The sequence below is a fragment of the Bubalus kerabau genome, chromosome 6, assembly GCF_029407905.1.
Source record: "Bubalus kerabau isolate K-KA32 ecotype Philippines breed swamp buffalo chromosome 6, PCC_UOA_SB_1v2, whole genome shotgun sequence".
Lineage (NCBI taxonomy): Eukaryota > Metazoa > Chordata > Mammalia > Artiodactyla > Bovidae > Bubalus > Bubalus kerabau.
Window position 1 is genome coordinate 100,198,648 of NC_073629.1, and position 58,318 is coordinate 100,256,965.

Here is a 58,318-nt window from a genome sequence, read left to right on the forward strand (position 1 = left end):
CAGGCCTCCCTGTCCATCACCAACTCCCGGAGTTCACTCAGACTCATGTCCATCAAGTCAGTGATGCCATCCAGCCATCTAATCCTCTGTCGTCCCCTTCTCCTCTTGCCCCCAATCCCTCCCAGCATCAGAGTCTTTTCCAATGAGTCAACTCTTCTCATGAGGTAGCCAAAGTACTGGAGTTTCAGCTTTAGCATCATTCCTTCCAAAGAAATCCCAGGGCTGATCTCCTTTAGAATGGATTGGTTGGATCTCCTTGCAGTCCAAGGGACTGTCAAGAGTCTTCTCCAACACCACAGTTCAAAAGCATCAATTCTTCGGCGCTCAGCCTTCTTCACAGTCCAACTCTCACATCCATACATGACCACAGGAAAAACCATAGCCTTGACTAGACGAACTTTTGTTGGTAAAGTAATGTCTCTGCTTTTGAATATGCTATCTAGGTTGGTCATAACTTTCCTTCCGAGCATGCAGAAGCGCTCGGTAAATATAATTATACCTGCTCCTTGCCCGGCCTCCTGCTTCCAGGCGCTTCCCAGGACTCCTGACCTCCAGTCCGAAAAGGTAGCGTCCGAAAACGCCAAGCCCCGCCCCCTACCCCAGCAATCGCCCCGCCCCTCTTCCAGCACGCCTGCGCAGTTTACTTAGTACGTCCCCACCCTTTCCAGCGCGTAGCCAACAGGGCGCAGGCGCAGCTCCGCCCCTCACGCCTGTCTTGGGTCGGGCCCGCCCCTCGGGGCTAGTACTGCCGCTTCCGCGTTCTCGGGGGAGCGTTTTGTATGTGGAGTGCGAGTGACCTATTCCGCCAAGAGTCAGCTGAGGTAAAGCCCAGACAGCGAGATATCTCTGCGAGTAAAATGGGGTGCCCACGGGGGAGGGAGGGGCGGCCCGTGAATGAGTCCTGTTCCTGGGAAGGAGCTGTCAAGGCTTTCGGAACGGCCCGAGGTCACGACCAGATTCTCTTCTGTTGCCGGCCGGCTGGGCAGGCGGGGGCGGACAGCTGAAGGAGCAGCTTCATTAAGACTCTCCTTGAGGCTCCGTCCGGAACGAGCTCTGGGCGCATCGTGTGTCTCCAATCCAGGCTCAGCCGGCGCCTGGGTTCGGGGCTTGGCTTGTGACAGGTGTCCGACGTCGGAGTTTAGCCAGGGGCGGGTTTGAGACTCGGTACGTATCAGGCTGTATGGCTGGGCCCGAGGCTCAGGCAGTCCAAAGTCATGAATAGTTTTTCATGTGAGGAATGTTTCATTATCTGTGTACTCCATTATTTTAAAGTGAACTGTTTTCACTTAAAAGTTCCTGACGTGTGTGGGTCGCTGTCCTGTGAGGAGAGAGAATAGTGTGAGATACAATGTCTCCTTAGGGAGTTTCCAGGCTACCTTGTCAGATGGTCAGTGGCAGATCAGAGGCCAGCGTGGGTGACAGGATTGAAATGTTGGAAATGCTCGAGTTTGGGTCAGGCAGTCCTGGGTTCAGATCTCACCTCTGCCACCTAACTAGCTGTGTGCCTTCACCACGCTGGCCTTTGATCTGCCATTGACCATCTGACAGGTAGCCTGGAAACTAACTCCCTAAGGAGACAGACTGTATCTGCCACTTGGTAGCTGTGCAAGTTGTTTTCCCACCCAGAGCTTTAGCTTCTCTTCTATTAAAAAGGAACAGGAGGGTCATTGTGAAGGCGAGTTGCAGTCCCCTAATGTGGCACCTGTCATGAATTGGGTGCTGAATATTTGGTACGTGAAATGAGTGTGGTTTCTAGGAATTAGGTCGTTTTGGACGTTAGAAAGGCCTTGGGGGAAGAGTTAAGGTGACCTAGGTTTTGAAGCCTCAGTGGGGTTTACAGGTGGAGCCGACTTTACAGGTTGGGTCAGTGCTTTTTGACCAGTCCTCATATGCCCAGCACTGTGCTGGACAATTCATGTCTGTTATTTCACTGGATCTTCAGCCATTGACCCAAGTGCTTTCAGCCTCACTATCCTTAGCTTCAGCCCCTGTAAAGAAGGCTTGGCTGGAAGTAATGTAAAGAGGGTTGGTGTTTCGTTTTGTTTTTTAATGTGGAGCTGGGGCAGCTGGAGACTTTGGTGATCTCTCCCCAACTTCTCCCACATCGGCTCTTCCTTTTCTGTGATCCATAGTGCTACTTGAGTTCTTGACTTTGGGAGGCCTATTATGCTAGCAGATTTTGATGGTTATAGGGCTTAGCAAGGGAGCACCTCTTAAACTTGGATTGCATGAAGCTGAACCTGAGAAGTAAGTTCTGTGAACAGGAGCTGTTGGGTTCTGGCACAAACTTACGAAGATCCCATAGTAATTTAGTAACTTGGTTCCTTTTTCCTTTTCATGGGTGCCCATGTGATCTTCCTGAGAAATGTTCTCAACATATCTCTGCTCAGAAACCTTGGTTGGCATTGTTGCCTGCCTTATGGAGTTTGGACTCCTTGGCCTCATGGAAAAGCCCCTCCATAATCTGTTCCCAAATCACTCTCCTGCCCTGTTTCTCTTTGTTCTCTCAAACCTGCACCCTATGGCCCAGGCAAAATAAACTTTTTTCTTTTAAATTTCCCTCAAGTACTCCTTTGCATGTTCCTTTATTCACTCTTCCTAGAGTCCCCACCTTCATCTTTCAAGGCCTGTGTCTCCTGTAACCTGTCATTGAAGCTTCTCTGATTCCCACTACTGGATTAGTTGCCCCCTTCCCATCTTCTGTAGCAGAAACTACACCTTGAATATAGCTCTGATTACAGTATACCTTGGGATAAGTCCCCCAGGATGTGCTCTGAGTACATTGGTGGAAAGGGACCATGTCTGTTTCATCCCTCCTCTGCCTGGCACATAGTAGGCCTCTGCAGTGTGTGCAGTCAGATGACTCAGTGACATTTTTATATATTCGCTTTGGTCTTTGTTTTATGAGCTTTCAGGTTCAGAGTGGGCCTTTGTGTTCTTCCTTCTTTTTGTGCCTAAGGAGAGTCCTAGTTTAGATTGATGGTGCCCTAATTATAGGCATCAAAGGTAAGAAAGTGCAGGAATCCTGCACAAGGCAGAATCCGTCATTGCTACTGTTGTTTTCAGCCTCTTGCCTTGCCTTTGCTGTGAATTCTGTTGGCAAGGAGGTGATGTTCTGTTCAGGAACCTGCACTGAATGTGTTATAGTTCACACAGGGGAAGGTGCACAGGTGGTTTAACAATCAATTGTTCTGACCTTGCCATGGCCCCTCTCCTCTGGGAACCAGCAGCTACCATTTTTCCTTGCCAGCAGCTTCACCATCTGTAACAGGAAGGCTCTTTGGTGATTGTAGAGAAATATACCTCATTGAAGGTATAGGGAGCTTGGGCAACATCTGGTTCTTCTTCGATTTTACAGATGGGAAGAGGCCCAGACAGGGGAAGGGACAAGACTGGACAAGACATGAGTCAGTGGTAGAGATAATATGAAAAGTGAAAGATTCTGACTCTGTTTTCTTCCAGTCTGCTACTTTATAAGAAAATATTGAACATTTATTGAGTACTTATTATGTGGCATATACTGTTTTAAGTGCTTTACATGTGACATGTCAAAACTATGTATTCTATAGACTTGGAAACAGAGGCAGCTAGAAATCATCCAGATCTACTTTTGGGTTCTACATGTTTGCTTTATGGGCTTCCCTGATAGCTCAATTGGTAAAGAATCTGCCTACAATGGAGGAGACCCTGGTTCGATTCCTGGAGCAGGAAGATCCGCTGGAGAAGGCATAGGCTACCCACTCCAGTATTCTTGGGCTTCCCTTGTGGCTCAGCTGGTAAAGAATCTGCCCACAATGTGGGAGACCTGGGTTCAATCCCTGGGTTGAGAAGATCCCCTGGAGAAGGGAAAGGCTACCCACTCCAGTATTCTGGCCTGGAATACTGTTTGCTTTTTAATATGGTTTCAGTGGCTGTCGTTCTAACCGGTGGGGTAGAACAGTTCTTCAGGGTCACCTACCTCCATGAGGGAGTGATGTCCTCCCAGCCATGTCTTCCTATATCCTGAAGAAATGTCTTTAGACAAGTCCAGAGTGTGTTGAAAGAGTGGGTGATAGAATGAAGCAAACTGCATGAGTTTTGGTGGCTCTTAGTTTAGGAATATCACTATACTTTAAAAATTGTGTGTTAAACAAGTCAGGCAGTGAAAGCAGAATTTTAGAAATTCAGTCCAGGAGCTTTCTGTAGAGTTTCTCAGTCAGTGATTCAGTTCAGTTCAGTCGCTCAGTCATGTCCGACTCTTTGCAACCCCATGGACTGCAGCATGCCAGGCCTCCCTGTCCCATCACCGACTCCCGGAGTTTACTCAAACTCATGTCCATTGAGTCGGTGATGTCATCCAACCATCTCATCCTCTGTTGTCCCCTTCTCTTTCTGCCTTCAGTTTTTCCCAGCATCAGGGTCTTCTCAAACGAGTCAATTCTTCGCATTAGATGACCAAAGTATTAGAGTTCAGCTTCAGCATCAGTCCTTCCAATGAACACCCAGGACTGATCTCCTTTAGGATGGACTGGTTGGATCTCCTTGCAGTCCAAGGGACTCTCAAGAGTCTTCTCCAATACCACAGTTCAAAAGCATCAATTCTTCGGCGCTCAGCTTTCTCTGTAGTCCAGCTCTTACATCCATACATGACTACTGGAAAAACCATGGTGGCAAGATTCAATTTAAAAACATTTTGATATTTGGCAAAACTAATACAATTATGTAAAATTTTAACATAAAATAAAATTAAAAAAAAAAAAAAAAAAACACATATTGAGCTCTTTCTACATACAGGACCCTGGTATTGAGAAATATACACAGAAGAGAGCAACACATTTCCTGCTCTCCTATAAGTAATTGTCTTTTCAGAGCCTTCTCCCTCCAGTGTAGTTGGCAAGACTGATAAGTACATAAATAACTGAAATCAGGTTGACTCTAGTAAATCTAATAAAGAATGTAAACAAAGTAGGAGAAATCAATCCCAACATGACCAAAGGGGGTTCAGCAAGGATTCCTGAAGGTTGGAAAATTTATGCTAGGCCTTGAAGGAAGTTCATTCCAGTGAGAAGGAACAGCCCGGGCAGTGGTCTAGAGGTGGGGGTGAGGTAGAGGGAGAGGAATGGATTTGGTGAGAAAGGGAAATAAACTGAAATGATGAATTGTGGCCATAATGTATAGAGGTGTGAAGAGAAGAACACTGACGTTTATCTAGTCTCTACTCTGCTTTGTGGCTGAGTATATTAGATGTATTACACACAATAATTTATTTAATCCTCAGAATCCTATATAACATGGGGATATTTAACCCCAATTTAAAGATGAAGAAACTGGACCTCAGAAAGATTAGAGTGATTTGCCCAAAGTCAGGTAGCTCATAAGTGACAGAGCTTGGTTCAAACCTGTTAGTGTTGGATTCAGAGACCTGTGTTCTTTTCACTATACTGCAAGACTTCAAATGCCGAGACTGGGGCTCTTTATTCTGTCTTCAGAAAGGAGGTAAAGAAAGTTGGAGAATGGGAACATTTTGTTTTAGCACACGAGCTCTTTAGTTGTGGCATGCAGGATCTACTTCCCTGACCAGGAATGGAACCAGGACCCCGTGCATTGGGAGCATGGAGTCTTAGCCATTGGACCACCAGGAAAGTCCCAATAGTAATACTATTGATAATTATTATTGATATCCAATTAGGTATTGGTTTTATAGAAGGTATATTTTTATGACCATTTCCCTACTGTCTTACTCTGATATCATTGCCTTCTCTTTCTTTCCATTGTCCCATCAAGAAAATTTGAAACATAGTCATACCTCATTTTATTGCACTTTGAAAATATTGTATTTCTTACATATTAAAGGTTTGTGGCAACTATGTATTGTCAGATGATGGTTAACATTTTTTAGCAATAAGTGTATTTTATTATTTTTAATTAATTTTAATATTAAATTGATTTAATGTAATGATTAATTTTAATTAAGGTATGTACATTGTTTTTTTTAAGACATAATGCTATTGCATACTAAATAGACTACCATATAGTATAGATATAACTTTTTCATGCACCAAAAAGCCAAAGAATTTATGTGATTTGATTTATTGTAGTGATCTGGAACCAAACATGCAATATCTCTGAGGTATGCCTGTACTAGATTGTTCCATCACAGGACTGCAAAGGATGATAGGACAAAAAGTGCCAGTAGGAAAAGGGTCAATTAAAAGTCAGTGGCTAAAAAAAAAGAGTCAGTGACTCATTAGAAAAGTCTTACCTAACTTTTGTTTCACCCACCTGGTCTCCACAGCAAATAGGAACAGAGCTGCATGTTTATTTCCTTTTGCACAGCCTTTAACAAAAGTGCCTACCAGGAATTCCCTGGCAGTCCAGAAGACTCTGTGTTCTCACTGCTGAGGACCAGGGTTCAATCCCTGGTCAGATTACTAAAATCCCACAAATTGCGTAGCATAGCCCAGAAAAACAGTACTCAGCCAAACCCCTTCAATTCACTTGCCAAAAAGTACAGTAACAGTGTCTTTTGAAAAGTGCTGCCTGATTTGGTTCTTCTTTCTCTCCAATTTAAGCCCCTCTAGCCTGAACTTAAGCTGTTTTTTTCTTTTTCCACTTTCCATGAATATGGAAAAGTTCCCTTTGATTATAAGGGAGGATGAGATCAAGATTTTCTCATGAGAACCTTTTGTAGACTTAAAACCAGAATCAAATTGGGCCTCATCTTCTCTTCTGGAGGCTAAACAGCCATGTTTTCTTTTAGTTCAGTATTAAAACATATTTTCTGTTGCTTGGATCACATTGGTCATGCTTTTCTTTCTCTTAGGTCTTTCTCCTTCTCAACAATAACCCAGACTGTGCTTAGTCTGCTAATAGGAGTCCAACTAAAGCAGTTTAAGGGCAGAATAACTTCAGATGTTTTCATTCATTCATTAACATTTATTGAATGTTTGCCCCATGTCAGGCACTGTGCTAGGGGTAGGGGACCCAGAGGTGAATCAGACAGTCTGCCCTGCAGCTAGCTCACAGTCTAGGGGGAGATGTGCAATAAAATGCTACAGGTACTGTGACTGAGTTATGCACAAGTGTGGGAAGTTGGAAACTGTTCAGTGAAGTTAGGTAGAAACTATCCATTTTGCCTGGGCTATAGGTGAGGACTTCTGTAGATGAGTGGTAAGATATAATGCCGGAGGGGTGGGCTAGGGCAAGATTGTGGAGGCCCTGAGTGACAGCATGGGAGCTTGGTCATTCCAGAGGCAGTAGATACCCATTAGAAGTGTCGGAACAGGAAAGTGCCAGGCTGAAATCTGGCTTTTCGGATCAAGGACAAAGATACTGCAAGCTGTATCTGTCTTATCTGCACCCCGACTGATGTTTTATGGGGGGAAATGTCTTATTTGTGTACTTGGTTTTTTTTCTCTAAAGCTTCTATAGAGTTTTTGAACTCTGAAAAAAATTCATTCCCTGTACAGCAGAAAATTCGTGAATAATTGAGAGAGACTTGGGTGCTTGACCTGTGTAAGATCCGGTGGCAGACCAGTCTGTGAGATTTGGCCCGGTCACATTTCACCCTTTCCCACCCTTCCCACCAGGAAGAGGTGTGGGAATGAGGAGAGGGTTCCAGGGCTCTTCTGGATATTTCATATGGAATGCTAGGAAGATTCAGGTAGTGTGAGAGTCAGAAGTTATTTCTGAGGAGGAAAAGAGGCCCACTGGAATTTGGAATGGTGTCAGGAGGAATCGGGGCCAACCAGGCACTCAGAATCCTGGGTCACGTGTCTGAAAACCTCCAAATTCTGTCTCTGCCTTTGTACTCTGCTCTCAGTTTGTTCTCTCTGCTGCCCAGTTGTGGTTTACAAAGTGGCTGGATTGCTTTCCAGAGTCACAGCTGATTTGAGGAAGCTATATCCCAAGCTAGAATAACAATTACTATTTATTGAGTGCATACTATAAGCCAGGCATTGTGCCATGAACTTGATACAGATTAGCTCATTCTCACAAAATCCCTGTCACGTAGATGTTATTGCTCCCTTTTGATAGATGATGACAGTGAAACACAAGAGAGGTTAAATATTATGTCCAGGGTTACCTCATTATTACACGATAAGGCTAGATTCTGAATCTAAGCCTTAATGACTCAAAAGCCCACTCACTTTCTCTCTCCCCAGCCCTGGAGTGGCTCCAAACAGAGTAACATGAAAGTCCATAAAGGAATTGTGAAGACTGTTTTTACTTAGTTCTACTAGAGGTGGAAATGAACAGAAATGTGTGTGTGTGTGTGTGTGTGTGTAGAAGGATGGAGTTGGTGAGGAAAGGAAACCTGGATTGGCAAACTATGGCCTACAGTCCATATCTGGCTCACCACTTGTTTTTGTCTGGACTGCAAGCCATTTACATTTTTAAATGGCTGGGGGAAAGTTCAAGAGAAAATTAAGATTTTGTGACACAAAAATCATATAAAATTAAAACTTCAGCATCCATAAATAAAGTCTTACTGAAATATAGCCGCACTCACTCATTTTCATATCATCTCTGGCTGCTTTTGCTCTGCAAAGGCAAAATTGAGTAGTTGTTGTGACAAAGGCCATGTGACACACAAAGTATAAAATACTGACTCTGGCCCTTTACAGAGAACAATTGCCAACCCCTACTATAGGCAACAAGAAGGGGCCAAGAGATTCAAACCTATGGCAAGACTGAAAGCAAAGGGTTAAAAGTCAAGGGTGTTCACGGTTGTCCCTGGAAGCATTGTGGCCACAGGGAGAGGGAACATAACCTGAGCTTTCGTGGACCTTGGAAATAGTTTCCTTGGGCCACAGAGATTTGTTTGGGAATAAAATGCACAATAGGAAGGATTATTCTGTGTGTTAATGTTCTCTTCTGAACAATAAAGAAATATTTTATGGATGAAATAATTCATTCAGATATTAACTGGAGCCCCTTTTTGTGCCAGATACTACATTAGATGCTGGAAATACAAAGATGAAAAAGATACGTCCTTGCCTTTGAGGAGCTTACAGCCTCATGGGAGAGCCACGTGTGCATTAGGGGAGCCAACTCTAAGTATTACAATAGTAGATGTGCTTTCAATTCAATGTTGGATGAAGTAGAAAAAAAGTCAGGGACTATTCCTGTAATTTGTGGGACTGCTCTCAGTAATTTATAATGGGCCTGGAAGGATGAATGGGTGTTATTTTTCAAGGAACTACATACCAGGCTGAAGGAGAGCCTGACCGTAGTAATAGTTGGAGCTTATGAGGCTGGAAGAGAAAGCAACATTAGAAATGATTTAAAGGTTCTGTGGCTGAGTGACTGGCAGGGTGATAATGTGATAGAGAAAAAGGGAAAGGAGGAAGGAGGTGGTAGCTGGGGGTTAGGGACAAGTCCAGTTTGGGACATGTGATTTGAGGTAATGATGAAACACATCCGGCTTCCAGTTAGGAAAACACTTTAGAAATGTTAGCACGAGGGCCTAGAATTTGGATTTAAACTACATTTTCAGAGCTTTTCTGTTGGGAAAAGGGGAAGTACATACTCATTGCATAGAGAAATTGACAAATCAACCTTGGCAGCTGATAAGTGGAACCATGAGATTAAAAATAGCAGTGGACATTTGGAAAATGAAGTCATCAGATGGAAAATCAGCAATAGTTAGGCAATTGGCAGAAAACCTTGTTCCTGTTCGTGCCACCTGCTGTTCTCAGCATCTACTTTTCCTTTCTGACTCTTGCCTTCCCACTGTGAGTCTTAGACCTGACCACTGGGAGATGGACCCAGAGTTCATTCATCTCTAAATAAGTGGACAACAGAGCAGTGACAGCCTTTACCTTCTGCGCGAGGCTCTTCAGGGAACAGACGTGTCCATATCTGTTATCTGGGTCCAATTACTTCTTTCTGGGTCTGGAATGCCACAGTGGAAGCATAATTTGAAAACTTAAACCAGACATTTGTTAAGTCAAAGCTTTGTGTCAGCATTTTAAATGCTCCAATGCCTGATTTTAAAGACTGGGGAAATCTGATTGCCTTGTGATTACCTACTTACTGGTATAACACAGATTTAGGGAATACAGGTTGATCTTTATCTTCTCTGGTCATTAAGTCAGTATTTTTACATCCTTTCCGTTTCTGCTTTCTGAAGATTTTCATGCCAGATGTGATGAAGCAGAGGCTGATGGAGAACTGAATAATGTCTGCTGTGCACAGAGGCCATTGAAACCTTTCCTGTAGCTGGAAAACAGCAGCCCCTGACAGAAGCATTATTGCATTTGAAGTTTCAAGTTTACAGAGGATTCGCTTCACAGAGTTGGGCTGACCTATAGGTAAGATTGGATGCCCATTTTACATAACTTTAGAAAAAAGTTTGTTACCTTTTGGCCACACCAGATGGTTCATTGGATCTTAGTTCCCCAACCAATGATTGAACCTGTATCCCTTGCATTGGAAACTCAGTCTTAACCACTGGGCCTCCAGGGAAGTCCCTACTTAACGCTTTAGATTGCGTCAGGTTGAAATTACAGATTTCCCGTCTATCTGAAAGTAGAACCTTCTGGTGAAACCTTTCTTAAGCCGAAATGGTGTAAAGCAATTATGTTAGGCCACATCTTCCTAATGGATGCACAAAATAAATGGAGATCAAGCAAAGATGCTCACAGAGAGAGTTCCAAGCTCCATCAGCTAGATGCTGAGTGTCGTTCCTAGGGAAGGAATTCAGTGGTGCCACTCTCACTGCTCACGGTGCATGCTGCCACTATAACATTCAAGATGTGCTGAACTCCATTTTCACTTTTCATCCTTTCTCATAAAAAGGAAAACCCTCTTAGTATTTCTTGAAAATGTATACATACTAACAAAGGTCTTTCATAAAAGCAAAGTGGCATAAAGCGAACTTTTCCATAAGCAGTGTAGATCTGTATCTGATATTGCCAGAGGAAGCAGTAAGTCAGAGACTTCAGTGTTCGGTTGGGCAACTGGGATTAGCTGGGCTCCTTGGCACGCCTAAGACAGTTACTAAGCAGGGAGAAGCACAAGAAGAAAATGGCAGAGAGGGTCATAAGGAAAACCATGCAGTAAATAAAACATTTATTCCCTAAAGGTAAAACCACTGTATCATAACAAAACGAAATCAAATACGACAGAACTATAAAAAATAAAATTCTGAACCCACTTAATTTCATTCTCCCCAAGTAACTGCTGTTAATAATGTCTTGAAATGTATCTTTTCAGGTTTTTAAAATAACCCTATTTTAAAATATCTGAGGACTTTTTTTAACGTATCTGAGGACTTTTTGAAGGCTTCTGTATGACATGCTGACCTGAGGTCTCATTATGCCTCACAGTTATAACAGTGCCTCATTTGCTGATTGGTTTAGCTGTGGGCTAGGTGAGACTGGCTTTAGCCTGACCTGTGAGTTTTCCTACTTTGCTGCTATGTCACCCTCCTTTGGCTGAAGCTTGCCAGGGACACAGACTTCCCTTGCTTCCCATCCCCAACGAGCTGCCCTTGGTGGATTCTCCCCTTCTTTGATGGTACTGCTGTTCTTACATTACCTGACTTTGATTAGGTTACATATATTGAGGTAACCCTCTGTGCCTGATTCCATACAAGGCAGTGGGGACGGAGAGAAATTAGGCCCCATGCCTTCCTTTGAGGAGGGTAGTGGTCTTTGACTCCTCCTCCATCTCCAGTCACTGGGCAGGATCAGGACCAGCTTTGCCTCTGTGGCTTCATTCCCTCTCCCCATAACACCCCTCACCTCTTTTTCTTCCTTTCTGTACCCACCTCAGCTACACTCCTTCCCTGCTTTCCTCTGGGTTGCCACAGCCGCACTCTGCCCTCCAGTCCCCCTCCAGCCTACAGTTTGTTCTGCCATCACAGCCAGTTTGATGGCCCTAAAGCAGTGGTCCCCAACCTTTTGGGCACCAGGGACTGATTTCTTGGGAGACAGTTTTTCCGTGGACGGGGGGTTGGGGGTGGTTTAGCGATGATTCAGGTGCATTACACATCTGCTGTGCACTTCATTTCTAATCTAATGCTGCCACTGACCTAACAGAAGGCCTGGAGCCTGGGGACCCCTGCCCTAAAGCACAGCTCCAGGGGTGGCCAATCCCTCCCCATTGCCTAGAACAGTGGTTCACAAATGTGCTCTGCAGACCCTGGGGAGCCTTGGAAACCTTTGAGGGTATCTACAAGGTCAAAGCTGTTTTCATAATAGTGCCAAGATGCTGTTTGTTGTTGCAGAGCAACAACAGGCAAACTGCTGGTGCCTTAGCACAAACCCTGGCAGTGGCACTGAACTGTACTCGCAGTCATTGTATTCTTTACCACTACACACTTAGAGTTGTTTTTTTTTTAATACCATGTTCACTTAAATCTGTCCTTGATGAGGCAATAGAAATCATTAATTGTACTGAATCTCCTTGAGTACACAACTTTTTAATATTCCATGTGACACAGTGAAAATGTTCAAAGCACTCCTGCTCTATATCAAAGCACAGCACTTGTATTGAGGAAAAGCACTTGTGAGATTGTTTGTGAATTGCAAGCTGAACTAGCCATTCTTCATTTTTCCTTGAAAGAATAAATGACTAAAGGTTGGTGAGGCTGGAAAGTAGATGGGCACCAGATGTTGAAGGGCCTTGTGGGCTGTATTAATAAGTTTGGGTGAGCTGACTTCGGCTCTTTATACTGTCCTGCTCACACAAATCCAGTCCTTTACTGCTGCTTGCTATTTTTTTTTAAACTGAGGCATAATCAACATACAACATTTTATTAGTTTCAGATGTACAACATAATGATTTGATATTTGTGAAACAACCGCCACAGTAAGTCTCATTAACATCTATCACTGTACACAGTTACAGAATGTTTATGTGTGATGAGAATTTTAAATGCCTACTCTTAGCAACTTTCAAATAGACCATACAGTATTATTAAGTGTAGTTGTCCTGTGTTAGACGTCTGTTAGTCGCTCAGTCATGTCTGACTCTTTGTGACCCCATGTACTGTAGCCTGCCAGGCTCCTCTGTCCATGGAATTCTCCAGGCAAGAATACTGGAATGGGTTGCCATTTCCTTCTCCAGGGGATCTTCCCAACCCAGGGATCGAACTTGGCTCTTCAGCATTGCAGGCAGACTCTTTACCGACTGAACCACCAGGGAAGCCCTTATAATTGCCATGCTGCACATTCTATCTCATGACTTATATATTTTACAACTAGAATTTTGTACCTTTTGACTCCTTGTACCCCCAATGTCACCCACCCTTTACTTGCCACCTCTAGCAATGAGCAATCTGTTCTCTTTTTTAAGATTTCACATATAAGTTACATTCACTGATCACATAGTATTTGTCTTTCTCTGTCTGACTTATTTCACTTAGCCTAATACCCACAAGGACCATCTGTATCATTGCAGATTGAAAGATGTCATTTTTTGTGGCTTAATACTGTTCCATTGTGTGTATATATTTATGTGTGTGTGTATCTCACACTCTTTTATCTGCCTATCCATCAGTGGATACTTAGATTGTTTCCATATCTTGGCTATTGTCAATAATGCTGCTGTGGGCATGAGGGAGCAGGTATCTTTTCAGGTTAATGTTCTCATTTTCTTCAGAAAAATACCCAGGTATGGTCATATGGTAGTTCTGTTTTCCTGTTTACCATCTCTTAAGTACATATTCCCTTTACCCCCTCCACCTTTCCTGTTCTCATTCATTTTACCAGATGATGCAGTGACAGCTCCGAAGGCTACACATGAGCCCAGAGTCAGAACAGAGGAAGAACATGGCCCTGAAACTAGACCTTTTGCCCCTGGGAATCTTATCATCCCCACCCTGTTGAGGCCTGTTGTGAATCATCACCCCACTGGCGCCTTAGTGGGCCTCACTGTAGTTGAGTGGTAGGCTGCAGTCTGCATAATGCTGCCCAGCCTCGCTGCACCCTGGACTCTGGGGCAAACCTGTGAAATACTGTAGACCCTTGGAATCACATTCACAGGCTGTCCTTTGATCAGGACAAGCTGATTTCACAAGGTGCTCCTTTCATCCATCATGTGTTAAATTTGACTTCCATTTGAGTGTGCCCTTTCCTTGATCTTGTCCCCTACATAGTAATGATACCACCAGAAACCAAATCAAGCAACTAATCAGTCAGAAGAATACAGTAGCCTTGTCCTGATATCAGAACTGCCATGGAATAATGTAGTTGGACTGGCTGGTAACTCATCCTGTAACAGGCCAAAACACAAAATACAAAACTGCCTCAGTGAGAGCAAGGGAGAGGAAACTTCTGGGGTAATTGGATTTTAGATTAATAGTGATAATGTGGTAAGTCATGACCTTGTTTTATGTAAGCTAGAGCCGCCCAATGTTTCTGACATCATAGTACAAGAAAAAGTGATGTTGTTCAGCTGGTGAGAGGATCAGTAGCTCACAGCACATCGGAGGGGAGGCTCCATGCTAAGGTTTCTAGATAAAAGCATTCTTGTCTGGCACCTGGCTAACTCTGGCTGCCTGTCCCCTTCTGCCTTTCAGCATTCATGTTTAAATATACTGTAATAGTTAAAAGCTTGAATTCTGAGCCAGACTCTCTAGATTTAAATCCCAGCTCTGCCACTTACTAGCAGTATAATTGTGGCAGATTACTTAATCTGTTTGTACCCAGTTTTTCATCTGTAAAATGTGTATAATAATTATACTTACCTCATAGGGTTCTAACGATTGAGTAAGTCAGTTTATGTAAACTGTGGTATTTGTGAAATGCTCAGAACTTTGCCTGGCGTGTGGTAAGCGTCAAGCCAGCGTGGTGTGTGTGCTGCTACTGCTGCTGTTACTACTACTTCAGAGAAGTGAATGTTCCAGGCCAGGCTCCCCAGTTCCTCCTCCCTGCCTCATCCTCTGCCCACATTCCTTAGTCTCAGCCTCTTCCTTAGGAGTGTCCATCGCCCTTCCTTTCATTTCCTCAGTTTCCTTTCATTTTCTTAGTTCTCCATTTGTTTGGGGGCCCTTAGCCAGCTGATGACTGGGAAGACAGCTGAATGAATAATTATCCTCAGCAGCTTACTGTCACCACTGTTCATTCTCTAGAAAGCTCCAGTGACTAAGGGAACTACTCTCACAGGTTGGAAAGTGAATTAATTATAGACCTTAACAAGAATTCTAGGGTAGATGGGAGAGGAGCATGAACTAAGTTTGCCAAGCCGACTTAGCTAGCAAAGTCTTGTTCTTGGAGAAGAATGATCATCTTTGGTGTCACATACCAGACGTTTGTGCTGGTTAGTTCTCTCTAAGCTGTACCGAAAGGTGGAGAACAGATCTGGTGCCTTTGGGGGCAGTGTGGCTCCTAAGACTTCGTGGAGAAATGACATAGTTCTGTCAGAAGCTGGGCCTCAAGGTCAGCTTGTGGGCTGAACAGTGGATGGGTACTTGGATGTCAGGAGTATCTGTGGCTCTTGTAGTCCTACGGGATAAGCCCCCTCAACCGCATTTGCGCTCTGTGAGTTCTCTGAGCCCTCTCCACATGCAGGAACTAGGTTGGTGGTTGGATCATATCTTTAACACGTACTACACTTCCACTTGATAATGTGTTTTACAAAGAAAGGAGACTATGCATCCCTCCTCTTATTTTAATGGAGAAAGCAAGATAAACTTAAGCTGAGGCATAGAAACACATAAACTGGTGATGGTGATGATACTATGATGGTGAGACTGCATATGATCTGCATCTGTTCACCCCTTCAACTAACTTATCACCACTTCCCCACGTCCTCTGCACTCCAGCCAGCCTGAATGACTTGCTGTGGCACTAGCTGGCCACACGGCCTCTTCTGCAGGCTGTGTACCTCCTCTCTCTCTCTCCCTAGCCCCCACCTGGCTGCTTCCTTCAGCATCATCCTTCAGGTGTCAGCTTAGCTGTCCCTTCCTCTAGTGACCAAACTGAGTTAAATGCCTGTCTTTTGCTCCACAGCACCTGGTGCTCCCCTGTCATAGTACTTATCCCACTGAATTGAAATGGTTTTAAATTCCAGTGGATTTAAATTCCATCAGGGTGGAAACTGTGTCTTCTCTTGTGTTCTCAGTGTCTAGCACTGGACAGGCAGTAGATGCCCAATAAATATAGTGTTTGTTGAATGAGTAAGTCAGCAGTGCTTTCACTTCTCGTTTTTCATTTGATCCTCACAAAATTCTTGTTGATGTAGAGAGCCGGGGGCCTTACTCTGACCTTGTTTTGTATATGAAGAAACTGATCCTCAGAGAAGCTAAGCAATTTACCAAAGCTCACACAGTGTGAAGAGCCAGGACTTAAAAGGGTGTATCTCAGACACAAGTTTTCAATGCATTATTTTAGAGGTTTTTTTTTTTTTTTTTTTTCCACAAAGTTCTTCCTTTTAAAAAATAGTATTTATAAAAATAAAAATTAAAATGGTATTTGTTGTTTTTCCTAATTATAAAAATTATATATTCAAGGCACCAGAATTCATGAAATGTTTTTTTCTCCACCTAATGTTGAATTTTGATAGAAAGAAATCTATGTATAATTTGTAAAGCTGTACAGACTAAATTCAAATGTACGTTAGAGACTATTATTGTATATTTTGTTGAAAAATAAAAACTTGACTGAAACAGTAATAGCACTAAATAAAATAATAAACATCATTGGTACCATTTGGAGAATACTGAAAAATATAAAGAAAATAAAAATCACCCCATCACACAGAGAAAACTGCTATAGACCAGACATAACCTGGACTTGAAAAGGCAGCATTGAGTTTGAATTCCAGTTAAACAACTAACTAGATGTTTGGCATTCAGTAGATAATTTAGCTTCCCTCAATGACTCAGATGGTAAAGAATCTGCCCACAATGCAGGAGAGCTGGGTTCAAACCCTAGGTTGAGAAGATCTCCTGGAGAAGAGAATGGCAACCCACTCCAGTATTCTTGTCTGGAGAATCCCATGGGCAGAGGAGCCTGGCAGGCTCATGAAGTCGCAGAGAATCGGACACAACCGAGCAACTAACACGCACAGATAATTTAACCTCTGAGCCTCAGTTTCCTCACTTGAAATATGGTGAAGTACTTACCTTTGGCGATTATTGTGAGAGTTAGAGGTAATGCATGTAAAATACCTGTGCTTGGTGCATAATCAACACTCTTTCTGATTGTAATGGTTTAATATTTTTATGTACTTCTGTCTAGTCTTTCTCCTCTGTATATGTGCATACAGACTTATGCATACACATGTTTTTTGAAACACTTTTATATTATGCAAAACACTGGGTCTTCACAGCTTGCTGGAAAGGGCAGGTATTATTTTTAAACCTAATCTGTAGATGAGGAAACTGGTACTTTGAAGAGGCAAAGTAACTTGGTCTTGGTGCTACATCTGGTAATATCTGAACTGAACTGTCATTAGGTCTCCCAACGCCAAGCCCACACGCGTTTCCTGTCAGCAGTGTGCTTCCTCTCGAGCTTCACCTCCACTGGTACACGAGCAGTGGGACCCCTAAGCCTTGCGCAAGAGGAAAGCAAGGGCTGGAGGCAGTGAAGTGCTAGCTGAGGTCTGTCTTCAGACGTGAAGGAAGTGCTCACTCCCTCTGAAATAGCAGACACATCAGCTGATCCTATAGCAGAGACAGGCTTCTTGCTAGAAAGTTAAGGACCTTTCAGTCAGGGGGCTTTGTTGAGAGGGAATGTTTCAGGGAATTCAGTGAATGAATTCTCTGTGCTGCCTACAGGGCAAAGGTGTCCCTGTATTTCTTTCAGTGTGTGCACTTGGTACTTAGAGGGCCTGGTGACAGGCCTGCACCTAAGCCCAAGGATGTGTGTCCTCTCGTATCATTTTTATTTCAGTGCACATTTTCTGATGCCTGGTATGCATCTGACACTGCACCATGATTTACTTAGAAGACACAGGGGGTGAGCAGGTGAAGACAGCCCTGGCCTTTAGGACGTTGGAGAGAGCTTAAGGCCAAATAGAACCAGTGCTCTAGTATTAGCTGCTAGCAGGGTATTTGGAAGCAGTGGATGGAGGACCCTATTTGAGTTCTGTACAGTAACACAGTACAGTACAGTAATCTATTTGCATAGATTTCCAAAGTATTTGTGAAAACCTTAACTTATTATAAGAGAGGGGAGACTTTTGAGCTGGGCTTTGATGGCTGAGAGGAGTTCTTAGGCCAAGGAAAGGAGGTGAGCCAAGGACCAGTTTGATCGTGGAGCCTCGCACCCTGAGGAAGCCTTTATCAAATGATTACACACATAATAAACTAAGGTCCCAAGAGAGTGTATGGACAGGCTCCAGGTAAAGAGCTTTCAGCCCTTTGGTCAGATGATGACCCGTCTCCATCCCACTTCCTGCCCCACCCACCCCCCACTGTAAACAGGGAAGTTAAATATGTTTTTTCACTGCACTGCCTTCCTACATTTTTTTTCTTCCTAGTTTCAAAAACAACTCTCCTTCAACAAGTTCTGTTTCCAAGGAAAGTCTTAACCATCTGTCCCTTCTGGCATACCCTCTTCCATTGGATTCCATGCAGAATAGACCAGGTACTCTATCTTTTTGTGTGCGAAGCCATAAAATCTTATATCGCATGTGTGGCAGTGCTCAGAGGTATGCTGCTTCCACGAGCGGCTCCCTCAGCCCTGCTGTGGTGAAAACCAAGTATAAATTGCGACTAACGGGGTTTTCTAGCTAGAGTCATAAGTATGTCTGAGCGTCCCCCGTGAACTATAACGCCACCAGCTCTCCTGCTGCGCCTCTCCATTGCTGCCTTTGGGCTGTTTTGCTTGTCCTTCAGCCCTCCTTCAGAGCGTGGACAGGGGAAGCAAAGAGAGAAGTGAATCCGAGATCTGTCCACTCTGCACTTGGCTCGCAGTGCTAGTGAGAAAATAGATGTGGGGTGGGGTGGGAGGGGGCTTGCCACTGGACTGCACACAAGGGCAGGGCAAGAGGGACAGTGGTCCCTCCTCAGCCTGCTGTCCCATTGGCCAGCGCCCCCTTCCTGGGGTCCTGAAGATAAGTGACCCTGTGTTTTATTTCTGTAGAATTTCTCACTATGTTGGGCATCTCTTTTCCTTTTAGTCTCCCTTTGGGAGGATGGATCTTGGGGTGCTAATATTTAAGTTCAGTTCTTTGAAATTCATAGCATGTTGCAGTCTCCAGATACATCCTGTGCTTGAAGCTCTCAGCTAGAGTAGTGGCGATCCTCTGTGGATTCCTTTTCTTCACGTGTTTATCTGTACTCTAAAATGTATATGAAAGTCTGCTGTCAGCAGATCCTAAAAAGGAAGGAAGAATGCACCTCCATTGAGCTGTCAGACACTTGGCTGCTTAGCCAGGTTTTCCTGGATTGTGCTATTGAAACGTGCCATTGTTCTATGTGCTTTCTCCTAATGGCTGTTGCATACTTGCTTGAGAACAGTGTACAGTAGCTATGCCTGGGCTCTAATCGGTCTTCCTGAGCAGACTTGCCAATTTTCTGATCGTGTTCAGCTGGGGTCCTCTGAGAAGAGAGTGGGTCTTTCCCCTCAGTGGGCAAAGAGCCAGCTTCCATTTCAAAATCTCAGGGAAAAAAAAAAAAAAATCCAGCAACCCAGGCCTGTGTTTATTGAAGGTTGGTCTAAAAGTCTCTCACATTGTATACCCCATCAGCACTCGAGCGCCTCTATTTTAGAAGGATGTAAAGGTTTAATCACCCTGGTGGGGATTTAGACCCAGAGACTTCAGAGAAATCTTATTATTTCTAACTGCAGGCAAACAGTATTAAGGCTCCACTCTGGATCAAGGGCATGACATGTTCTATAAGTAATTTATCTTTAACAGGGGAAGGCCCTTACTAGAGTGTCTTAGAAACAGGACTATGATTGGCCACTGGTTCATTATTCCTCCTTTTCTCTTTCCCCCTCTCAGTCTCCTGCTTTATTTTCTCTGGCCCTACCCTTTTCTGTCCAATGTCTAAATGTCTGCCTCACAAATCCTCCCTTTAAGGTGGGGAGCCAGGTGCCTTCCAGGGAGAGATAATAATGTTTTTGTAAAATGACTGAATCCAGCAACACAGCGTAGACCTGTTAACAGCAGACTTCTGAATGGACCCTACCTGCATCCTCTGAAATAAGGAGCTAAGGAGGGAGAGTGTGCCCCGGGCCTCACAGGCCCTCCAGCCTATGCTCTTGGACATGAAGGAATTTAGGGCCACACTCAAACCAAACCCCTGCCCTGTTGTACCTTCACAGAAGCAGTCTCCACTGAGGGCCTTTTGAATCCTTTGCACATCCACAGGAGTGTTACTGAGCATGTCATTTCAATGTATGGACTGCCCTCCCAAACCCATCTCCCTTTCTGCTTAGCTCCATGGGTCCTACCTTTCTGGTGCTGAGGCTGGAAGATGTTACAGGTAGGATTCTGCTTATGGATTCATTGCTCAGTTTGGGGGCATGTCTAAATCCATGTGCTAATGAGCTTGGTTACAGCAGGCTTCTGCTATCCTCTTTTAATCTAGCCCATCTGTCTGAATTCCTTTCCACAGTTAATGATCTCCTATAATGGTTCGCCTTTAGTTTTGCCTCCTGGGTCAAAACAGATCAATAGTCCTCATAGATATTTAAAAGCCACGAGTGTAAAGCTCCTGGGTCTCCCTGCTCCTCTTTCTTCTTAGTGAATTTACTTATAGCTTGATTAGTCCAGTGATATTTCCCTTCCATCTCCTCTCTTCTCCCAGAGATGGGTAGCAGTGAACCCGTTCCCATTGCAGAAAGTGACAAGAGGAGGAAGAAGAAGCGGAAGGCCCGGGCCACTGATTCCTTGCCAGGAAAGTTTGAAGGTTGGTCACTCTCTTTGATCTCTTAGACCTGGGTCGTTGACTCCCCAAGTATGCCAGCATCCTGGTAGCCCTGAGTATAGATCTTAGAGCCAGCTTCATGTTTCTCCGTGTGATAGGCATGAAGGGTAAGAGTGAGAGACATGAGCATAGAGAAAAAGCCATGTGAAGACACAGCAAGAAGGTGGCATCTGTAAGCCTCATAGACCCCAAATCTGACAGCACCTCGAATCTTGGACTTATGGCCTCCAGAACTGTGCGAAAATACATTTCTATGGTTTAAGCCACCCAGTCAGTGGTATCTAGATATGGCAGCACTAGCTGACTTAATACATTTTTAAGCTGAGAAAATTTAAAAAAAAAAAAAAAAAAGGCAAAGATGAGATGGTTTATAGAAAGGGGGTGACAGAGAGAGAGCACCAGGATGGGAAAAGCTCCCAGGTGATGCACAGGCCTCCTCTGAATGCTGAGCGCTTCATCAGGAAACAGAAAGGCAGCCTGTCACAGTCGCATATGGAGCAAGGTCACCTGGTATGTTTCAGCCCCTTTTCAGATGTAATCTTTCCCTCAGCTAGTCTTGGAGGAGCTGCTGAGAGGTGGAATAGCCATGGCAGAGGTAAATGAAACATCAAAGGCTGTGACTGCAAATGAAACTTAAATCTTCTAGGCAGTTCCCTGGCAGTCCAGTGGTTAGGACTCCACACTTTCACTACTATGGCCTGGTCCCTAGTTGGGGAACTAAGATCCTGCAAGCCATGTGGCATGGCCAGACAAAAAAAAAAGAAAGTTAAACCTATCAATAGAGAATTCAGCTGCTAGAGATTGCTGCTATTTGTGCTGGATGACTCTGACTCCATTGGAAGAGTGCATGTTGTGTTCAGGGGACATGATCAGGTCATCAAACATTTTGAACACTGTGTGTGAGGCACCAGGCTCAGAGCTGGTCCTTTTATCACTGGGCACTGGACGGGATGAAGTGACTCATTGGACACACCTGCAAGTCTCAGTTGCTATTCCTAGGAGTAACCAAGGAATGACGGAGTGACCCCCAGCATCTACTTTTGTTTCTTTCATTGTGAGACTTGAAATAGCTTCCCTGTATGGTCCCTCTTTCCAGCACTGCAGACGTAACTAGTGAATTGATTGTTTTGTAGCGTGGTCCTACAACAAACCCTTTATAAGTCAGGAATATTGGACTTCCAGCCACCAGCCTGTCCTCACGTGTGCAGGGGCTACTATCCAAGTATCCATTGTGAGAGAAGCATGTCATTTAAAATACAAACAGCTGTAAAACCAAACAGTGATGGAACCAAGAAGGTGCTTAGTGTAAGGTTTTGTCTGTTTGTGTTTAACAATAGTGTGTGTATGGCAGAGGGGGTGAGGGTGGGGAATGAACACAAGTCCCAAGGGTTTTAGAATAGTTTCCAAATCAACAGGTCTTTCTCTTTCAATGAACAAGAGAATATTTCCTGTTATTCACAGATGACTTGAGCAATTATGGAGTTTCTCATAACTAAGTGATAAAATCTGATTTCATGGTTAACAGTATTCTGCGGGTTTTAATGCTGGGCTACCTTTAGAGGAAAAAGCTGAAGAACAGTAGCCAAGGGAGGAAGAGGTCAGCTCAGCAGAGACCTTGATGGAGCTGTGGCTTCCTTTGGAAGGGGTTCAAAGAGCTTGTGCTCTTTGTGGGCCTGGGAGATCACCTAAATATACTTTTGACCCAGAGCTATTGCTGTGTTAGAATCGCTCTGACTCAGCACTCTAAAAACCTCGAGGCATCCGTTTGCATCTTACTTCTCTCCTGTTTCCTGTGGGCAACTGCTGGAAACTTCTCAGAAATCTCCAGTGACTTCCACTATGTGTGGTATAAAATAAAGCAGTGCTTTATTCCCCTTTGTATCACCAGTTCCTAGCACTGGTCATGTGGTAGGTGCTCAACGAATGAGTGAGTGAATGAATGATGTCCATTCAGATCGCATCCCTTCTGTGAGGATCCCCTATATCCACTGAGCAGATTTAACCTTCCCCTGCTCTTTTTTTTCTTACTGTGTTTTGTCCCTCTCTGGTTTATTCTGGGGTCACTTGTGTACTTACCTGTCTGTCTTCCCCAGCAGACTGTGACTCTCAAAGGCCAGGGACTATATTTTATTCCTCACTCTGTGCCTATTGTGAGTCTGACAAGTTGTCTGGCACACAGTAGGTGCTTGGGAAGCATGTGCTGAATTGAACCCCCTTCACTGACCTCATCTCTAAAATGAGGAACAAGATCCTGTGATGAGACCTGCTTGTCATGAAGCTGAGTCCCAAGGCAGCCGGCAGCACTAGTGGCCTTTCTCATCAATGAGCACTGCCGGGTCCTTGAGCACCTGCGCTGTCAGACAGGGGAAGCCAAGTGACACGGCTCTTCTTTCCTTCTCTGCAAAGGGGTGACTCATCTTGTTATGCTTCTCCTCCATTTCACTTCTAGATGTGTACAAGCTGACCTCTGAACTGCTGGGAGAGGGAGCCAATGCCAAAGTTCAAGTTGCCGTGAGCCTGCAGAATGGCAACGAGTATGCTGTCAAAGTGAGTGTCTCATCTAGATGCCAGGCTTTACTTTACAGATAGTGAGTCCCAGCTTGTCCTAAACCAGATACATTTTACATTTCACAGCATAGTGGCTTAATAAGAATGGGACCTCCAAAGCTGTACTCACTGGATTCGGTGATTTCTCTACTTACTTGCTGTGTGACATTGGACAAGTTCTTAACCTTTCTGTCCTTCAGTTTCTTCATCTGTATAATGAGTGTAATAATAGAACCTATATGGTGTTGTTGTGAGGTTTAAATAAGTTAATATATGTAAAGTGCTTAGGGCAGTGCCTCTGGTGAATGAAGTCAGCTTCAGAAAACAGTCAGATTTGGAATTAGAAGGCCTATCTGAATCTCTTTTTTGACAAACTACTACTGTTTAACTTGGGACAAGTCACTGAACCTCTTTGAGTCTGAGTTCTCACATTTCTAGAAGGAAGCTAATTATACCAACCCTTCCAATCTCATGGAGTGGTTATGAAGATGGAAACAAAAATGAACTGGTAGAAGCAGAAACATTTCACAGTTTACAAGATGCTGTACAAGTGATGTACAACAGTGTGTTGACAAGGACTAAGTGCTCAGCTTTGGGGCAGGAGAAGTATTTTCCAGCTACATGACCTCAGAGTGGCTCACCTTGCCCCTCTGCTCTTCTGTTTGCTGATGCTACATGAAAGAAGGGTTGGATCTAAAGCAGTGGTTCTCAAAGTATGGTCCCCGCATTATCAGCATCAGCGCAACTTGATGATCTGGGAACTTGTTAGAGACAGAAATTATTTGACTCTATCCTAGACCTGCTGAAGCAGAAACTTGGGGCAGGCCCCAGCAACATTAATTTGAACCATCCAGGTACCCACCAAAGTTTTCAAGACATCTACCTGAGCCAGCAGCTTTCATTGCTGCTTCAAATGGGTAAACCCAGCCAAACTGGCTTCTGAAAGATATGTTTCTCCTTTTAACCAAATGGTCATAGTCCCAGATGGATTTATAAAGGAGAACACTTTTGCTAAGCCACAGCCCTTTTTGCTGGAGTGTTGCTTCATGTGGTAGCAAAAGCATTATCTTGATTCCTTGTTCTAAACAGATCAGTATAAATTTCAAATAATTTTAAAAAATATGCCTAAGTGGGTAAATGTAAATGGATTGTCAAATATTTAATACATTTGTGGATGACAGAACTACTTCTTTAAGGCTGCCCTTCCTCCATGCTCCCTGGCATCTTTGGGCAAATACCAGACCTGGGCATGGCAATGCTTCAGTTTCAGCAATGCTGCCCATGTCTCACGTCTCTCCTGTTCTTTGAAAGTGCCCCAGATGTGGGCTACTTCTCCAGCCTGGCTCCACTATACTTGATTTTATTAGGGCTTTGCATAACAGCCATCCAACTGATGAATCCTAGAGTCTTACTCTTGGAATGGAATTTCAAGATATTCTGGTCCTGAGCCTCGCTTGTAACTCCTCATAGTTTTCCATGTTTTGCACACCCCTACGATCTCTGGTAGCAAGAGCTATTTACCTCCTCAGAGAAAATCATGCCATCCAGCTATGCTGGATAGTTGCCTGCTGGGAATTTCTTCCTAACTGTGATCTGCTTGATGAACAAACAAGCTGAATAGCTTCTGTGCCCCAGAATCACACGTCTCTGACAGCTCAGAACTGGAGTCCATTGGTCTACTAACCAACTTGGACTTATTTAGAAAATTACACTTGGTTGTAGATGTGTGTGCTGCTACATATTGGAGACACTTGAAGTGTCTTTGGTGACAGTCTTGAGATGAAGGACCCAGTGTCTGCCCACCCCACACATGGGACTGTCAGCCAGTGCCAGCTCTGTGGAAGACTTGCTCATAGGCTCTACCTGCAGTGGTCTGGGGCTCTGGATGGGTCTGTGAGATGTGCAGAGTAAGCCAGTCCCCACATAAACCCCCTGCTCATCTGTTGGCTGGCCCATTCCTTCAGTCAGTACTTGCCAGGCATCTCCAGGTATAGGTGGGGAGGGGGAGCAGCTCACAGCATCATTGGAGAGACAGAGCCTCCAGGTCCTCTGAGCAAAGTTGTGTAGGATATAAGCGGATGTTGGACAGCGAGGGCTTTAGAAGCAGTTCTGGGCTTGAGTGGCAGCGCCGCCACTTAGCAGAGCTGTGGGCAAAATGCTTTACCTCTGCCTGTTCTTTCGGGATTGTGTTGTAAGGATTAACTGAGATTATGTACCTAAATGACTTCATACGATGCATGCCAAAGGGTAAGTTCTCAGAAGAATTGCAGAAGCGGCATCTGAGCTGGGTGTTGGAGCTTTATTTCCCCTTGCTCTTCCTCCAGCACTAGAAGATCCTTCAGTAGAGCTTGTAAGTTCTTAGCCTTAAGGCAGAGAGAGATGCCTTCAGAATAGGAGCTTGAGAGAGCTGGTTCTTTGTCTTGCTGGCTGCCTCAGTCTCCCCTGGGCTGCTGGGGTAGCACCCTCATAAGGCTTCGATGGCGATGTACTTGGCCAGAGTCAAACAGGTGGGCTAGAAGGTCCTGGGGCCAGTCTGTTGCTTTGCTGACAGAACCACAGTGCCTGCATCGCCGTGGCCTACTCCAGACTTGTGCTTGACACTGAATTTGGGCTGAATTTGGCCTTGCACTCTGCCAGAGGGCACCTGTTGGGAGTGTTTTGACCAGGTGGGTGTATATGACAAGTTTTATTTTTCACCCAGATCATCGAAAAACACGCAGGACACAGTCGGAGTAGGGTATTTCGGGAGGTGGAGACGCTCTATCAGTGTCAAGGAAACAAGTGAGTATAGTGTTGGGTGACTTGCTGCTTCTCTGTGGGGGATGGTTGGCTGCAGAAAAGGAGGTTATTTCTCACCATCTCCCAACCCCAGCAGTTAGCTCTTGCTCCTTCCCCCACAACTGTATATAATTCCTTCCATCTTACAATTTTTAAAAGAGAGAGAGAGAGACAGAGAGAAGCAGCAGCAGCAAAGAAGCTGTCTTCTGTGTAGGCTGAAATACTGTACATACCAGGAATTTAGGCAAGTTAGAAGAGCGAGCAATCTGCATCAGTGGCTGCTTGGGAAAAAAATAGGTTTTATTTCTTGAAAGCACCTGTAGAAAGTAGGTTGAGTGTTGCCTAGTAGAAATCTATAGGGACCTGCTTTAGTAAATAGATGAGGATGATGATAACTATGGAGACTATTTGTGCTGTTTTCTTTTTCTTTTTTTTTTGTTTTCTTTTTCTGGCATATTTACATATGTGCAGCTACTACTAGGGCTTCCCTCATAGCTCAGTTGGTAAAGAATCCACCTACAATGCAGGAGACCCTGGTTCAATACCTGGGTCAGGAAGATCCGCTGGAGAAGGGATAGGCTACCCACTACAGTATTCTTGGGCTTTCCTTGTGGTTCAGCTGGTAAAGAATCCACTCGCAATGCAGGAGACCTGGGTTCAATCCCTGGGTTGAGAAGATCCCCTGGAGAAGGGAAAAGTTAACCACTCCAGTATTCTGGCCTAGAGAATTCCGTGGACTGTATAATCCATGAGGTTGCAAAGAGTTGGACATGACTGAGCAACTTTGACTTTCAGCTACTACTAAGGGTCCTGAAACCTTGTTTAACACTCTTTGCTTGATAACTGGGCCAAGGTGGTCTCTAGCCCCATCTTATTCTGCTCACCACCAGCTCCGAATGAGTGGCTCTCCCACTGTGGCTTTAAATCAGGGTCACCTCTAAGACTCCGCTTCCCACTCTCTCCTGTCATGGCAGGGTCAGCAGGGAGCCAGTGGCCGGTATTGATGGCTTTGTCATTAAGCTTGGAAGAAGGGGGCTGCTGTTGATTTAACTCCAGGCACAGCCTCTACAATCTTCTTTCAAATTAGACCATTTTGGCCATCTTATTCAGACGCCTTTTTGCTAGTAAAAGCCCGATGTCTGTCCCAAAGTGGTCAGCATTTTTTTATGAGAGACAGATTTTTATTTTCAGCCCTGCAGCTTCTGAGTTCAGCATTACAGACTCTACTTGGTTTATTTCATTCTTTAAAAGAAAAAAAGCCCCCAACACCTCTGATATCCAGGCTGGTGGCTTCCCTACTGAGTTACAAGACGACCTTGTTGGCAGAGCGCAGTAATGCTCAGGCAGACAGAGAGTGCTCACCGGGGAAGGCCACAAGTGCTATGGTGGCGGGGAACGCGGCCGTTTCATTAAGTAGCGCTTAGCAGTTAGGGTCTAGCGGTGCCCACGTTAGGCCCCAAGTCTATTTGACAGATGTTTCCATTTTCTCCAGGCAATGTAAATACTGCCCCGTGATTTATGGGCAAGAGGGAGGGCAAGTAATTATTTGCTGCTTGCCTCCAGGACACACACCTACTATTCAGTGTTATTAGCCGCAATTGCTTCCAGTCGGCTGCAGATTTTATTCAGTTTAATGTGACCGGGACTTTTTTTTATAACTCTACCTAGTGGGTTTTAGGGTTGGGGTTTGACAGCACAGACTTGGTGAAAACACCAGAGACTAAACATTATGGAAAGATAAGGTGACCTGAATCTTGCTAACACCATTGGCTACTTCTTAAACCTGGGTCTTTAATAAGCATTCTGATTTCAAGTTGATTTATGCCCATTACAGAGCATCTGTTGGTTTTTTTTTTTTTTTTGTCTATTTAAAAGTGAGCTTCAATCTATAACACCATTTTCCCTTTTTTCTTTTCCTCCTATTTTTCCCTATTTAAGGCACATTTTGGAGCTGATTGAGTTCTTTGAAGACGACACAAGGTTTTACTTGGTCTTTGAGAAATTGCAAGGAGGTACTTACTGTTGAGCGTGTGTTTGGACTTCTGATTAAGACCCAGGGTAGTGATCATCCATCATGAATCCCAGAGACTTCTAAAATGAGTCAAGCTAATAAAAAGGATGAAGGACTTAAAACTGCCCTTGATTTGGGAGAAGGGAGGCCGGAGGGAAGGATGATAATTAGCATTTTGCAGGAGTTAGAATGTCATTGGTATGTACATTCTATAAATGCCTATGCCTTCTCATTATAATAGGGCTCACATATAGATATATTTCATCATCAATTTATCAATCCATTGTTTTGACATATTCACTATTTAATGGAATTAATTATGGGCAGAAGCTTTTACATCTACTGCGAAGTCCAAAAAGGCTCACCGGAGGAGAGGAGGGACACATTGTTTAGGACACAGACCAGGACAGAAAGGAGGCCTGAGAAGTGCCGTCCTGCAGATGGAAAGATGCCACTCTTGACCACCACTGCTACTGCCATCACCCACACACGTGATCGCTGGAATATATAAGTTGCTTTTCTGACATAGAGAAGCCCCTTCCCTCCCTATCACTCGCCCATCCCTAGGTTACATTTGCAAAAAGGTTAAGGAGGATGTCTGGAGTGGAATGGAGGTCTACACGGGGAGGGGCTAGGTGGTTAAGGGAGCTCCGTCACTTACTAGCTATGTGACCTTGAGCAAGTCATCTAACCTTTCCAAATGGTACTCTCTGTAATCTGTAAATAGGGGAAATGACAGCTCTTACCTCCTTGGAACACTGTCAAGATTAAATGAGATAATTCGTGTGAAATGCTTAGCTCAGTGCCCAGTGGGCAGTAAAGGTTTAATAAATGTCAGCTGTTAATATTATTAAAACAATTGGGTGTACTGAGGGCTATTGTAGACATGTACTCTTCACCTTCCCTTTTAACAAATTTGGAAACAAGACTTGAGCAAGCTCAAGACTTAACCTAAAGCCAGTTTTCTCAGAATGTTCCACAGTGTATTGGGATCCTTTGATTACTCTGGCAAGTGAAAGATCTTTCATCCTCTTCCCACGTCAAAAGCCAGAGATAATAAGTAAACATGTGCCATTTGTAGGACACAGAGCACCTTCAGGCCAGAAATTCTGGCTTCCAGTGGTGAGCACAGACCACATGGAACCAAGCCATATGCTCATGCCTGTGTGTGCCCCGCTTCACCCAGCGACACTAGCGCTGTGAGTCACCTGTTGTGAGATGCTTGATGCAGCCGGCTTCATCTGTAGCCATATCACTCAGAGCACAGCTCTACTGAGGCCAGACTCAGTGGGTAAAAAAGAGTGATTGGTTGGCTCAGGAAATCCTATCCCCCAAGCAGTCAAACCACAAGTCCTGCTGAGGAGAGGTCTGCCCAGGCTCCGGGGCCAGACTTACTGGGCTCGAGTCCTGATGACGCCACCATTTACTGACACGTGATCTGGAACAAGTTGCTTAACCTTCCTTGGCTTCAGGTTAGTGAGGATTGCTCTGTTTTGTACATTTATGTCCAGTTGCAGTGAGGATAAGATAATCTATTTAAAAAATATCACATAATGCTTGGTACAGAGCAACTACTCAATAAATATTAGCCATTGCCAACAAAATAACAGCAACAATAATAATAATAAATGGGAAATTTCAGGAGAGAAAGCAGTTTTTTCCCTTTTTCTAGACCTTTACACAACCAGTAGAGGTGTGGCATTTCCACCTGAAGTCCTGTGCTCTTGTTTGGACCTGAGCTCAGATGCAAGGGAGGAAAAGTTCCTCTAGAGAGGCCCCCAGACCCAGGTGGAGTCACTTTTAGTTCTTTTCGATTTCAGAAGCCAGATCTGCCCCACATCTGCCCTTCTGCACTCATCATAGACAGGTGCAGAAGATAGCTGTCCGGTTCTGTTCAGTCCAGTTTTGTGCTGGTACCTGGTCTGTGCCAGATACCACACTGGTGCTGGACATTCAGTGATGAGTAAGCCTGTGTCCCCACCTGAAACTTTTGAAAACTTGGCCTCTGAGAAGGTACTACTCTTACTAGAGCCTGAAAAGACGGTCCTCTCTGCCTTCTCTGCTCTTCAGGCTCCATCCTGGCCCACATCCAGAAGCAGAAGCACTTCAATGAGCGAGAAGCCAGCCGAGTGGTGCGGGATGTCGCCGCCGCCCTTGACTTCCTGCACACCAAGGGTGAGCCGGGCCTTGGCCTTAGTGGGTGGGTTGGGCTGGTTGCCTCTGAGGGCCAAGGGAGAGGGGCAGGCCAGGTAGAAGGCTGGGAGCTGGTGCAGCTAGCAGGCACACCCAGGACGTTGAGGGGGCAGGCCAGGGTGGCTCCTACACTTCTGAGGGGGATGGCAGGTGGTTGTGGAGCTATTACGCAGGCTAGGGATACAGGAGAAAGAGCAAGCAGGGGAAAAACTAGATTTCATGTTGAACAAGGGATGTCTGAGTGTGTCTATGTGAATGATCTTTTCCTTTACTAATGAAGAATACAAAAATCATGCATAATACAACCTAGATTCTAGGCTGAATATTTGGGTATTTTTCAATCTAGTGTTTTAAAATATATCACCTGTATCTCTCTTTTCAAAATTGGCATGGTAGTATATGTGTAGTTTTATATCTTGTTCACAATAAATGAGAAATGCATTTTTCTATTAACATGGTAAGTTGGAGGTATCTGTTGAACATTGATTGTGATGGTAAATAGCAGGCTACTATTGTTTGAATTACACTTCAGTGTATGGTTCCTTATCTAGAACTTTTGTAGTCAATTAAATATTTTTGTACAATGTATCTTTCCACATTTCTGGAAATATATTTACTATCACATACATTTTAAAATTTGCCTAACAGCAGTACCATGGCAAAAATGAATTCTGGCTTCACCTTTTTTTTTTACCAACTATGTTCTCTCGCAGTAACAGTGGCTCTCTCCTAGAGCTGTGGTGAGAAATAAGAGATCATAATGACATCATCAACAGTAGCTAACACTTACGTAGCACTTGTTATGTGCCAGGCACTGTCCTAGGTCTTTTATATATATATCGATGCGCTTACATAATTGTATGTCTCTTGTGTGTGTGCTGTACACATGTAACAGTGGAGCACAGTGCCTGGCACATAGTAGTTCTTCAAAAATATTTCCTCTACCCCCCACCCCCACCAGGCAGGCAGCATTTTTCTTCCTTATACTAATTCCCTTAAAGAAAAGTATCCTGCCTTCTGGGGGTGGGGTGGAGCGCATACTTTGAGGCTCAGTTCTGCTCCTTTCACTTCTGTGACAGTGGCCAGGCTCGTTGGTCAGGAGTGCTTAGGTCCACTTGCAGCCATGGTGCTCCTGCATCCTGCTTTGTGCCAGTGATACAGTGCAGCTGGTGAGGCGTGTGCAGGAGGGGAGGCTCACTGATCCACCTCACTTCCTCTGGGACCTGAGGAAACTGCTCCGTGCCCACACTAGGGGCCTGACTTGCACATGGGATGAAAATTCCTAGAAGGGGGCATTGGTACTTTGCACAACATGATGAATAGCAGTAGTTCTGTTTCTGAAAGCTGGGATGCATGTATGTAACACCTGCCTGACAGAGATTTACAACTGCTCTCCAAGCAGCCTCGGTAGATTGCAAAACTGGGTCACGCTTTTTACAAGATCCATACCTTGGAGGGGGGTAAAGGTAGTTTTATTTCTTATTTATTTATTTATTTTCACCAGAATGCACTACAGGGACCAGAGGCTGGTGGTGTCTTAGGAGTTCTGAAGTGAGCTGGTTAACATCTAGATGGCCAGCTACCCATGTGACTAGAAGTTGGAGGGGATGAAAAACGATTTGCAGCTGAACTTGGCTGTTTTCTAAATAACTTCACACCTGAAAGATGAATTGGGCTAGAATGGGTCAGCCTGAAACAAGTTCCATACTTTTAAATACTGGACACAGTGCAGCTCAACCTCTGGGAAATGAACTGAAGCAGCTCAATGGCCGGTGTGCTCACCGAGGCAGGCCCATTATTATGGCCTGACTCTTAGTTCTCAGGCCGGGGGATGATGGGGCCATGGGCATCTATTTGAAGGGTAAGGCTCCATGTGTGGCTTGTGATCCTTCTGTGGGAGCACTTGCTGTAATGGAAAATATCTTTCACTTTTAGTGCAGCAAGCTGCAGCCTGGCTCAATTTGTGCAGCCTGGACTGAGTTGCTCTGGGTTCGCATTCAATTAGGTGACTGATGAAGTTACTTAGCCTGCTGGAGCTCAGGTTCTTCCTCCCTAGTGAAGAGCGTCCGGCGGGCTGGGCCTCTGCCTCCTGCCAGTGAGCCAGAGGGCTGCCGGCGAAGTTGATCAGCAAGGGGGGTATAGTGAAGCAGAGTCTGCTGTTCTCCATTATTCCATGAATCCTCTGCTGCTTCCCAGTACTTCCAAGCAGTAGCTGTTGGGCTTTTACTCTATTTTACAGCTCTTCTATCTCTGCACCATATACTCTGCAGGAGGAAAAAGGAATGGGAGGTTTCTTAGTCCACCACTAGAATACCATGGCCATGAGTCTTTGTCAGTGTCTTTGGTTAGAATATGGTTTACCCCCAGATGCCTTGTTGGCCAAGTCAGCAGCTTTTAATGCCTCCTGTAAGCTGCTACCTGCAGTCTCCTTCAAGGACGTCTAACCAAAATGCAGGGATTGTTGTTGTTTAGTCCCTAAGTCGCATCCTACTCCTTTTTGACCCCATGGGGACTGGCCCACCAGGCTCCTTTGTCCATGGTCTTATTCAGGCAGGAATACTGGAGTGGGTTGTTGTTTCCTCTCCAGGGGAAATCTTCCCAATCCAGGGATTGAACCCATGTCTGCTGCATTGGCAGGCAGATTCTTTCCACTGAGCCACCAGGGAAGCCCAAAATACAGGGGAGGTTCTTAAGAACAGCACCCTTGGGCCAGAGCAGTCCTTGCTGACCTTCTGATAGAACTGTCTTATACATGCAGAGCAAGTAAGAAGGGAGTCAGACAAGCTTTGGGAGATTTGTTAACTAACTCTCTATCCTCTGAATATTCAGGGAGTCCTACTGAAGGAATCTTTTTTTTTTTTTTTAAGTTGGCCACACAAGAAGAAATGAGGTAAAGTAGTTCCAGCCCCCTGAGATGCTCTTAAACAAGACACTAATTATTTCTTCACTGCTGTTCCAAGCAGGGCTGTTTGGAGGGCTCTTTACTCTGGTTCGTATTAGGCTGCTTACTCAGGGTTGGCAGTGCAGTGCTGAGAGGTGGGCTAGCTGGGATTCATTTAGCCCTTCTTATCCCTACCAGACTTCTAAAGCTTCTGCTTCAGAAGAACTTGCAGAATCAACTGGGCTTTCTGTTTGTGTCTCTGGTTACTTCTGCCTCCTGTAGCTCGTTGATTTTTTAATGTACCATAATTGGGAATTAATCTGCGAACAGCAGCATTTGGAAAAAATTAATTGTGTGTGGAATGTTTGCTAATTGTGTGTATATGTTAACCATTTCTTTGTTCTTTGTCATTTCAGGCATTGCTCATCGTGATCTGAAGCCAGAAAATATACTGTGTGAATCTCCAGAAAAGGTACCTGGGGCCTGATTCAGGGTGTCACAGTTGACACAGACGCAGGGAAGCCATCCTTACTTTCGGTGTAAATCATCAGCGGCTCTCTCAGCCTCAGTTGAACTGACTGTTACAGACACGTGAAAGTCTTATCCTAATGTGTAGTGTTTCTACGTCCCAGGCAGGGCTAGTCCTGGGCCCTTCTGTGTTCTTTATGAGCAGATTGTCGTAAACCTAAGAATTTGTAAAATATATGAGACCTGCACACAGTGATTGTTTTCTAGTCCACTGCACCTACATTTAGAACAGTAGATGGGAGTCAAACAACAGTTCAATCTTAAATCAAGCAAATCTCGGCTTGTGAAAATGATGTTTATGTTACAGAATGTATGCCTGCTATCGTCTACCACTACAAGCTATAGTTAGGAAGCAAGTTCTTAAACAGGGTTTCTGCTTCCATTTTTATTTCCAAAGGTCCCGATTAAAAAGAAGACATTTATACTTGGTGTTGAACAAATGCAACCTATTTTTTTTAAGCTATTGGATTTCTTTACCTGTTTTTGGCTGTGCTGGCTCACGGCCTTGGTAGTTTGCTGTGTGTGGGCTTAGTTGCCCCACTGCATATGGGATCTTAGTTTCTGGACCAGGGATTGAACCCATGTTCATTTGCAGGCAGATTCTTAACCACTGGACCACCAAGGAAGTCCCCAGATGCAACCTATTTTAATCTTTATCTTAAGCTGTTACTAAATGGAAGTGTTTGCATTTCCATAAGCATATGTGAATTTGACAGATTCTTTGTTAGGAGAGTTTAAGCATAGGTTATTTTGATGGCCCACATTCCTAGCTCTGTGTGTATACATGTACATATTCATGATACACGTGTTTTGGAATGGATTCGGAGAGAGCTCATAAATAAGGAATGACTGTGAGGGAACATGTGAATCAGCCTGCTACTAGAATGCTTTTGTGGGAGATAGAAATATAGTCACTCAAATAAGAGCTTGTGGCTTCCTGTCCATAGCTCTGGCATAAAACTATAATTTATCATGATTATCATTATGGTTAATATTAATAATTACATTTAACATTGTTTGAGCACTTACATTGTGCCAGGCACTTACATTTATTTCATCTAGTTTTTATAAAATCTCATGAGGTAGATAACTGTTATTTTCATTTTATGGAGATGAGGAAACTGAAGTTTAGATAGAGTAAGAAATTGCCCAGTCACTCAGTTGATAAGTAGCAGAAATTAAAACTTGAAGAAGGGAATGGCAACCCACTCCAATATTCTTGCCTGGAAAATTCAATGAACAGAGAAGCCTAGTGGGCTACAGTCCATGGGGTCACAAAGAGTCAGACATGACTAAGCAACTAACACTTTCAGATATTAAAGCTAAGGTAGTCTGATCCCGGACTCCACTGGTGCTCTGAACCACTCTGTCATAGCATCTCTGATTTATAGTGTACTTTCATATCCTTTGTTTCATTTGATCTTCATAACACAGGTTTGTTGCCCCTTTTTATGGTTGAAAAATGAAAATTAAAAGAGACTAAGTGTCAAATGACATCACCAAGAAAGTGAAAAAGCAACCCACAAATGGGAGAAAGTATTGCAAATCACATATCTGATAAGGATTTAATATCCAAAATATGTAAAGAACTTCTAAAACTCAACATCAAAAAGACAATGTAATTAAAAAATGAGCAAAGAACTTGAAAAGACATTTCTCCAAAGAAGGTATACAAAAGATGTTCAACATCCTTAGTCATCAGTTCAGTTCAGTCGCTCAGTTGTGTCCACCTCTTTGCAACCCCGTGAATCGCAGCACGCCAGGCCTCCCTGTCCATCACCAACTCCCAGAGTTCACTCAGATTCATGTCCATCGAGTCGGTGATGCCATCCAGCCATCTCATCCTCTGTTGTCCCCTTCTCCTCCTGCCCCCAATCCCTCCCAGCATCAGGGTCTTTTCCAATGAGTCAACTCTTCCCATGAGGTGGCCAAAGTATTGGAGTTTCAGCTTCAGCATCAGTCCTTCCAATGAACACCCAGGCCTGATCTCCTTTAGGATGGACTGTTTGGATCCTTGCAGTCCAAAGGACACTCAAGAGTCTTCTCCAACAGCACAGTTCAAAAGCATCAATTCTTCGGCACTCAGCTTTCTTCACAGTCCAACTCTCACATCCATTCATGACCACTGGAAAAACCATAGCCTTGACTAGATGGACCTTCGTTGGCAAAGTAATATCTCTGCTTTTCAATATGTTATCTAGGTTGGTCATAACTGTCCTTCCAAGGAGTAAGCGTCTTTTAATTTCATGGCTGCAATCACCATCTGCAGTGATTTTGGAGCCCCCAAAAATAAAGACTGACACTGTTTCCACTGTTTCCCCATCTATTTCCCATGAAGTGATGGGACCGGATGCCATGATCTTCGTTTTCTGAATGTTGAGCTTTAAGCCAAGTTTTTCACTCTCCTCTTTCACTTTCATCAAGAGGCTTTTTAGTTCCTCTTCACTTTCTGCCATAAGGGTGGTGTCATCTGCATATCTGAGGTTATTGATATTTCTCCTGGCAATCTTGATTCTAGCTTGTGCTTCTTCTAACCCTTAGTCATCAGGGAAATGCAAATCAAAACCACAGTGAGATACCACCTCACATCTACTAGGATGGTTATAATACAGAAAACAGAAAATGAAAAGTGTTGATGAGATGCCACCTAAGAGGTAAACAAAACCACTTAAGCCACCTCTCTTGCCTGACTCCTGGACACACCCCTACCTTCACCCCGTTAGGGAACAAGCTCACCATGCCCTTGGGGGCGAGTAAACAAGGGAATTTATTGCTTGTTTTTGCTCCCCCTTGCTGCAGTAAGGACGCCCATAAAGCTTTACCTGATATTGATGAGGATATAGGGAAATTGGAACTCTTGCCCATTGCTGGTGAGAGTGTAAAATGGTGCAACCACTGTGAAAAAGTTTGGCAGTTCCTCAAAAAGCTAAGCATAGCATTACCGTAACACTCAGCAATTTCACAGCTGCATATATACCTAAAAGGGTTGAGAACAGAGACTTGAGCACCAGTGTTCATAGCAGCACTAATCACAATAGCCAGAGCTGGAAACAATCCAAGTGCCCATCAACAGATGAATGGGTGAACAAAATGTGGTATATCCATACAATTGGAATATTGTTCACCTATAAAATGGAACGATACCCTGACACGTGCTACCACTTGGATGAACCATCTGGACACAAAAGGACAAATTTTGTGTGATTCCATTTAATGAAATATCTGGAATAGGCAAATTCATAGAGACAGAAAGTAGGTTAGATGTTACTAGGGCTGGAGAGAGGGGGAATAAGTTATTGCTTAATGTATACAGAGTTTCAGTTTGAAGTGATGTGAGGGTTTTGGAAAGACACTGGTAATGGTTGCACAACAGTATGAGTATAATTAATGCTACTGAATTGTAAACTTAAAAATAGTTAAAATTTATGTTATATATATTGGGTTGGCCACAAAGTTCATTTGGGTTAAATGAACTTCGTGGCCAACCCAGTATTTTAACCACAAGAGAAGCTAAGTGAAAAGGAAAAGAGGAAGGGTAGACTATAAGGGAGAGCCAAGGAAAGGAGGGAGGAAGGCGCAGCAGGCAAATAGTCAGTGAGGACTGGCACTTTGACTCACCCACTGTGCTACTTCCACCTCGCAGACCATTCCCACACCACGTGTGTGCACAGCAGCCTCACGTGGCCGCAGAGATGATCTGTGCTGTTTGCCGTCTCAGGTGCAGTGTCCAGTCTGGGGGAGCTGGGCTGCTACATTGCTGCTGCCCAGAATGACGAGCCCTCCCAGCCTGAGGGGTTTCCTGGAACATAGAACTTTCAGTGCTTAAATCGACAAAGCCCCAAGCAAGCAAAACCTGGTCAGTCACCCCAAGCCACCTGAAGTGGTCGAGGGTTTTGTGCAAAACTCCTTTGCCCTGCAGTGAATGAGCTACAAGGAATAGTTCCTACTTAGGGGATACATACTAAGTTCTCTTAACTCCTGAGTTGCAGCCGGCACTGTTGGCAGGAAGTCCATAGGTTTGCTCCTGTCTTCTACTAAGTCCACAACAGTCTGACCCCAGGTGGTACACACATTTTCCCCTAGTCAGGAAATAAGGAAAGAGCACGGGGAAGAGGACACCTTAGGACAGATGCTCAGGTGATCTCTGGTTCACTCAAGGAGGGGTAAATGACCGCAGGTAAAGCTGGGCTCCAGCGTGGCAGCCGCATGACTGTGTACCCACACATGCTGTCTCCTCATGCCCTTCTATTGCTCCTCTTTGTAACTTTGCTTCCTGCTCTCCTTTTCAGGTGTCTCCAGTGAAGATCTGTGACTTTGACTTGGGCAGTGGGGTGAAATTGAACAACTCCTGCACCCCCATAACCACACCAGAGCTGACTACTCCAGTATGTATGGCCGGGCACTGGTGCCCTCTCCTGAGCTCCTGTCCCCAAAGCTCTGGAGAAGACTGAGGGCTGGGGAAGGGAAACCAAGTATCTACTGCTACCTGAGTTGCTTAGCCTGACTTCTTGTCTTGATAACCACCCCCAATCCCCCACCCCTCTCCTACTCGATGAAACTGACATTGGAGCTTTTAGTTTGGGGTGGGTCCACTGCTAATGAGGAGACAAGTTGTATCTATAAGAACTGGCTGAGTCCTGACCCCGTCCCAGGTGACAGGCACTACTCCCAGGCCCACCCTTTTGCTCATGGCGTGTGGACAGCTCCCATTCCCACCGCAGAGTTGGGGCACGTCCACTTTGTGGTGAGGATGGGGAATGTCTCTGTGGTGTGGTGAGAACTGAGAGGTCCAGGCTGTCTGCACGTAAGCCTGGCCAAGTTATCCTGTTGCTTCTCTCACTTCCCATTTCCTCCCCAGATGGGCTGCTGGAAGCTATTTCTTCCTCAGACATGTCTTGTACATACTGGCTATACTCTAATTATTATATAGTTCTTTTGAGATCTGCATGCTTCATAAGTGAGTTTTCCTAATAATGTTTTTATAAGACTTGTGATTAAATATGCCCGTGTCTCATCCTAAGCAACATTATTAGAGATGTTTCTGTATTAGCTTCTACCACACTGAGGTACCCTGTTTTCAAAGTCATTAACTCTAATTGCCAATAACAAAGAAAATGTCCTTTCTGCACTCGCCGTCTTCCCACCAAATTAGTTTTGTATGTTGGGAGTTGGGAGGAGGGTTGTCTCCCAGTGAGCCTGCAATAATGAAGAGGGGAGTAAAAGGAATTTATTTTGTTTTTATCAGCAGCTTTCTGTGCAAGGATGGGAGGAAGGAGTCCTGGTTTCTTGTCCTAGTTTGCTACCGATGTGCTTGAACAAACCCCCGTCCCATTCTAGTCCTTGGTTTCACCTCCATAAATGGGAGACCTGAGGAGATTGGCTTTGTTCTAAGAGCTCTCCTAGCTTTGATGGTGTCTTAATTCTAAATTCTTACAGAATGCTCAAAGCTAGCAGGGAGGTTTGGCAGGACTTCACTTTAAGAAATCCTTGCTTTATGGAATTGGCTGTCCTCCGAGAGCTGTGCTCCTGGGACATGGAAGTACCTGCTCACTGTGTGACTGTGTGCGGAGAGCCAGTGCAGGGAGAGATGCCTGGAGCTTCTTGACCAGGGGTCTCTGCGTACTGCAGAAGGACCTGAGAAGATCAGAGGGGTGACCTGGAACTAACCGGGCTGTGGATCATAGAGAATGCTAGGACTCAGGTGTCAAATGTCCAGTGACCCAGCTTTTCTAAGTGCCTTGGTGGCACCTAGCAAGCTCTCTGGCTGACTTTCCTGACAACTTCTTCCTCTGCAACTCCATCCTCTCGCTCAAGTCCCATCACAGTCCTCTCCCTGGACTGAGCCCGTCTCTTCTCTGCCATTCCCCCTTGCCCATGTCTGGCCCCCACAGTGCGGCTCTGCAGAATACATGGCCCCCGAAGTGGTGGAGGTCTTCACGGACGAGGCCACTTTTTATGACAAGCGCTGTGACCTGTGGAGCCTGGGCGTGGTCCTCTACATCATGCTGAGCGGCTACCCGCCCTTCGTGGGTCACTGTGGGGCCGACTGTGGCTGGGACCGGGGAGAGGTCTGCACAGTGTGCCAGGTGAGCCCAGGGCCCGCTGCGGGGTCAGGGGGTTGTGGGAGGCCAAGCAGGACAGGGCTCGGTGCTTGTGCCTGATCCGGAAGCAGGTGGATCGTGCCCTGTCCCTCTCTGGCCAAGGGCAGCCACCAGGTGAGATGGAGATAATCAGGCCCTTAGCCACTGAGGAGTTCAGGGGAGGTTGTTAGAGAAGATCACTCCTGAGCTGAGTGAGTCTTAGGGGCAGAGTCTGGACCCAGAGGAGGAGAGGCACAAAATGCAAGTAGAAGGAACAAGACGATTGAAGACAGGAGGTTTGTAACAGCTGCGTATGTCGAGGGAGGAGGAGGATGGATAAGGATGATGGTGAGGGGAGAGGAGCCCAGGCATCTGGATGGAGGGCTAAGGAATTGGGTGCCATTCTCTGGTTGCTCGTTCCTCACTAGCCGCCCACCTGGCCACCCAAGAAGAATAGCCATCGTAACCACCCAGGGTCTTCTGTGCAGTTTGACAATTCAGGGGAGGGGAGGGGTTGGGGAAGGAGCCCTGGTGGGAATTACCCAGGCCACCAGCTGCACCTGCAGCTGAGGGCGATTGGATCCATGTGATCAGACCATGACAGGTACACCCTGCCCATCCCCTGGCTGGTGTGGCCTCAGGAGGAATCTTATTTACCTAGAACAAGCTGTTTGAGAGCATCCAGAAAGGCAAGTATGAGTTTCCTGACAAGGACTGGGCTCACATCTCCAGCGAGGCCAAAGACCTCATCTCCAAGCTCCTGGTCCGAGATGCGAAGCAGAGACTGAGCGCTGCCCAAGTTCTTCAGCACCCATGGGTGCAGGGGGTGAGTTACCCAAGGAGAGGGCATTCACCTCTTCAGGCCTGCAGCAAAACCATGAGGAAGCTCTCACATCCCAGTGGCTGACCTCAGCTGAGGGGAGTCAGATGGCAGCTTCATCCCCTGTGCATAGAGAACTGAACTGACCTCTGACCTCACCCCATGCTGACCCCTTACAGATATCACTGACTTGGATCTAACCTTGGCCACACACTAAGCCCCTAGGTGACCCATGTGTCTCTGGAATGGACAGAAGCCTCTGGGAGATTCGCCACATGCTTCCCACCCTTGGCAGAGGCACACAGTCCAGGGAGCAGCCTGGCTGGGGGCACCGCCACTTACACAGAAGTGCCACTACCTGAGAGTGTGCAGAAGCAGGGCCTAGCCACCCTGCTTGCTGTGCGGCTGCACTGGGGGCTCATAACTTCTCCTGGTGCTGGGGTCTGGCTGCAGCTTTCCTGAGAGGCACATGCTGCTGTTTTCCCCAAGGAAGGATCCAAGTTTTCACTCAAAAACATTGTTAAGCATCCTCCTCAGTTAATCATGATAGCAGACCCTGTCCCTCCAAGGGGTCTGCCAGACCTCCTGTGATCTTACTGTCTCGTTGGTCTGCCAGGCCCTTGACCCTGGGGCTGGTTGCCAGCCCCAGTTACAAGTGGGGACCCAATCCATGGGTCTCCAAGTGGCTAATTCCAGCCACCCAAGAGCTGCTGTCTATACTGAGCATCTGCCACATGACAGGCTCTGGCAGTAGTGGGAGGAGCAGGACCAGGGTCCTATCTTCATGTTCTGATGGGGAGAGGGAACCAAGGGGACATGAGGATAGAATGGCAGATGCTTATCTAAAGTGCTCAGGGCACCACAGGACAAAGACCCACCTCTGCTTGGGACAGGGGTTGGGGGGCAGTAGGACAAGGGGAATGCCTCACGGGGATGTGACCTGGAGCTGGGGTCTCGGAGGGTGGTTAGGACTTCACCAGGGAGAGAGAGGGCTCTCCATGCAGAGGCAGCTGGGTTGGGTGCTGTATCTTGCTTACTGTCTCCTTGGAAGGTCTGACTGCCTGCATGCCTGGGCAAGTCCCTGTTCTGGGCCCGAAGCTCTAGTAAGCTGCCCCCTCTGCTGGCTTGGGTAGGGGCCGCACTTGAAAGAGGGGGCAGTGCTTACCCACACATCTGTCCTTCCCGTTCTAGCAAGCTCCAGAAAGGGGACTCCCCACGCCGCAAGTCCTCCAGAGGTAAATGCTCCTGTCACACTCAACTCCCTTCCTCATTTGGCTTTAACTTTTCCTTCAAGCTCTCAGCCATGCTGGGGCCAAGGTGGGGGACGTGGAGCCCATCTCTAAGCTCAGATGTCTGGCCTCCCTCTTCCCGCTTCTCTTCCTTGTCTCCCTCTACAGTAAATCTGCTCCCTCTCTTCTCTTCCACCTGGTTTCCCCTGCCCCAACGTCTTTAAGATCCCTCCCTAGGCTGTTTGCAGAAGAAAAACCTGTTTTGTGGATCCTCATGATTCGTAACTGGAAATCACTATTTACAGCCCAAAGCACACCAAGGTTTCCTTCTACTGCAGGGGGTTGTTAAAAGTAGCAGAAATCCGGGGCCGGGTAAGGCAGAGGGACCAAGAGTCATATACACTACTAGACAGACAATAATAACAGCCACTGTATAAGAAATACCACCCACCAGGTTTTGTACTAAGGGCTTTGCATGTGTTGTATCCCATAAGCTTTACAATAAATTTAAAAGAGGGATGTTCCTATTGCTCCCATTTTATAGATGAGAAAACTGAGGAATAGAAGTTAACTTAAGGGTGCAGTCCATAGGGCTGCAAAGAGTCAGACATGACTGAGCACACACGCATACACCCAGTAGCCTAGGGAGTGAGACTTTGAATCAGATCCGTTTGACGCTAGTGCCTTTTAACACCAGATCGTGTTCCCAATGAGCACTCCCTATTCCTCAAGAGCCAGGGCTAAAGACTCTGGGAGTCAACCTCCTGGCCAGTTTCTCAGAACTAAACAGGGAAGTCTTTCACTTTATAGTCACAAATCATTTGAGTCCAACTTGGGTTCCTCCCTGACTCTGTAGAGCTGCATCCAGAATCTTTGAGGCTCCAAACCTCAGGTCCAGCTTAGAATACTGATTCAGCAAACCCAGAGCTAGGTTCTGGGACTCAGACGTAAAGGCATAGCCCCTGCTCTTGGAGCCCCCTATCCTGACGGAGAGGGATGTATGTGGGTGAGTTTCATGTGCCGTGGCCCTTCCTCTGATGGAGCTGTGTGCAGAGCCCTGAGAGCTCAGAAGAGGGGGCTCTGGATAGAAGGGAGCGTTTGTCCCAGCTCTTTACTGTCCTTGAGGCTCAAAGCCTCTCTAGCCCCAGTGAGTCCGATTCCAAACCCATGCAAGAATCTCTTTGGGAAGAGCAACCTGTGCCAGCTCGGAAAAGTCCAGTGGGAGCACAGAACCGCAGCAGCTGGGGCGGGTGTCAAGGAGCTGGCCAGTGGACCCTGCTGAACTCTGCCTCCCTCTCTTCCGTGCTCCTCTCCCCCATCCCTGCAGGAATAGCAGCACAATGGACCTGACGCTCTTCGCGGCTGAGGCCATCGCCCTTAACCGCCAGCTGTCTCAGCACGAGGAGAACGAGCAGAACAAGCTGGCCGAGGAGTGTGAGGCGCTGGCTGAGGGCCTCTGCTCTGTGAAGCTCTCCCCTCCCTCCAAGTCCCGCCTGGCCCGACGGAGGGCGCTGGCCCAGGCAGGTCGCAGTGGAGATGCGCCACCCAGCCCGACACCCACAATGCCAGCGCCCTGACCTGCTCTGGGCCCCAGGCCTGCCAGGCCCTGCCACCCTGGAAACCTGTGAGAGGCCTGCTGTGCAGCTCCGTCCAGGCCTTTTCCTCCACGAAGGCTCTCATCCTCCTGTCCCCAGAGTCCTCAAGGAAAAAGCTTTTTCCAAAGCGAGGGAGGGTCGTCTTTGAAAAGGAAAGCAATCACTTGTCACTTTGCATAATGGCCTGCGGCAGGGACATCTCTTTACTGGGCTCCTGCCCACCTGCTCACCCGCCGTGGATGGAGGATCCAGCCCACTCTCACCACCAGGCAGCTGTAGGGCTGGGGCTGCGGCCTTCGGGGAGCCAGCCTTGAGAAGCGTCCATTGACAGAGGCTCTTCCCTCTCGCCGCACTGTCACCCGCTCTGGCGGTCCTTCCACCTTCATGTGTCCTCCGGACGTCCTCCCCCATGGCTAAGCGAAGCCATCCCCTCAATTCAGGAAGCCAGATCAGTCTTCCAGTCGATGGCGCAGAGAAGCACATAATCTTTCTTTGCTGTGACCAAAATGTGTCCCTCATTTATCATCCTCTTCCTTGTTTGGGGTTGCTGCTAAAGTCAGTATTATTTTGTTTTTAAAGATGCGGGGTTTTTTGTTTGTTTGTTTTTAACCACACTCTTCCAGCGGAGATGAGACTTTTAACTCCCCCTATGAGCCCATGGACTTTCCAGAGCTTTTGGCACTCACACTTCTCTCCTGAATGTCCATGCATTTGGAAGATGTTAATCAGCTATTTCTGTTACTCTTAACTGGTTTTAAGCTGTTCAGACAATGAGTGACTTAGAGACCAGTTTGTCTGCTGCTTCCTCCCTCAGGCCTGTTGCAGAGGGCAGTGCAGGTCTGGGGCAGTGAGGAGCTCTGTGCCTGATGTGGTGCGAGTTTGGAGGCTGCCCAGCCACCCTGGTTGGAGCCATGTGGTGTCTGCTGCTGGTGAGCACAGAGGCATATCCAGCATCAGATAGCTGAGCTGCTTAGTTACCCAAGAAAATTGATTTGCATATGTCATGTTTATATGGTGCAAGGACACATTGCACTTATTTTAATAAAACTGTTTTCAATTCTGGTGTCTTCCTGGTGGTCCTTTCTTCACCTGCAGTCCTGAAGAGGAGACAGGCCTTCTGGAGAGGGGCTGAGTCTAGCCGAGGGGGTGGGGTGCCTCTTGTCAAGACGTCTAAATACAGCACTTCATTGGATCCATGACACAAGGTGAAGGAGAGATCACTGCTTCTCTTTTTTAAGTGAGGAAATGAAATTCACCTACCATCTGTCAGTCTCTCACTCTGTGCCAGGACCCAGAGAGAAGTAGGAAGCAGCCTCTGCCTTTTAGGATCTCCCATCGGGTAGAAGAGGCTGTGTCAGCAGCCTTCACGCAAGCTAACCTCAAAGAGCACTTCGACACGTATACCCTGTCCCCAGCCCAGCCCACCCACCCAAGCAGAGCAGAGTCCCCTCTGTCTGAAGCAGCACTGTGCCTTCCTCGAGGCTCCATTGTGTGCCCAAGACTGTGTTTGTCCTCCCAGAGTTGGCAACAAAGAAAAACGGCACCTCCATCCATGTGTTTGTCTAGCAGAGGGCTTCTGTGCCCGTTGCCCTAGTAATCCTCAGAACCAGACTCAGAGGGCTGTTTGGGAAGGCCTTTAGAAATTCCCAAGGAGGATGTGAATTTGATCCCTAGTCAGGGAACTAAGATCCCACATGCTGAAGAGCAACCAAGCCTACCTGCCACAACTGAGCCCAGGCGCTCCTGACCATGTGCCGCAGCTAGCAAGTCCATGTGCCACAGCAAAAGGCCTGCATGATGCGATGAGAAACTGACCCAGCCAAATAAATAATCAAAAATTTTTTAAACATTTAAAGATACAAATTTTCCAAAAAAAATTCCCAAGGAGGTGGCAGAGGGAGGTCCGAGTGTCGGGCAGTCGACTGGGCTCTGCTGCTAGCTCTTCTCCCTGGGAGAGCGGGAAGCTGAGATGGGGTGCAGGGCTCTTTGCTGTGGGGGCGAGTCATGGGCCAGGCTGCCAGCTGTTCTGCACTGTGAACCCTCCGTGGTGACGAGGACGTACTTTCTGATGATGGTCATTTCTTTGCAGGAACCCTTGCCGTCCTTGCATCCCTTCATCTACCCAACGTGGGATGGGCTGGATAAACAGGCCTACAGTCTCTGAGCCTTTTGACCCTAAGTCTCCCTGTCCCTGGAGACTGGGAACCAGGGTGTGAGTCTTGTCTCTAGACTCCAACCCCACTCTGGTCAGTTCTCCAGGTTGGCCCAGCAGGGTGTGACTTACGGGAGCTTCCTGGACCAAGTATTCCCCCATCCTACCCACTGGGTGCACCTGGCAAGGTCTCTCTTGTCCATGGCTCTGCTCTCCCAACCACTGTGCCTACTTTGGTTTTGCTGGCATTCTCATGCACTTACTGAGTACTTTCTGAGAAGCTCACAGGCATCTCATTTAATTCTCAGCAGTCATGAGTTAAAGTGCTATTTTATGGCACTTAACATGAAAAACCAAGCAGAGCAAGGGGAAAAAAAAACCCAGCTTGCCCACAGCTGTAGAGCTAGGAAGGTAGAAGTGGAATTTTTCCCACAGACCTGATGCCCAGAGCTGTGCTGCCTGGGTTCAAATCCCAGGTGTTTCACTTACTGGCCTTGGGCAAGTTACTTAATTCTCCAAGGGTCTCAGTTCCTTAAACCAGAAAAAAACTGAGGAAGCTAATGCTTATCTCATGGTGCTGTTGTGAAGTTACAAATTAATAAATGTAAAGTATTTAGAGCAGTTCCAAGCACACATAGTAAGTGCTCAGTAAATATTAGCTGTGACTGTTGTTTAGTCGCTAAGTCGTGTTCAACTCTTTTGCAACCTCATGGACTGTAGCCCACCAGGCTCCTCTCTCCATGGATTTCCCAGGCAGGAATACTGGAGTGGGTTGCCATTTCCCTTCTCCAGGGGATTTTCCCAATGCAGGGATTGAACCCACGTCTCCTGCATTGGCAGGCAGATTCTTTACCTCTGAGCCACCAGGGAAGCCTGTTAGCTGTGATAGTTGTAGTTATTACTGTCTCCTGGGCCAGAATTGCTCAACTGGACCCCAGTGATAAATATGAGGAAAGCTTCTTGTGTGGGTGGAGATGGGTCTGGGCTTTCCACATGGGGCTGACTCTGGCCCTTTGTGGAATTCTCCTGCTGACACTCTGCTCTGTCCCTCTGAGCCAGGGTCCCTGTCCCCCAAGGGCAGCTGCCACGCCAGGGGAAGAGCCAGGTTGGGGGTCAGGGGCCCTGCGTTCTAGTCCTTCCTTTGTCACTTCACTGGTGACCTTGGGAAGTCTCCTGCCCTTTCAGGGACTAGGCCCTGTGCCTGGCTGTGCTGGGGCAAGGCGGACATGCTAAGTGAGGCTCTGGAACCTGGAACTGTGGCAGCCAGTGTCCCAGCTCTATGCTCACGCGCTGGCTGCCCTTAGGAGAGGGTGGCAATGCCCCAGACTCAGCCCCAGCCCGTCCTGATTCTCAAGGACACTGAGCACTCCTGTCTGAGCTCCATGGGGGGTCGGGGACAGTGCTGGAGTCTTTCTCCCTCTGAGGGTCCACCTGCCTGAGCTCTGAGGGCCCCTCCTCCCTCCTGGCTGACTGCCCCTCGCCAGATCCAGCTCAGTGATCAGCGGTGCCTTGGTCCCATGCCAGCTGCTGCAGCTGCTGAGGTCTGAGGGGAGCAGTGAGAAGCAAGGTCCCCCCCCAACAGTTGGCACTTGTTGCCATGGTAGCAGTTGCCTTGGAAGCCGCTTCCCTGACTTCAGTCTCTGAACAGTCCGGGAAAGCTGCCCATCCCCCAGGGTATCAGTGAATTAATCACACTCCTTTCCAGGGTCCTTAGCCCTCAAGGAAAATAAACAGAACTAAACCAAGCTGACGTCTTTCACCCACCCTTCCTCCCCACCCCATGCCACTCTTGGACTTCATGCTTCTGGGAAGGAAAGAGCACAGGCAGGCCCCGTCCAACCCTCCCCATGAGAAAAAGAGATTTTCTGACAGAATTCAGTGGTAACCCAAGGCCCAGCTGCACTCTGGATCCAGGGGCCTGGAGGACCCAGGCTCGGGGGGTGGGGGGCGGTTCTGAGCTTGGGGGTGAGGAAATGTGGGGTGGTCAGGCTCTAGAGCCTTGGGCTTCCATCTTATTTACCTGCGATAGCAAGTGCATCACCCAAGGGCAAGCATACATTTGCTTTTTCAGAGCTGGTACGGCCAAAATTGCTGCAGGAAAAAATTAGCAAGTCTCCCATCTCTCCATTTGTAATCAGTCCTGGAGAAGGGAATGGCAAACCATTTCAGCATTCTTGCCTTGAGAACCCCAGGAACAATGTGAATAAATAGGAGATGTCATAAATTTGCAGTGGCCTTTAGTGACACTCCTGTCACGAGGGAACCATGCAGGACTTGGCCTGAGTCTTCTGAACACAATGTCTCCCGCTGATGGTGGGGTTGCCAATTCGTCCCACCTCAGAGAAAACAATTTAGAGATGTGCTGGCCCCCTTCCCAACTGAGCAGGGAAGCTGGACACCAGAATCCATTGTGGACTTGGGCTGTCCGTCCACCTCCCCGTGTCTCGTCCCCATCTGTTCTGGAGAGGAGCTGGGAGGTTCTGTGATCTTGTCGCTGAGGATGGCTCTATGTGTCACTCCTCCACAGTCTCTGCTCTGCCTCTCTGCCCGGAGGGATTTACAGTGTCAAAGAAAATCTCTAATTTAGAACTTGTCTCCAGTTTTTATAGACCAGAGTGTTCTGGAATCAGAAAATCGCAATGCACAGGCACCCCCAACTCCCCTGCCATCCCCATCCCCATTCACCAGATGAGCAAGGCGAGGCCCACAGTGCGAGGCTCCCACCTCAGAGACGTGGAACCAAAGCGCTGTCTTGCTGATGGCGTGCACGCATCACCCTCAGCCTGACAACGGGAGAAGAGCTGGACAGGCCTCGTCCAGCCAGAGTTATGAAAACACTTAATGGAGGCCAAGGGCGTTGTAGGGGATGCTCGGGTTCCCAGAGCTTGATGTCTCAGGAACACATTTCCATGGACAATTATTTTGATGGCTCTTTCTAAAACTAGTCAGTGGGGGATCAGTTACGTGTGACAGAGACAGGGCCGTCATTTGATGCCTAATTAGAGGAGTAACCAGACCTCATCCTGGTGAGAGGCAGAGGGGGTGCTGGCAGCTGCAGCTGTGGCTGGAGATGCCCACCCCCAGGGGCTTCCCCAAACGAGGGCCAGGAGCATGGCTCAGGGGCCCCTCGGTGTTCTGTGGTCAACCCTCCTTTCTCCACACCTTTGAGTTCACACCTGCCCTGCCGAGGTCTCACTCCAGCTTCCTGGCGGGGCCTTCCCTCTGCTGAAGCTCAGTCAGATGACCTTGGTCTTCCCAGGCTTCTATCCCCACCAGGAAAGCCTCCAGTTAAAGACAGAGCTCCCATGGTGCCTGCGATCAATCCGAGATGGTTGTGCAGGTCTGAGACCTCCCTGAGCAATGTCCTTGTGTCCGGAAGCCCACACCAGGTGCCCTCTAGCCATTCAATGGCGCTCAGTCCCTGAACCTGCCCTCAAGGGGCTCACAGTCTACAGAAGAGGCAGAGAATAGGGACAGGTGGCCCTCACTGATGGTGACGTGACCACCCAGCTGCCGTCAGGAATGGCTCCTCAGAGCCGGGGCTGCCCAAGCAGGGTCTTGCAGGATGAGGGGTCTCCAGGTGGCAGGAGCCATGCATACACTCAGCAGAAGGACCACAGAGGAGAAGGCAGCCAGGGGCTGTGGAGGCAGGAGGAGGCCAGAGACCTTGGGTCTGGCTATGTCAGGTGGTAGACATGGAGGGGAGAGACAGGCGATCCAAAGAGAGGCCACTGGGGCTGGTGATGGGACCCCGGGAACTGTGGTGATCCATAAAGGGCCAGAGAATGCAGCTAGTGCTGAGGGCTGGCCCAGGGTACAGGACAGGGCTGGGCCAGGCTGCAGTGGGTTACCGCTGCCCGATCTTCACTTGGTGGATCCTGCAAGTAGGTCAGACAGGCCGGACAGAGCTCAGCCTGGAGGCCAGGAGGCGCCAGCCTCGTGCCAATCTCCAGATCCCGGCTGCTGATAACCCGGCCCCTGCCAACCCCTCCTCCCACCCTGCCCCCACCACTGCTCCTTCCTGTTAGCCTCCCCGCCAAGGACCCCAAGGGGAGCTGGAGGGGCTCCCCTTCTCAGCCCTCTGCAACTAAAAGGGAACCTACTTGACAAGAGACCATCCTCACCCTGCCTGGGGCCCAGAGAGGGCCAACGTGGGGGTAAAGAGTGGACATGGAAGGACCCTCCCCCTCTCCTCCTCCTGGCCCTGTCGCTGTTCCTCACCCAGGTCTCCTTCCAGGTCCCCGTCTCCAAGTCCCCAAGCAGGGGCCTTGGGTTCACCTCCAACCAAAGGAGCAGCAGAGTGGGTCCTGAGCATGCGGCCAGGAGTCCTCACATCTCTGGCTGCCGAGCCCCATATGAAGCCACCGGCTCATCCGGCCCCTTCCAGGACCCACAGTGGAACCTGGGCTGACTGCCCTCATGGGCCTGTGGGCAGCAACTCACATTGCAACCTCATGAATAACTCAGCACCTCCTGCTGCCTACATCTCTGAGGAAGCCTGGTCCTCTGGGCCCCCTCCCCCTTGCAACCATTGCTTTAAACTTTAATAGGCTGAAGCTCAGTGGCAGCCAAGCAGGCTCCAGGGACCTGGGGCAGGATGTCCTGGGCAGGGGAGCTCAGGCGGAGCTCTCCTGAGAGGAGACTGGCAGGCGAACCCCCGGGGCGCAGGCCCAGCTCTCCAGAGTTCTGGCAGCCAAGGCCGGATGTGGTCAGGCAGGAATCCTGAGAGTGGCTTCCAGCTTCAGGGGCCTATAGGGGAAGAAGAGTAAGCTGGGGTGACCTGGGAGAGATCCTCGCTCAAGGTGGGGACCCTGAGACTGTGGTGGGATAGGGTTGCAGATAAACCCAAAGGTTAGCAGCCCAGAATCTTACTGCCCAGAGACTCTCTTCCTGCAAGTGAAGCTCCAGCAAGGAGACATCCAAGAGGACCGAGACCTCCAGAGCTGTTTCGGGGACAGGCTCCGCTGGTGGAGGCAGTGCCCTGGGTAGGCCTGCATGGACATCCCCATCAGCAGCAGAGACTTCCGCTGCCTGCAGCTGGCCTGCGTGGCCCTCGGCCTCGTGGCTGGCAGCATCATCATCGGCGTCTCCATCTCCAAAGCTGCAGCTGCCGTGGGCGGGATCTTTATTGGCGCTGCTGGTCTGGGTGAGAAGGTGCTGGGCTCAGAGAGGGAGCTGGGGCGGGCGTGGGGGGGGAGGTGAGGGGACCACAGCCAGGTGAACAAGAAATGGAGGGAAGAGCTGGGTCATCAGGAATCAGTTGGGGAGGATAGAAGTTGGAGGTGTGAGCAAGGCAGCCATCAGGGGTACAGGGAGGGAGAGAGAGGCTGGGGTGAGATTCCCACAGCACACTGCAGGGGTGAGAAGGCGTGGAGCAGGAGCTGGTGAACACTGCTCTCAGGCCACTCCTGCTCCGGTTCCCCAGTCCCAAGCCCTGGGCTCTTGAGTTAGTGTTAGGACTCATAAGCTTGTTCCGGATGAGTTGGTGGGGGGTGGGTAGAGAAGGACAGAGGTCTCTGTGGGACCCCCCCTTGAGCCCTGACAGGATCCAGCTCAGACAAAGGGTTTCCTTTTCTTTCCTGGAATGTTGCCATAGCAGATCTGTCTATCCAGGCATCTGTCTGTCTGTCCGAGCCAGGCCCACTGATATCCCCACAGTGGTGCTAGGTAAATCCCACATCCCCTCCACCATCCGGGGCATGGGCAGAACCAGAAGCACCAGGTCAGTGGGCTCTGGCATCTGCACCTGTGAACTCAGGCCAGGGGCCAAAACCTTGGGAGTGACAGAGCAGGACCCATTCTTCCGCGACCCCCTCCCCAGCTCACTGAGGAGCCTCCAGTCCTGCCCTTGGGAGCCCTAGGGGAGGGTGGGGAACCAGAGCTGGGGGGTGCCATGGGCCCATTTCCAGCTGCAGAGGAAGGAAGAAACCAACCTGCCATCGCCCGGGCAGGGTGGAGCCAGGAGCCTGGGCCTTCACAGCCAGTAGCCCCTTCCCCCAAAGGCACTGCTCCCCACCCCCTCCTGGGGCTGGATGTTGGGGAATGCCCCCCACTGGCGCACACACTCACAGGCTACATTCACACACCCACAGTCCCAACCCTGCTCACTCATGCTGCTCCCATGCACACCCATAGCCCAGCCCCAGCTTCATACAGCTCGCCCTAAACAGGCTCCCTCCTCACCATGGAACCCTTCCATGTCTCTCTTCTTAGGGCTCCTCATCTTGGCCTACCCTTTCCTGAAGTCTCGGTTCAACCTGGACCACATCCTGCCCACGATAGGTGAGTCCTCTCCCCGATCCCCACCTCCGCCAAGAACTGCGTGAGACCCTCTGTGTGTAAGTCTGCAGCCCACTGTGCAGTGCAGCCAAGCCCACATGTGTGACTGTACTGGCTGCGTGTGTTAGAGATGCTGTGTGTGTGTGTGTGTGTGTGTGGTGTAGGCATTGTTGTGACTGCACACAGACTCCAGCCTTCCACTAAGTCCCTGAACCGGCTCAGAACACCTGGAACCCCCATCTCCCCTGATAAGTTCTTCTTCTTCCCCAAAGCCTCCGAGATCTCCAGATAACCCTACTTCATCCCTGAGCTTCCATGAAGACCCTCTAGCTCCCTTGAGACCTCAGGACCCTGGATAGCTCCTCACCTCATTCAGCTCCCCACATAGGTGCTCCCATCTTCGTCAGCCCTACACATTCATCCCCAGTTCTCCCTAGGACCCCCACCTCCTTAAGTATCTGCTGTCTTCTCCTTCAAGGGCCCATTTCTTCCACCTTTGTTCCCCTCCCCAAATCTGCGCAGATCATGTGGGAGATGTAAAGGAAGTAGTGGAGCAAAGACAGCAGCCAGGATGGGGAGTAGACAACCGGAAGGACTTCCCTTCCTGTAGCTGGACTTGATTTGAGAATGGCTTAGTAACCACAGGGCTTGGGGTGCTCTCATCCTACAGGGAGCCTGAGAATCCACCCCCAGCCAGGGGCTGACCATGGGGAGGGAAGATCCAGCACCAATGGAAATAAAGAGGGTAAGTTCCAGAAATTCCAGAGTCTACCTTCCACCTTCCCCTCTGGATACACAGCCCAGAGAAGCCACCATGATGGAAGTGCAAAGAGGGCTTCTCCAATCACAGGGAGGCAGAAGTGTTGCATAGTTCTTCCACAAGCTTAGTCAAGATGCTTCTTGCTCCCAGCGAGTTCAGCCCCTCTGGTCCCCAAGATTTCTCTGTCAGGCCCAGTACAGCACCACACTGCCCTCCCTCCCCCAGCCCAATATCCGGTCATCTTCTCACTCTCCTCTCCCATAGTGGAATCCAACTCTCAGAGCTGGTACCCGAAACTGGGCATCTCCTTCCTCCTCCATCCCACCACACTGGAAAATTCCAGGGCAAGAGTTTCTCAAAGGTGCCCCCGCCCCCAGTGTCTGCCGCCCACGGTAGGATGCTGAGCACTCAGCAAAAGGTTCCATCCCAGACACTGTTCCAGGCACTTTCCATATGTTGATTTGCTTCATTCTCAGAACAGCCATATGAGGCAGGTCCTATAATTAGCCCCACTTTATACAATGGGGCAACTGAGGCCCAAATTGCCAACATCTGTTGGACCATTGAAAAGGCAAGAAAGTTCCACAAAAACATTTACTTCTGTTTTATTGACTATGCCAAAGACTTTGACTGTTTGGATCATAACAAACTGTGGAAAACTCTTAAAGAAATGGAAATACCAGACCACCTTACCTGCCTCCTGAGATATCTGTATGCAGGTCAAGAAGCAACAGTTAGAACTGGACATGGAACAACAGACTGGTTCCAAATTGTGAAAGGAGTACATCAAGGCTGTATATTGTCACTCTGCTTATTTAACTTCTATGCAGAGTACATCATGAGAAATGCTGGGCTGAATGAAGCACAAACTGGAATCAAGATTGCTGGGAGAAATATCAATACCTCAGATATGCAGATGACAGCACCCTTATGGCAGAAAGTGAAGAAGAACTAAAGAGCCTCTTGATGAAAGTGAAAGAGGAGAGTGAAAAAGTTGGCTTAAAACTCAACATTCAAAAAACTAAGATCATGGCACTCAGTCCCATCACTTCATGGCAAATAGATTGGAAAACAATGGAAATAGTGAGAGACTTTATTTTGGGGGCCTCCAAAATCACTGCAGATGGTGACTGCAGCCATGAAATTAAAAGACGCTTACTCCTTGGAAGAAAAGTTATGACCAACCTAGACAGCATATTAAAAAGCCAAAGACATTACTTTGCTGACAAAGGTCCATCTAGTCAAAGCTATGGTTTTTCCAGTAGTCATGTATGGATGTGAGAGCTGAACTATAAAGAAAGCTGAGTGCCGAAGAATTGATACTTTTGAACTGTGGTTTTGGAGAAAACTCTTGAGAGTCCCTTGGACTGCAAGAAGATCAAACCAGTCCATCCTAAAGGAAATCAGTCCTGAATATTGGAAGGACTGATGTTGAAGCTGAAACTCTAATCCTTTGGCCACCTGATGCAAAGAACTGACTCATTGGAAAAGACCCTGAGGCTGGGAAAGATTGAAGGCAGGAGGAGAAGGGGACAACAGAGGATGAGATGGCTGGATGGCATCACTGACTCGATGGCCATGAGTTTGAGCAAGCTCCAGGAGTTGGTGATGGACAGGGAAGCCTGGTGTGCTGCAGTCCATGGGGTCGCAAAGAGTCTGACATGACTGAGCAACTGAACTGAACTGACTGAGGCCCAGGGAGGTTATGAGACTCAACCGGGAAGTGGTGGGGCCAGAAACCAGGCCGTCAGCCCCCAGTCCTGCCTCTAACTCCCACACCATGTTGCTGTCCTGTTGAAGGGCTACTCTGACCATCCATGTCTCTTTAAACCAGGCTGCCCCCCCAAGACTCCCTCCCTCCCCATTCTATCCTCTCTGACCCCAGGTCCCTCTGGGAGGTTCTGACCAATAATCTGTCCACTCAGCCACTCTGTCCTGGTCTCTCCCACAGGAGCCCGTAGCAGCCTGTCCACCGTGAGCAGAACCCTGGAGAAGCTGAAGGCTGGGGGCCGGGGGACTGGGGAGGGCTGAGGCAGGGGCTGAGGGGTTGCCCCCTGCCCTGCACTCTCTTCCCCCTGCTCCCCCAGTCTCAGAGCCTGCCTGGATCCGAACCTGAGAAGAGCCAAGCCAGCTCCTGGAGACGCCAGACCTGCATCCGCAAAAGCCATTGGAAATGGATTCCTGTGATGGGCGGGGCTGGGACCAAGGTGTCTCTAGTTTCAGAAGGCTCTTGACCTGGATCTTCTCTCTGGACGGCAGCTCAGCTTTCTTCCCTTTCTGATTTCCTGACTGGCTTCTCTAGAATGTGGGGCCCAGTGATGCCCCAGTCCCTTGCTCCAGCCTGGCCAGGGAAGTGAGCTACAAGCCCTCAGGAACCACAGCCGGGCTTTGAGCCCTCAGCCCCGAAGGCCTGGCCCTGGGCCTCAAGAATTTACTGGCTGGATGGAGGGGCCGGACCAGACTCTTCTGAATATCAGAAGCTCTGAACCACTCCTCAGGGACAGGCCCCGAGCAGCAGTGAACCAGACAAGGGGCAGAGCTTGGAAAAACGAAATGGCCACTGCCTTGACAGAAGCCCAGGAGGCAAGGCCGGGAGGCTTTTAGGAGGAGGCGGCTCCTGAGCTGACCCCTGTGCTGAGACTCCTGGGGTCTGACTCCACTGTTTAAGGCTTTTCAAGATCAGACTGCAGATAAGACCTCCAAGCCTTCCTCTCCTCCCTACCCTCTCACTGCTCCTGAGCAACCTAAATGCATCTGAGCTTCCAAGCCCTGGCGCTGCGAAGCCCTGGCCCGTGTTCTGGATGCCCCCTACTCGTGCCTCTCTGCCTATCAAACCTCCACCTCTGAAGGCCCCCTTCCAAGTGTCCCTCAACCACAATGCCCTCCACGTCCTCTTCCACCAGCCCCTGTCTCCCTCTCTCAACACTCTCCAGACAGGTTGAAATCTCCTTTTTCACAAAACAATTACTAATTTTGTTTAAACCTACTGCCTATTGCCCTTTTCCAGTTAGCATAAGCGTAGACAGTAAATGCTCGATAAATGTCGCTGCTGCTTCTGCTGCTAAGTTGCTTCAGTCGTGTCCGACTCTGTGCGACCCCAGAGACAGCAGCCCACCAGGCTCCCCCGTCCCTGGGATTCTCCAGGCAAGAACACTGAAGTGGGTTGCCATTTCCTTCTCCAATGCATGAAAGTGAAAAGTGAAAGTGAAGTCGCTCAGTTGTGTCGACTCCTTGCGACCCCATGGACTGACCCCATGGAGCCCTCCAGGCTCCTCCGCCCACGGGAGTTTCCAGGCAAGAGTACTGGAGTGGGATGCCATGGCCTTCTCTGTAAATGTTAAATGGCTTCAGTTTGATGGAGAAACAATTCTCTAGGCTATCCCTGGAAAGCCACTTCAGGCTCCACGTATTCACAGGGTTTGGGGCCGCAGACCTGACCAGTACGTGACTGTGCAGAAAACATTGCTCCTCCCTCCCCACTGCTCCTCACACGCCTGTGCCCTCAAAGTGACCTCTGAGCAGACTTCTGCTCCATGTGGCTCCTGTACTGGTTGGTGAGCCGAAGACAAGGTATGAAGAGTCTCATTCTCCAAGGATCACTGCAAATGACGCCTCCTCTTGGAAGCGTCCCTTGATTCTCTGTGCTCCATCACAGCCCACAGCACTCTGAGTGGCCTCTATTTCCCCCCTTCATTAAAGTAGGGAGCTGACAGCCAGACACATGGAAAGTTCCCAGTGGATGTTGGAAAATTACACCAAAAGTAGCAGAGACCATCCAATTGTACAGATGGGAAAGCTGAGGCTCTGCAGGAAAAGGAATCAAGTCCCACAGTGAGAGATTGTGGAGCCAGACCTCGCATTCAGGATCCTTCTCTCTACCTCCCAAAGCTCTACCCTCTGCTGCCCTCTGCACAGGCCCCAGGGACCAATGCCCTGACCACAGTGGGATAGAGCTCCATGGATAGAATCAGTTGCCCAAATGCTGGTGGGCTGGGGAGTGTTTGGTTCCTCCAGCCCAAGGGAAGTCAACATTCCCCTCCTTCCATTTCCCTCCTTTTCACGTCCCTCCTGCCTGCCCCATGCCCCTTCTCCTTCCCCTCAACATCATCATCATGAACAATAATTCAGATCTGGTTTCTTTGATCAATAAGGAAACCCTTCCTCCGGTCCATCTTCAGTCTTCACCAGCAACGCCCCAAAGAGATGCCCAGGGGTGGATGGGATAGAAGTGGGGAAGGGGGATCCTGAGCCATGGGGATTGTGGTCCCCACCTCGCCCACCATCAACCCTTCCCAGACATGATCTCCCCCAGGCTGGCCTATGGTATCCCAGATGCCTGACAGGGCCAGATACAGAGCAGTGCTGGGGATCAGAGTGCAATAAATTAAGAAATGAACACATGAAAAGGCGAGAGCTACGTCCATTGAGGAAGAACTGTGTGGGGGCTCAAAGGACTCTTGAAGCTCTGGGAGTTCTCCAGGCCTGGGCCTGTTTCTTCTCTTTCCCTGCCCCGGGCTTCCTGAGTCCTCCCTTCCCCCCAGTCCAGGTGAGTGTCTGCATACCTCCTTCCCAACTGACCACCCCCCACCCCTGACCTCCCCCACCTCCTCAACCTGGTCAAGAGTGGCCACATGGAGTCACTGCCTTCTCCCCATGCATGCTTTGGAAGGAGGTGAGGTTGGGCCTAGCAGGCAGGGATGGTGTGGTGGGCAGTGTGATGGGAAAGCGCCCCTTCCCCTCTGAACAGATCCAGAACCCTCCATTCAGCATGGGAGTGAGGGGACAGAGAGAGGTCTTTGGACCCAGCTCTTTCAGCAGTCTATTCAATAAATGAAATTAGTTCTGTCCAGTAGCCTCACTCACCTCAGCTGTGGCTGTGCTGGCCAGTCTTGGACTGAGTGCTGAGAATATACCAAAGGTGGGGGGTGCTGGGTCCAGGCAGCCCCTTGGAAGTCACATCCCCACTGGGTCAACCCTGAGGACTGGAGTCTGTGCCTGTGATAAGACTCATGTCCTGGTTCTGTGCAACCCCTCACCAGGTGAGGGGCAGAGGAGGTGAACCAGAGACTGAAACCTGGAGCCACAGTTTCTTCATCCACATATGGAACGGTAGTGGCCCCTCCCAGACCACTATCAGGAGGAAGGTTGCCTGGCATGTGATTCACAACAGGGCGGATTTATGAATGGATAAGTGAATGAATGAAGAGGGGGTTGGAGATGCTCCTCCAGCTGAACTCCCCAGATCCTGGAAAATCAGCACCTCAGACTCCCACAGTCCTTTCCAACACAGTCCAGCCTGGAGGCGCTGGTGCCCAGCACTCCCTCCTCCCACTCCCTCCTCCACCCTCTAAGAAACCCTTACAAATCCCACCAGGAGCTCTATAAGGGGCTCACGACCACAGCTCTTTCTACGGTGCAGGATTGGTGGAGGGTGATTGGAGAAAGTGTGCTGAAAAGAAGACTCATGTCTGGAAAAATCTTCCTGCTCCCACAGTTCCATCCCCCTCCCCCGCCCAGGGTGGGGAATCTCCCGCAGACTGAAGACAGAGCCAGTGCCAGCTACACCTCTCACTCCAGAGTGAATGGCAAGGTATCCATCCCGGACTCCGACTCCAGAAGTCCAGACTGGAGAGCGTGTGGGCGGCTGGGAGTT

The 58,318-nt window shown here is 47.8% G+C and overlaps 2 protein-coding genes across 6 annotated transcripts; both read left to right on the forward strand.

The window, feature by feature from the left end:
- The first annotated feature begins 664 nt into the window (after window positions 1-664).
- Window positions 665-44,534, forward strand: MKNK1 (MAPK interacting serine/threonine kinase 1). 5 transcript variants are annotated; one of them, XM_055585985.1, is made up of 14 exons: window positions 665-821; window positions 10,115-10,295; window positions 18,415-18,521; window positions 20,693-20,794; window positions 23,262-23,359; window positions 26,061-26,140; window positions 28,076-28,149; window positions 30,219-30,323; window positions 33,639-33,694; window positions 38,040-38,135; window positions 39,642-39,836; window positions 40,492-40,656; window positions 41,842-41,885; window positions 43,207-44,534. In XM_055585985.1, the coding sequence occupies exons 3-14, from the start codon at window positions 18,506-18,508 to the stop codon at window positions 43,454-43,456; spliced, it is 1,281 nt and encodes a 426-aa protein (XP_055441960.1). In that variant the 5' UTR covers window positions 665-821; window positions 10,115-10,295; window positions 18,415-18,505; the 3' UTR covers window positions 43,457-44,534. The 5 variants fall into 5 exon arrangements, with proteins under 5 accessions (XP_055441960.1, XP_055441958.1, XP_055441961.1 ...); XM_055585983.1 differs by lacking the exon at window positions 18,415-18,521 and adding an exon at window positions 20,208-20,368; XM_055585986.1 differs by lacking the exon at window positions 18,415-18,521.
- Window positions 44,535-50,621: 6,087 nt separating this feature from the next.
- KNCN (kinocilin) lies at window positions 50,622-54,696 on the forward strand. The gene is made up of 3 exons (XM_055586976.1): window positions 50,622-50,772; window positions 52,576-52,650; window positions 54,617-54,696. The coding sequence occupies exons 1-3, from the start codon at window positions 50,622-50,624 to the stop codon at window positions 54,694-54,696; spliced, it is 306 nt and encodes a 101-aa protein (XP_055442951.1).
- The last annotated feature ends 3,622 nt before the right edge of the window (window positions 54,697-58,318 follow it).

What these genes read in the sequence shown, in the direction of transcription:
- MKNK1 (XM_055585983.1), top strand. Translation starts at nt 20,326, where the DNA reads ATGGGTCCTACCTTTCTGGTGCTGAGGCTGGAAGATGTTACAG. An exon ending in CTTGCCAGGAAAGTTTGAAG is followed by an intron (nt 20,795 to 23,261) that starts GTTGGTCACTCT and finishes TTTCACTTCTAG; the next exon opens with ATGTGTACAAGCTGACCTCT. An exon ending in TGTGTGAATCTCCAGAAAAG is followed by an intron (nt 33,695 to 38,039) that starts GTACCTGGGGCC and finishes TCTCCTTTTCAG; the next exon opens with GTGTCTCCAGTGAAGATCTG.
- KNCN (XM_055586976.1), top strand. Translation starts at nt 50,622, where the DNA reads ATGGACATCCCCATCAGCAGCAGAGACTTCCGCTGCCTGCAGCTGGCC. An exon ending in TATTGGCGCTGCTGGTCTGG is followed by an intron (nt 50,773 to 52,575) that starts GTGAGAAGGTGC and finishes CTCATCCTACAG; the next exon opens with GGAGCCTGAGAATCCACCCC. An exon ending in CACCAATGGAAATAAAGAGG is followed by an intron (nt 52,651 to 54,616) that starts GTAAGTTCCAGA and finishes TCTCTCCCACAG; the next exon opens with GAGCCCGTAGCAGCCTGTCC.